This window comes from Marmota monax, unplaced genomic scaffold (genome assembly GCF_021218885.2).
Source record: "Marmota monax isolate L192 unplaced genomic scaffold, Marmota_monax_Labrador192_F-V1.1 WCK01_AAM20220418_F8-fsc00070, whole genome shotgun sequence".
Taxonomy (NCBI): domain Eukaryota; kingdom Metazoa; phylum Chordata; class Mammalia; order Rodentia; family Sciuridae; genus Marmota; species Marmota monax.
The window spans coordinates 9,700,460-9,761,407 of NW_026692116.1; the positions used below are offsets into that span (position 1 = coordinate 9,700,460).

At 37.0% G+C, this 60,948-nt stretch overlaps 1 long non-coding RNA gene across 2 annotated transcripts; it reads left to right on the forward strand.

Moving 5' to 3' along the window:
* The first annotated feature begins 2,006 nt into the window (after nucleotides 1-2,006).
* LOC124105232 (uncharacterized) lies at nucleotides 2,007-60,720 on the forward strand. 2 transcript variants are annotated; one of them, XR_006855673.2, is made up of 4 exons: nucleotides 2,007-2,157; nucleotides 19,512-20,185; nucleotides 42,105-42,179; nucleotides 59,267-60,720. It is a non-coding gene; the product is annotated as an uncharacterized LOC124105232 (long non-coding RNA). The 2 variants fall into 2 exon arrangements; XR_009228582.1 differs by lacking the exon at nucleotides 59,267-60,720 and adding an exon at nucleotides 53,760-58,729.
* The last annotated feature ends 228 nt before the right edge of the window (nucleotides 60,721-60,948 follow it).

Below are 60,948 nucleotides of genomic sequence, written 5' to 3' on the forward strand. Positions count from 1 at the left end.
AATAATTTTCTTAAGCCTGCAAAATCTTTCTTCTGCATATAAAACCTACCTAGAATTCTTAATTGACATTTTCTGTTTCTTTTTAATACCTATGAAACGTTTAAGGAATCCTGTGTGTAAGTAAGATCCCAGCATTTCCTCGCCTCTCCATAGCTGCAGATTTTTGAGCAGGGTAACCTTAAAGCCAACTTAGTTTAGTGAACATAAGTAATTTCAGATATGGAGTCAAGTGACCCCAGTTCAAATTTCATTAGCCTGTGACCTTGACCAAACCAAGCATCTTTCCACATCTCATATCTTTATTCACAAAAAGGGGAAAAAATACCTGTCTCTATTTACCTGTAGGATTGTAGTAAGCCCAAGTTAAAAAGAATGCAAAAGTGCTGTTTTAGTCATACCTCTGTAGCAGGATTTTTCATGGTATTGTAAGTTTTTGTGGCCTTTCTTCTTTATGAGTCAGAATAACTACTCTTGAGATTTTTTTCACTTGTTTTCTTCAATTCTTTTTCTAGAATATGTACACAAGTGTTTGTGAATGTATAGATTTACCTTATTACACATAAGTATTTATTATGATACAAGAATGTGTCATGAACTCAATGTTTACCTATTTTATAAAAGTACATAATTTAAATGTGTTATAATAAAATTACATATTATTTTACTTGCATGTATCATATATGCATATAGATTAATAAAAGTTTTTCTGAAATATGGTTATTAACAGCTTAACCTAAGTCCATTATACATAATATACAACAAAACATGATGTATAGGCATATATAATTTTACGATATCAAAAATTATTTCCAAACATGGTTAAAATTGGTTGCTTTAAAAAAGTATGGTAGTTAATGATTCTATAACATGAGTTAACCATAATTTATTTGATCATTCCCATATTTAGCTAATAAAAAATACTTATTCCAAGCTTCTTATTTTTAATCTTCCTTTATTTTTTGTTGACATTACCGGGTCTATTTGCTATCAGAAAATATCTTTATGCAAAAACCTGTAGTTCCATAGGGAAGATTTCTAGACTGAAACCACTGGAATAATGGGTATGGACTTTTCTAAGCTCCTTGCTAACTAACATATTGTCAGACCGTTTCTGAACTATTGTACTATTTAAACAATGTAAGAGAGAATTAAAGTTATGATAGCCTTGTTGGAAGTATTACCTATTTCAATCATGATTGATTTTATGGGCCAAAAATAGTATCTTTTTTTATTTCTTTCTGTATGATTACATGACTACTTGTCATGTTCATTGATTTTTTATTTCTGCCTTTAATTATTTCTTTCTATCTTTGCTTCATTTTCTTTTCTTTTGTGTGTGTACATGCATGCACACATGCATGAACCCAGGGACACTGTACCACTTAGCTGCATCCCCAGCCCTTTTTATTTTTGGCAAATGGATTAAGCTGACCTGGAACTTTCAATGTTCCTGCCTGGACCTCCCAGATCATTGGGATTACAGGCATATGCCACACAATTGGCTGTCTGCTCCATTTTCAGTGTTTTCCTTATTGATTTATGTTATTTATACTAAAGGAAATTAATTTCTCTTTTATGATAACTCATAATTTTTCCAAATTTTTCATATGAATTTTCAGATTGTTTATGAATTGTGACATTGTGTTTTGAGTTTTTGAAAATCAAATTTACTAGCCAATTTCTTTCATTGCTTTTCTTTTTTTATACTTTGTGAACTAAGTAGAGGAAATCTCTACTATATATCAACTCATTCTTTCAATTAAAAAAATAGTTCCTACATTCAAAAACTCAGCAATCTAGATTAAAGTTAAAAACTGATGAGACTGATTATTGCCATTCTGTTAGAAGTCCATTTGAAATCATCAGCCAGGAGTGTATTAAGTATCTCTGGTGAAGGAGGACTTGGCACTGACCCAGACACAGCTCTATTAATAGGCAATACAGTTATCTCTTCTGCTGTGGCATTTAGCCAATGGCAAGAACCCAGAAATTCTAACACTTGGAAAGAAGATTTGCATTGGGGCATCTGCATGTCTAAGGGGTCAGGCTCAGGGTTAGTTGACACCAGGGCGAGGATGGAAACAGGGAAGAGGACAATACCAGAATCAGTCCTGATGGCAGTTTGCAAATTTCAAGACACAGAAGCTTTTTAGAAAGGTGAGTCTAAAAGGGGTTCAATTGACCCAGTTCTATGTTCTCTCACTATTCTCCTACTGCACTGAACACCTTTCTGAGTAAAGGCTGCCTTATATTTAAATCCTATGCTTCTGTCTTTAGAAATATTCTTCAGCAGGCAAAATTGCCTCCTCAGCAGCATAAAATTAATCATAGCTGATAATATTAATAATTAACACCAATTAAACTCTTACTATGGTTCAGACCTAGTTCCAACACTTTCATATTCATTGAAGTTTTGAAAGCCCTTTGAACTTATAGAAACTATAATTTTCTCCATTTTATAGTCGGAGAAACTGAAGCTGAGAGAAGTTCAGTAGTTTGTCCAAGGTTGAGCCAGTGTTCAAAACCAGACAGCCTGGTTCCAGAGTTGTCACCCTTACAATTTTCTATGCTATTCTATATTTTTCTACATTTGCTAATAAAATTTTTGAGAATAAGTATTAATTTTAATTTATATATGTGGAAAGGTATATATATATATATATATATATATATATATATATATATACACACACACACACACATACACATATGTAGAAGAAAGGTATGTAAATATGATTTGCTCATGTATCTGTTTATTTTTTATTCTGGTCAATGAAGAGGGAGAATTGGAAAATAATTTTAAAATTCTTGGTCATCTAGGTCTCTGACTTCCCCACTTTCTGATGCCTCTACTAGAATATAAAGAATAAAACAAAGGAAAAACACAAACATGGCAATTTTGCTACAGTTTGAAGTTAATTCTTCTTGGGATTGATTTAGAAGACAGAGAGATTAAATAGAAGGTTGAAAGTCAGATCAATTTTAGATACCTTCCTAATCTATTCCCACCCTCATGGGGACTTCCCTGCCTGCAAACTTCTTTGAGCAGACAGCAGACTGTGCATTGGTGAATTTCCAGTAGCAACACAAGTTGAGCTATATTCAAGTGCAACTTCCAGCATAGTAGATGGACACTTGTCTCTGAAGTCTTTTCTCTTCCCACCAGGTTCCCCTGCTTTCTCATGGCTGTAATTTCAGAACTATTGGTGGTCCAGTCACTGCATGGGGCCCAGAGAGTAAACAAAAGAGACCACCACACTGCCATCAAACTGTTTCTCATCTCATTCTCTCTACTCACCCTCCACAGCACTGTAGACTGGTATTTTTAATGTGAATACAGTCACCTCCCTCCCCTTAAAATTCTTCCATAGATTCTCATCTCCTATGGGATAAATTCTAACCTCCGTAACTTGTAACTGTGTATAAGACCCTTGAGGATTTAGCTCCACCTGCCTGTTCATCCCCTTTCTGTCCTCCTGCCTTGAAGTTTACATACAGGCTCCATGACCGAGTTGCATGTCTTCAAAAATGCTTTGCTCTCTTACACAAATATGCTTTGCCTGTTGTGTTTCTTCTGCTGGAATATCCCCCACCTACTGTCACTCCCATAAGCATACCCTTAAATGATTACAACTTTGGATCTTATTTTAAATACTGCCTCCAATGTGAAGTCTCCTGATGCTTTTAAGTGATTCATATAAACTAATTGTGTACTAAACCTGCCCCCATGTGCATTCCTCACATTGTGTGGTAGAGCTCATTATGTGTCTGCCACCCATCTGAATGATGAGCTCCTTACAGTGGGAAAATTCTATTTTTTACCATTAATTATCACCAGCTAGCCAGGCTGGTGACCTGAGCTGGGTTCACAAGAGCTGGCTACATCAGTTACTAGAAAAATGGTGAAGGAGCACACAACACAGAGAAATACCTTTTGCTTGCAGGAATCAGGGATGGCTGTCAACCTTAAGGGTCCCTTGGAAAGAGACAGAGAGCACACCTGAAACCATTGAGGGGAAGACATTCAAGAAAGTTCAACCCAAATGAGGCAAGGTATTGAGTTTCAGGAGGGTATAGCCCAGTCCCATTGGGTGACGCCCACTCCCAAAGCTTCACTCACCTGTCAAGCAAAATGAGGTCCACCTGCTTTTGCGCACAGCCTAAGCCAGGTCCATACCACCATCACCCAAGGCTAAGGGTACATGCTTATCTCCTATGTGGCAGCTCCCAACAGTTAATAAATTAATAGATAGGTAGATTAATCCAATAAGGAATGGATGGATGGCTCAATGAAAGAATAGATGAATAATATGTTTTATACAGTGATGATTTCTTATATCATTCTTAAAAAATTGCAAAGAATCTCATTATGTACATTCTCACTTAAACAAAATAACAAATCTCTGAAATGGTATTACTGATAACATACATATAAAAAATAGAATCAGAGAAACTAAGAGACTTGCCAGAGGTCACACAGTTTGGGACAGGCCAAAACTCATGGTCTTTCCAATATGTGGCAGCACTTTCTTATTATATACTAAATAATTCCAATGTACTAATTTAATGAGTCACATATTTATCAATTTTTATAACAGAAAGACTTTCTGAGCCAACCTTTTTATTGGAAATATGTAAAAGTGAGGTCTAGTGATATGAAATTGCCTAAATTTGCACCACTCATTAGTGGCAGACCCAGGACTGAAAAAATGGTTTCAGGGATAATTTCAACATTTTAGGTTCATATAATGAGGCTGCCACTCACTGACTATAAAACTTAGGGCAAGTGGCTTAACCTCTGTTTACCTCAGAATCCTATAATGTAAATGGGCACAATAATAGTACCTATTTCATAGGGCTGCTGTGAGGATTTAATTGAGATAATCCATGGGAAACTCTTATAACAGCAAGTGCTTTATAAATGTTAGGTATTAACCACTTGGGTGGTTCTTCCTCTTATACAAATAAATAACATTAAAGATGTGTTGGTTAGTGGTAACAGTCACACTCAGGGGAAAAAGGTAAAAGGTGAAAAGTGCTATGATGCAGTTAGAGGAATAGAAATAGTGAGAGAACTGGAAGAAATCATGGGAGAATGATGTGGAAAACCCAGTCTGAGGTCACAAACCCACTGTGTTAGGCTCTTCCTTTCCTGAAACATCCACTTTCTGAGAGAGAAAAATTAACATACCTGCATTGCAAAGCTGAAAAACAACACTGTAAACCTGATGTGGTGGTACATACCTGTAATCCCAGCAGTCTGAGGCAGGAAGATCACAAGTTTAACGCCAGCCTCAACAACTTAGCAAGGCCCTAAGCAGCTTAGCAAGACCTTACCCCAAAATTGAAAAATAAAAAGGAGTGAGGATGTGACTCAGTGACTAAGCACCCATAGGTTCAATCCTCCGTACCAAAAAAAAAAAAAAAAAAAAAAATAGGAGGAGGAGGAGAAGAAGAAGGAATACAACAGGCAAGCATTTTTTATTACTTAAATCCCACTTTCAAATAATTAGCTGATTCCTCTCTTCCCTAACTTAAATAAATAAATGTACAAATATGTATTCTACATACAATTTATGTAGATACAAAATATAACCATCAGTTTGTGCACTATCTTATCAACTGAAGGACCATCTTTTATAATAATCGTTTCTCCTATTAAACTCCATCCACTTGGTTTTCTGTAGAGGGAAGGATTCTCCATGGTTCTCATTAATCAGCCTCATCAAAATTGCATTTACACATTGAAATCTTGCCAGTTTAGCTTTTAGTAGCAGTTAGATAAGGCAGGGTTTTAGTAACAAGATTGCACCAGCTTACAGGAACAGAGGTCCCTGTCTCACTCATGCCTCATGTCATGATAGATTGACTGCAGCTCTGAACCTTCTCTCATTCTGTGACTAGCCTGAAAGAGCAACTTTCTTCTAAAACACCGTGAGCATCACAGCAGAGAAACGAAAAATGGCAAAACAAGAACCAGCTCTCAATAGTCTGCTTAGGGCAAGATATATACCATTTTTGTTGACCTTCCTTGGTCAAAGCAAGTCACATGACCAAGTCTGTCCTTAGTAAGAATAGGAAGTAGATAGAGATATTGATCAAGGAATACAATCTCTCATGCATTCTCTTGCTATCCTTATTGCTTCCTTTTATTTTCTCCTACTGAGTTCTGTAGATTCTATCTTTCTAAGGCAAATTGTCTTTTACATACTTTCTGCTTATTTTGTGATGAGTTTTGTAAAGTTTGTTACGAAACACAGTGTTACTGCCCCAAAGCAGATACACATTACTTACAAAAACCAGGTGCTTTGTTTTGTTTTTGTTTGGTTTTTGCCAAATTCAGTAGATGAATTTATTCTAAAGCAAAATCTCATGAATTTTATATTGTTTCTCTACTCCCTATTAGACTAGTGTCTATATTTTCTAATATGCAAAGGCTTTCAGCTCATGGGACTTAGTATTTGTATGCATTATATATTTTGTATTTTCATAAAGATTTTCTAATCAAATGATTGAATGAAACTGAGTGCATCTCCTAGAAGAAAAACAATGGCCTTGAATCCCAGCTCTAGCACCAAACTGTACTGTAATTCATGATGTCATTTTTAATGGAATTGGTGAGACTGGAGAGTGTTCATTATTTAATGACTGTAATGGGCTCTGAAAGCATTCTGCTTCCATGTGACTGCAATGCCAAGCCACCAAAATCAAGGGGAAAGAAAAATTACCTAATTACCTTGGAAGTCATTCTCTCCATGAGTCAGGGAAAAACTAACTTCTGCGTAAATTTCCTCACATTCAGTTTCCAAAATCATATTAACCAACTTGAGTTTGTATTTTTACTCACATTACCTCAAATCGCCTCAACTCATTCATTGCTCTAGCTCAGTGAAATGGAGCAGAATCAGATCTGAGGTAAGACAAACTACTTTCTTTAAGGAGCTCCAAAATGGATCATTTTACGAAAAGCCATTCATGGTAGTGTTCTCAACTCTTTCTCATTGCCATCCACTGTAGGAGTTTCCTGGAACCTGCTGTACTCTCCTGTGATGGATGAGTCCAGATCTTTTACCAGGAAATGTGGAAAATTATACTCATTTGCTTGAAAATAAATCTGCATGTAGTTTCATGCTTGGGACATAGAGAAGCAGTTATGTGGCTTGATCTTTATGCCTCTCTTATTTCAATCTTTGAGGCTAGCACTGTCCTGTTCTCCCCCTTCCCCACTACTTCTTTTATGGAGATGAATGGGAAGTTTTCCCTCCACTGAACTTTTGCTTTTGTAGCTACAGAACAAAAGACTGAAGAGACAACTCTCCACTGTGCTTTAGCAAGGATATCCCCAGGGCCTTTCTGGAAAACTCACAGCAGGTAGCCACTGACATGAGGCTATAGAACATTTTCATGTCTGAGGACTTTTCATTCTATGGACTTTTTGAAATAAAATGATTAAGCAGAATAGTAGACATCTAAGAAATCTAGCTTCGTTCTATGTTTTGGAATGATTTTTTTTCTTTCCAAAGTTAAAACAAAAGATTTGAATTTTTAAAAGATAATTTTAAATTCAAATCTATGGATTTTTTCTTTTTGGAGCTAATATAACTCCAAAAAGATATAATGGAGCTTTATTTCCTTTTGTGAGGATGTTTTTGAATATTTATGGATCCTCTAATGTCACAGACTTAGCATTCTATTCATTTTGATGACATAATTTTCTAATTAACCAATGCTTACCCAAAGGAAAAAATGCTTAACAATATGTTATACTTCGGATCTGGAATGCCCCCCAAAGGCTTATGTGTTAAAGGTTTGGTTCCTAGCTGGTGTCACTGCTGGTGGCACTGATGGTGGAGGCTTTAGAGAGGTGTTACTGGGGTAGAGTGTCCTGGAAAGATATAACTTGTCGCTGTCCCTTCTTCCCTCCTCCTCTGCCTCTCCCCTAGCCACTATGAGGTGAGAAGCTTTGTTCCACCATGCCCTTCTGCCATGATATTCTGCTTTACCACAGGCTCTGGAATAATGGGGTCAGCCAACCATGGACTGAGACCTCTGAAACCAAGAGCTGAAATAAATCCTTCTTCCTCTCAGTTGATTTTCTCAGGTATTATGTCACAGTGACAGGAGGTTTACAAATAGCCAAGCACAATGCCAGATAGACCTGAAAATGGACTTCTATTTATAACCAAAACAGGGCCTTGCCATCCACTACCTTACTGTCTTTTAGAATCTTAAGGCCCACCTCTGTGAGCTTACACATACAACGCATGACTTACACATCTTTGTGGATGTTGTCACCCTTCATCAGTATGTCTGATGTCCCCAAATGGGGAGCCTCACTGTGCAGCAGCTTTGGCAGGCTTAAGTCATGAATTAAGTAGAAACCACATGGATTTCATAGGTCTTCTTGTGCTGTGGGATTAGGGATAAACACACACACACACACACAAACACACACACATTTTCTAGAGGCTTTTTTTGTTCCTAGAAACCAAACTACCAGGCAATTTTAATACAAGTTTTGCTTCATCTTCCTCACCTCTAACATAGAAACAATAAGTTTCTCATTTCTAGATGTCCTACTAAGAGTAAAGCCTTGGACATTTTCAAAAGAAAATCAAGCTAGTTGAAAATCATCATAACAAACAGTTAAGTCATTAGAAATTACTTGATTTGCTTTTTTTAATTTCCTAATCATGCTTATTGGAATTGCAAACATGTTGCTGCTAAAATAAAGATTTTTTTCTCACTTATTTCAACTGAGATACCAATACATTTCATATCATATGCCAATTGAATATGAAACAGATCACCACATGTACAATTTGTCCCAAAGAAAAAATTAGATAAATTGTTCCCTAACTCACCTAGTTCACTTTGAAAATATAAAAAAGGGGGGAAGTAAAAAGTGAAAATAAAAAAGAATTGAGAAGAGATTTCTGTGGAGAAAACCATGATTTAGACTTCCTCCCATTTACTCAGAACAGAGATGTTTCTGGAGCAGAACAGCCTCACTTCTCTCTGACACTGTGAATGGACTTTCAAGTCACCATTTGAAGAACCAGGTGTGTCCTTGCAGTTATGGGCACAGAACACTGAAGCCTCGGTTAGCCAAAGTGATCTGTGGTCTGCAATTCAATAGGAATCTCAACAGGGCTGGATCCACACTCCTAAAGTTTTGTTGAGACGAAGGTCATGTGTTTCTGGGAGATCAGATCTGGGTATCTTTGTAGAGAGAGCTGGCATGGTGCCAAAAGGGGTTCTGTAAAGCTGAACCATCTGGAGGAGACAAATAATCCCAAAGATAGAAGCTGGAAGACATTTGATTCCTGGGAACTGTAGAAGGTAGGTACAAATGGCCATGCAACACAGAAATGGATCTGACGAAATTGACCATCCTAAAAAGAACAAGTCTCCATGGATGAGAATCTCAAAAGAGCCCACAAAGGAGGCTAACGCAGAACCACCTTTGGAATAAAGCTAGTCTGGAAGAGTAAATTTATGACCTTTCTGTTCCCTTACTCCTACGCTTCTAAACCTCAACAGCATCAGAAACAAGCTCAAAAACTAGGATGAGAATACTGTTGAGAAGGAAAACACACACACACACACACACACACATGCCAACCTGCTCACTCTCATCATGTCTACCAGCTAGAAGCAGGCCTGACTTTTATAAAAGGAAACATCTGACACTGAATCAAGCTCAGTTTGTTTAACATTTTATACTTGGCACCTCTGATTTATTCTTTGAAATTAGGTTTTTACCTAAACAGAGAAGATAGGCTATGCTAACATTGAAGCATGAGAAGAAAAGTTATGGAACCTAACCCCAAAGCAAGAGATAAATTACTTTCATTGAACATCTGAAATAGGACTGAGGGGGACAATGTAAAATTATGTTTACTCTACATGTTATGAGTCATGTTTATATTACATGCTATAAGTCATGTTGTTCCACAAAGTTCTGAATTTCACAACTAATCAGTTTCAGTCTGTCTCTGTCTCTCCCTGCCTCTGCCATTCTCAAGGATATGTATAGATTTATCGTTAAAAGGAATCAAAAAGAAATACAAAGATTGAAAACAACACTCTGAACACAAATTTGTATCTTCCGATAGTTGGTGTAGCTCAGAAAACAGAACTTGCACATAAAGTACCTAACCCAAACAGCATCTTACATAAAGTGAGTGTTCAAGAAACAAAAGCTGTTATTACTTTAAACACCCTCTTGGGTGCTAGTGAAGGAAGAGTCATCCTTAGAATCACTTTCTTTTTTCTCTTTGTATGCTGTTCTGTCTGCTACTTTACAAAGAAATGGATTGTGTTCTGCAGTCTCTTTCAACTCATACCTTTTATTTGCAGATACCAAGCACTTTCCAATCATGAGGAAAAGTAAAGCATACTCTTACATTCCAAACCTTGATGAAAGTTAAATATTTACAAAGTTCTGGATGGCAAATAAAGAACAATTCATTGAGACAGGTCCTGTAAGAATGATTCTTTATATAAGTTTGGAAAATATTATCAGGAATTTTGGCCTCAACATTAGAGCAATAATTCATCTGACCTTTACTGGTATCACTGCTTTTAACATCCTCATGATCCATACAAGAATAAAATGTAACAAGAGCTGCTAGTTAAGCTAATATTCTTCTTTAGTCTAAATTTCTGGTGGTGCCAATTACATCCATCTGGAAGACATAATGAGTGAAGGAGGATTTTTTTTTTTTCTATTTTCCTTCTGTCCTTCCCGGTTCCAAATTTTTAAAGTGCTCAATTTTTCAGCCATTGAATGTCACAACAGAATTTGAAAATCTTCAATTTTCTGGATTTTCTGACAATTTGCATCCTCAACATCAAACACTGGAATAATGACTAACAATTTAATGAATCTTTGTGATCTTCACAGCCCTTCCATTATTCATTACTCTTGCTATGCCCCCAGGAGCTAAACTTTTTTAATCCTAATTTATGGATTAGGAAAACAAAGCACAGGGCAAAAAGTAGCTAATCCCTGCTGGAGTTAAAACTTAACCATTAGACTTCTGAACCCAAACTCACTTTTTATTTCCATATTTCAAACTTTCTGAGCCTCATTAAAGAAAATACTTTCTGCTCTTTAATGGAAGTCTGCCATCCATAAAGAAATAGATCCAGCAGTTAGGACATATGAAGTAACACTTGGTCTTTTATGGTTATCCAATTAGGAGATGCGTCCAGTATTCTCTGGGCCTTCAAAGTTCCTCCTGTGAACAGACTTCCAGGGAAGATAGTGAGACTGGAAAGGGAAGAGGTGATTGAGGGGATTAGTTATCACATGGTAGCTGATTTTGCAAGGAAGGAGAGCCTTTGCCACTTGTGGTTTAACCTAGATGTTGATGGATAATGAGCCAAGTCAGGGGGGCTGTGGAAAGGTGATCAGGAAGAATGAAGAACACTCAAAAGCATTTCTTGTTAGCTGTAGCCCAGCATTAGTCAGGGCTGGGGCAGCCTTGCATACTGAATCTATTAGTGAATAACCCTGTTTGAATTCTCATTGTGGTCTGAGTAGGTACAGATGCAGGTGGGCTTATCTGGGATGGTAAGTGATATGAAGAAATAGAGAACATGACCATGAAGTGCTTTGAACTCTAAAAATAAGCTCTGCTACTGTGAGGGGCCATCAACAAAGACTGTTTGTGGTACTAGAAGGAGATTTTAATTGTGCTTTGTAAGTAAACTTGTTTGCCTCAACCTACAAGAAAAGTGACTGATAAACGTGACTTACCAAGTAGACATAGCTCTTAACCTTACTGTCACTAAGGAAAAGAGCACTGTTTGTTTGCTCTCTTTCTGTGCCATACCTTAAAGATTGCTAACCTCCATCCATTGCTTTGTGAGCTATATTGTTCCTTCTTTCCTAAAGTCTACAATGAAACTCTGAAATATTATTTGGCCTTTTATCTACCTCTTGATCCTTCCTTTTATATAATATTCTCCATTATTAAACAATAGAAAAAAATATTGAACTTCAAAATACAGTGGTTAAGAGTAATGTTTCTCAAAAGATTAACAGAGTCTTGTAAATTTTTTCCAAAGTGCATTTTAATATGTATGACCAGGTTTCTTGAAAATTGCACAAAATGAGGTCACCTCATATTATTTTCTTTTAAAGTCATTGGCTAGAAAAAAAAAAGAATCAGAATTAATTCTTATTATTGCATTATCATGTTCTTGTTCCTTGTTGGCTTCAATAACATTATGAAATGAATGCTACTTTGTTAGCCAATGGATTTAGCAAAACTTGTGTAGCTAATTTTTTATTTGGGCTTCTCTATAAAAATCATTTCAGGCTCTCAACAGCTTTTGGCATGGGACAATTTAGTATTTTCTCAACATACTAATGAGCCTCATGATTTATAAAAAGAGGGGATTGGATCATTTTAGTACAATAAAGCTACTCAACTCAGCCTATCCTTCAAAATTACAAGTAAATCTTTGGGGAAAATATACCAAAGGAAAGTTTTGCATGATTGGTTTGTAACTATTTGCAAGTCATAATATCTTAGAATTCTTACAACACATGTACTAAAAGCCAGCTTTAAATTTATCCAAATCCCCTCAACATGTCTCTTCTTATAAGCCCCACCCAAGCCGTGGAGATAAGTTGCTATTCTTGTTCCAACAGGTCTAAAATTCCATTCCCAGGGACAACACATAAGCTGTTACAGAGAGAGTTAAGTTCAACAAATACATATAAACTAATTTATTAAGTCAGCCAAAGAAAAAATAATTACCTTCCTTGCAAAAAATCTGTACTTAATGTGAAGTCAGCTTTATACCCTCACTTTTCTTTCCCTGGAAAACTGCAAATGTAATAATCAAGGTGCTTCGAATTAACTAATGAATATCAGGCCAAGGTGAGGTCACTGTCTGCTAGAAAATAGATGCTTTGTGGCATTAGCATTCACCTTGTCAGGAGAAAATTATAAAGCAATCCTAGTCTTTGTCCAGGCTCCAGGCCTAATGGGCCTTGTGGAAAAAAAGAGAGAAAGGGGTAGGGATGCAGGGGGGAAACAGAGATACTCCTAAACTGCTGGAAAACTACAAAACTGTACTCATATTCAGAGCCCTGCTGCATAATCCACATCGCACATATAGTCAGTTTCCTTATTATGAGATAGAAGAAGAGGGTAGATACAATACACAATAGGACTTTTATTTTTAACTTCTCTCTAGATCTGATCCAATATTTAAACATCATAAATTATTATGTGAATTTTTTATTTTCTCTTTCTGGACTCCTCATCCAGGACTATTAAATAGCCAACAGCACTCAATCTATTTTCCTCAGATATTCCAGAAGATCTTACTTGGGAGAATGAGTCATTCTACATTTTGATCTTTGGAAATCCATCCAAATCAAAGGTATCTACAACCAACAGACATACTTAGCACCACCTGCTATAGTTTCAGTCACAGTATTTATCACTTTTTCCCACCCATTGTTTTAACAAAACCTAACAAACACATAGACTTGAGTCAAAATCATCTGTATCTAAAAATAAATTAATTAATTAAAATAAAACTGTATATTGCAGCTCCTCCCCCACTTCCTTTGTACAATTCACATATGTCAGCCTCTTCTTTTTCTTCCATGACTTGCTTATATGTTCAAAGAACAACAAGTAAAACTTTCCACACAGCATTTGCCCTTTAGCTACCCAGGTGTCACTTGATAGTAAACAGCGTGAATTGGTCAAGGTGGAGTAGGCAGATACAGCTGTGTGGTGCACGTTTGGGGACTCTGCAATGACTTGCTTCTGAGGTGCCTTCTGAAAGTGCATTACCAGCTTCACACCACTATACAGACAGTAGGCCCTAAAGTAGAAAAAAGGTCCATTTTCATAGTCATTCTCTGGGAAAGAGAGCTCAGAAAATATCCTGTATTAAGTCCTTGTTCCTTCATTTATTCTCCCTTTTCTCTGAGTCTCCATTTTCTCTTTTCTCTGGTAGCCTCTCCCATTCTAAGTTGCTTCTGGAAATAAAAGTAAGTTCACAAAAAAGAACAGGAGACATATACTTGGAAATATCTTCTTTCAGGGATTGATCTGAAAGAAGGAATGTTGTCAATCACTGATCTCATCTCCATCCTGAGAAGCACATAATAAAGTACTGAAAAGTGCTATGCAAGGCCAGAATTTGTTTGCACAATTTGTCCCATTGAGCTTCAGAGATTCCAGAGATGACTCATGGACCACCACAAATACAAAGATGGGAATAATCTACCAGGACACCTGCCCTAACCCATTATACACACACACACACACACACACACACACACCATAGAAATGCTTTTATTTGTACAGTTGGCACTTCATATCCCCACACTTCACACCTGTACATTCAACCAACCAAGAATTAAAAAATACATTGGTAGTAAGCATGTACAGACTTTTATTTTTGCTATTATTCCCTAAATGATACAGTATAAGAAATATTTACATGGCATTTATATTGGATTAAATATTGTAAGTAATATAGAGATGATTTAAAATTTACTTGAGGATGTGCTTACATTATGTGCAAATACTATGCCATTTTATATAAAGGGCTGGAGCATCTGCAGATTTTGATGTCCATGGAATCCTAGAATCAATCCCCTATAGATTTGAAGAACATTTGCATTTTAAATTTTAAATCTCTATATAATATTTTCTTTGAAGAAAGAATTTCTCTCCGCCTCCAAACACACAAAAAAGGTTTCAATTCAACCTCTTAATTTCTTTATTTTATAAATGAGAAAAGTAAGGTCTAAACATATTGAATGACTTTCCCATGGTTATATCAATAATGAGTAACCATGCAAACACTTGAACCCAGAACCTCTGAATCTATATGTAACCTCTCTTAGGATAGATATTAATATTATTTTCCTTCATGTACAAGTTAAAGTTTTACCAAATGATCACTCTTTGTGACCTACATTAATTTATGCAAAACAAGGTAAATTTACCATTAAACTATTAATATCAATTATTAGATTCATTTTTTATTCCAGTTCAATAGATCAAATAAACAAAATTCAGTAAAAGTAAACTTTCTTCTTTAACAAATATTTTGAAATCATTCTAAACCCTTAAGTAGACTTGTCTTCAAACTTTTATCCTGACATATGTCAATAATACCAAGAAAAAGGCTTTGCAAAGATTACATAACTCTTGCACATCTATGTGATTAAAGAATGATCCAGACCCAGAGTCGATTTTTAACATTTCTTTAATATATTCATAAGAAGTAAAATCTTGAGGAGTGGGGTGGGTATGACATGATGAAGTCTTGAGCAGATGAAATTTTATTTTTCATTTATTCATATGTAGTTTCTTATGTACATCTATAAGTATAAACAGACAGCGGAAAATAAATGAACCCAGAAAAGTAAGCTTTGCCTTCAGGACCACTTTTCTAAAGACCTTTTCTCTTTTAAGAAAGAAGCTAAAATGTTGAGCAGATATTTTTTTTTAAAGACTTGCAGGCTAGAGTAACATACTTACTCTGGTAAAATACCCCATATTTTAGGTTAGGGACCCAAAGGGCTGAGTCCTAGGAGTAAGAATAGATCAAAAATGATTCAATTCTTGCAGGGGCTAAAATGTAGCTTCATATCTTATTAATTTTATGATTAGAATGAGATGATCTGGGATCACTGATTGTCTCTAGCCTCTTGCCAAAATAAAACATAAATTAATAAATTATAGAATGGCACTTTTCTCTGCTTTAAATCGGTCTTATAGTTTCTTATATACACTGTTTAACATCATCAAAAGTAACCAGGCAATAGAATTAAAAACCAAGAGAGATAAGAGACAAAAGATTTAGAATTACAGGAAATCCAGATGATAAAGTTCTCACACAGAGACTTTAAGTATATATCACTATGTTCAAAAAGAAATCCCCTCCAATAAAGAATTTTGAGAAAGAAAAGAAATTATAAAATAAGAACAAATAATTTTGGGGCATTAGAAGTACAATGATTCATACTTAAAACTGAATGAGTTCAAAATTAGAAGACAGACAACTGGGAAGAGAATTCATGAACTGTAATCAAAAATGAAATGAAATAATCAAAATGAAGCAGAGAAAGATAGAAGTATGGAAAATGTGGAAGAGAGGATAATATAGGGGATAAAATGAGAAGATATAGCATAATTTGAAATCCCAGGTAAACAGAAAGTGAATGAGTTAGAACGACAAAAGAATTCTGAACTTGCCAAGCAAGTCTCAAAGCAGCTTTAATTAGCAAGGGTTAGCAGTACCTTATGCAACGATCAATGTTAAAAGAAAACAAAATAATAGAATTCTCAGTCATGGCCCAAGAATTTCATAACTAGCCTGATTACCATTTTCCTGAACTCAGAAGCAAGCTATGCAAGCTATGTCATTAATAACCTACTTTTAACTAAAAGACATGGGTACTGAAGTACATAATGATCATATTAACATGCTTTCTTAATGACAAAAGTGGTGTTATTTTATGTTTGTGCTCTTATGGATGTTAAATAACTTTGCACACTGTATATTTTTTGCTTTAGTGTTTGTAAATGTGATACTTACTGTAAAATCCAGAGCAAAAGCATGCTACAATTTCATTGGTAAGCCTTTAAATATTACTTAAATATCAAGAAACAAGACAACAAATATTTGGTATACTGCTTAGTTAAGATAAGAACCTTTACCTAATTAGTGCATTAATCCACTTGAATGAATTAACTGGGTGGTGCCTGTAGGCAAGTAGGGTGTGGCTGGAGGAGGTGGGTCCCTGGGGCATGCCTTTGGAATACACATTTTATTTCTGGTTCTGCCTCACCTCAGGCCCAGAGCAATGGAGCTAACTGTCTATGTACTGAGACCTTTGAAACTGTGAGTGTCAAATAAACTTTTCCTCCTCTTAAAAAAAATTAAAAAATTCTTATCTAAACTAATGTGACCAAGAGGTAACTGAACTTAGGGGAATTTTTGCCCAGTGATGTGGTACTGGGTAATCAATTAGAAATGAAGTTAGCCCCTAGGAAAAATTTTAGTGGTACAAGCCAAGATTTAATATTGAACCACACTTGAATTTCATAAAGAATTTCTCTCAAAAGCTGATGAAAAGATTTTGCAATCCCCAGACACTATAAAATGATGTTGTTCAGAAGCCAATTAATCCAAGGTATATTTGGATTCTACTTGATATAGCGCAAAATGAGTTTGATCAGACCAGTGTCTAGCAATGTGTGCTTTTGCAGTTGAGAGAAATTTGATCCTAATTTGCTTAACTCATTTACCAATGAATGTCTCCAGAATATTGCTTGGTGCCAAAGTTAACTAAAAAGATTCACTTACGTTTAAAAGGTGAGTCATTTACTACCTCTCCCTTTCTAGTCAGATGAAGTCAATACTAGGAAAACTTTTCTGATGATTCTCAGCAATATTCATTTCCCACACTAATTCCTAGGAGGGAAAATGTACTTGGTATACAGTTTCTTTGGATAATTGTACTTTATTTTACCAAGCTTGATGAACTTTGCTAAACACACACACACACACACACACATACATATATATGTATATACATATGTATATACATATATATATACACACACACAAAAAAAATTCTTTTACAGCTCCAACATGTTCTAAAGGTTGCAGCATTCTATGACCTTACTAAGGTTAACTTGAGGCAATAATAAAGGCTCCTTTTATATCATTTGGTATTGCCATTGTTGTACAGAAAATAAAATTTAATGCTATGATAATTACAGAGGCAACTTCATAATAATGTTGATTTAGAAAGTTATTCTCTTTAGGAAGTTCTTTTCCCATTGGAAACATAATTCTGAACAGAGAAAAAGCAAATATCAAACCTTGCCACAGAGCATAGTTCATGAAAGTACCAACAGACAAGAGGTCAATAACACTAGAATCCAAAACAGAGATTGCAAATTAGAACAAAAGTCAAGCTAAGAAGGTAAGCAGCCCAGTTCAGATTCTTTCCAAATATAAGCATGAAATTCAGATGAACAGGGATATTGGGCAATCTGTCTCTTTTATGAAAGCAGAACTGACTGATAGCCTTGGCCTTTGGATGTTATCAGGTTACTTTGCATTCATCAATCAAGGGGACCTATCTGGCACTTAGACACTGTCAGGACCATTTTCTCAATGTTAGTTCAGTGATATTAGGTCATACTAAGTCTCTCCTTTAATGCAAAGCCTTCCTGGTTGACAAAAGTAAAACTAGTAGAATTAAAAAGCAAATGAAGCATGCAATTAAAAGTAGTGTTTGTTGGATTTGACTAATTAAATAGATTCACTACAGCACGTACTTGGTGATTAGCACCTGATTGAAGTCCAGAATAGAGAAATTACCTATAATTCAGGTAATCACAACATAGGGACATTAGAGGCAATTAAATTCTTCCCATCCTCACAGGGGATATCTCTTGAAAACATCTTTAATTAATGGATATACACCCTCTACTTGAATATTTCCAGAGAAAGAACTGGAAATTTCTTATGATTGCCAATTTTACTTTTTGTTTCCTTTTCAAAAAATTTAGTAAAGTATTAAATTCATAGATATTAAACTTCCAAACTTAGAAAATAATTCTAGTTAAAAGCAACTCTCCAACACAATCTGTCTAGTTCTACAACCCCTCTTTCAGCAACACCGCTTCCTGTCCTACAGCCAAGAACCACAAGTATAAGTTTCCTGTTTATTCTTCCAGGAAATTTCTCAATAGAGAGGAAAATGCAAGTGTGTTTTATTCAAGTTTCCCTTTGAAATAGTTTTGCTTATTATAAAATACTTATTTGCTATGATTCTAATTTGACTTCCTTTTGTTGATCAGAAAAGGTATAACAATCACATTTACTATTACATGAAAATAAATCTGAACATACATGAGTGTTTGTGCACTAATCTAAATGCTTTATAGGTATTAGACCACTTTATTCTTACAAAAACTCTGTTACATAGGTATTATTATAATGGTAGTAAATCTTAATACAGAAAAATTAGTAAATTGATGCACAGTTAGCAAAAAAAAACCAATCATCTCTCTTCCTTTTATATTCCCTAATGCTTAAATCTATACTCTCACTTCTTCCTCTTAAATTCTACCATGATCACCTCTAAAAGAATCATCTGTCTAATATCAAACCTCACAGTTCCCTGATCTCCTAATGGAAAGAGCATACATGAAAGAGATGGAAAGACCCAAATTTCAGTCTCACTACTTCCCAGAACATGGATCTTCTTGCCTCTCTGAACGTGAGAAATTGGGGGTGGGATGTAATGACTGTGAGAGAGCATAAAATGGAACAACAACAACAACAACAACTAGATTTTTGCAACCAAAAATGTATGCTTCTCAACCACAAAAAGGCCCTCAACTTTATTTTTTTCCTTTTTAAATATTCCATAGTGATTAATCCCAAGTACTGTCTCTTTTTTTCTTTTTTTTTTTTTTTTTTGCTTCTTACCTCAGGTCTATCACCCTTAATCTCAGAACATCAGGAAACAATTACAGACACTTGAATCCAATGAAAAATAAAATCATCTAAGAAATAGAAGATATGAAGTAAATGGATTCTTAGCAGAAGATAAAAAAACTTAATTATGAACTTAAGAGTAGAATGGCAGAGACAGAGGAAAGACTTCATGAACCAAAAAATATAAAAAGAAAAATTATTATATCTAAAGACACAGAAAAAAATGACTTAAGATTCAATTGGATTGCCAAAAAATTTAACTTTCATGTCACTGGAGTTTTGGAAGGAGGATAAAAGAGACAAGCCTGAAAAAGTATTCAAAGTAGTAACTGAAAACTTCCCAAATTTGATATAAGATGTAAACCTGCTGAATCAAGAAGCTGAGAAAGTATCAAAGAAGATAAATTCAAATAAATCTCACACCAAGGCACACTACATTCAAATTTGTGAAATGTAAAGAAAAAAAAAGAGAGAAATGACATATTAACTACAGGAGGAAAGAAATTTGATAGTGGATTTCTCATCATAAATCTTGGAGGCCAAAAGAAAGAGGAACAATTTTTAATAATGAAAGTAAAGAATTTTCAACCCAGAATTATGTACCTTAAAGATAATATCATTCAAAAATGAAAAAAGAAGGAAACATGAAGCACAACAAAGGAATAAAGTGGTAAGTAAACATCTGAATTAATAAAATAGACTTTCCTTCTCTTGAATTTTTATATTATGTTTGATAGTAGAAGCAAAAATTTTAAAACTATCTAGTTTGGTTTGAAATGTATTAAAGACAATCTTACTACAACTGGTAGAGGTAAAGGGACTTAAAAGGAGGCAAGGCTTTATATTTCATTCAAATTGGTAAAACTACAGCACCAATAGTCTGTGATAGGTTAGGCATAAGTAATGTAATACCTAGACCACCAGGAAGAAAGCTACACACACACACACACACACACACACACACTCTACTCAAAAACACTATAGACCAAAAAAAGGAATCCAAAAAATGTTCCAGTATCCCACAAGAAGGTAAGAAAAGTAAACAAGGAAATAAAAAAAAAAAAGAAAATAACAAAAAAATACACTTAAGTTTTAGCAAATCAATAATTTCACTAAATGTGCATTGTCCAAATATATGAATTAGAATTAAATTAGAAAAGTAGATTTGCATAGTATAAGATCTAAGTATTTTTTTCCATAAGAAACTCACTTCAAATAAAACAATATATGCAGGTTAAAATTAAAAAGGTATATTGTGCAAACATCATTAATTCCCAAATATGTGTCTATATGAATATCAGGGGAAGAAGATATATTTGAATTTGCAGGGCTATAACAAATTACCTGAATTAATTAATTCATAAAGAAAAAACGTGGCTGTATAACCAATGTGATCCTGCAATCTGTTCAAGTGGGAATAATAAGAATTCATACCCCATTTGAATCAAATGTATGATATATGATATGTCAAGATCAATGTAATGTTTTGAGCTACTAATAAATTTCTGATGTTTAAAAAAAAAAAAAAGAAAGAAAAAAGATTTCCAAGATTCAGCAGCCCCATTGCTTTGGACCTCTAGCAAGGGCAATACATTTTGCAGGGAGCATGTGGTAGAGCAAAAGTTCTTTCATCAAGATCCAGGATGCAAACATGCAGTATAGGTCTAGGTTCCCAGAATCTCCTTCAAGAGAATTCCTCCAACAACCAAAAACCTCCCTCTAGGCACCACCTCCTAAAATTTTCATCGCCTCCCAATAGCACCACCCTGGGACTGACTATGCCTTAAACACATGAATATTTTTGGTAAAATTCATTGAAATCACAACAATAGTTCTCAGAAAAAAACTTAAATTACCAAAGTCAAATAAGATCATCATATAATGATAAGAGAGTCAATCCACCAAAAAGATAGAAATACCAAAGTATGGGTTCTAAACAACAGATATGTAAAATAGGCAGGTTAAAGAACCTAACCACAGGGCTGGGGATGTGGCTCAAGCGGTAGCGCGCTCGCCTGGCATGCGTGCAGCCCGGGTTCGATCCTCAGCACCACGTACAAACAAAGATGTTGTGTCCGCTGAAAACTAAAAAAAAATAAATAAATATTGAATTTCTCTCTCTCTCTCTCTCTCTCTCTCTCTCTCTCTTTAAGAAAAAAAAAAACATAACCACAATTTTAGTCATTGTCTTCAATACCTATCTTCAAACAATTGACAGGACAACTACATATATAATCAGCCAGGATTAGAATCACCAGAATCTCATCATTTTTATACAATAATCCATCAGTAAACAGGAGAATACACATTCTATTCAAAGGGCCACAATATATACATCAAGATAGGCCATACAAATGCCATGATAAACCACATTCTGGACCATAAGATAAACCTCAACAAACTTAATAGAATTGAAATCATGCAGAATGTGTTCTATAATAGCAAATAAAATTAAAATCCATAAGAGAAAGATAACTCAGAAAGGGTCATAGACTTTATTAGAATATGTAAAACTATAAATATTTCAGAAGAACACATAGAAGAAAACCTTCAGGACCTAAGACAAGGCAAAATCTTAGATTTGATACCAAACAACAACAAAAAAAAGAAATCGGGCTTTATGAAAATTAAAATTTTGCTATGTAAAAGATATTGTTAAAACAAGTCACAGAACAAGAGAAAATATTTTCAAACCATATATCCAACAAAGGACTAGTATTTAGTAACTACAATATAGAAAGAATTCTCAAAACCCCATAGGAAAAAACTCCAATTAAAAATTAGTCAAAGACATAAAGATATACCCTACTAAAAAGGATATGAGATGGGAAATAAGCACAGGAAAAAGATGTTTGACATATCAGTCACTAGGGAAATGAAAATTAAAACCGCAATGACATATCACTAAACATCTCTCAGGATGACTAAAATAAAAATAGTGACAAACAAAATGCTGATAAAAGTATAGAGAACCTCATGATAAGAGTTTGATACTAGAAATGCAAAATGGGAAAACTACTCTAGAAAACTAAAAAAAAAGTATCTTCAAACATGTAGCTACTATATGATCAGACACCAATTGTACTCAAAGGCATTCGTCTTATAGAAACAAAGACTATATTCACCCAAAAACCTATGACAAGTGTTTATAGCCGTTTTATTCATAAAAGCAAAAATCTAGAAGCATCACATTAGTGTACTAGATTTATATACAGGGAGCATTTTAGTTATTTGCTTCCATATCCTTCCCCCACGAAAAAATGACATATTTGAAGTCAGGTTTTATCTGTGTATATTAGTCAGATTTTCATCACTGTAACAAAACAATTGAGATAATTAACTTAAAGAGGAAATGTTTATTTTGGCTCACAGTTTTTAAGGTCTCAGTCCATGATCAGTTGGCCCATTGTTTTGGAGCCTGTGACAAGGCAGAAGCATGGAGCTAAGAATGAAAGAGAGGAATAGATGGGGCCAGCTTCCCAATATTCCCTTTGAGAACATTTTCCCCAAAGATGTAACTTCTTCCCATGAATCCCACCTGCTAAAGTTTCCACCATTTCCCAAAAGCACCACCGGTTGGAAGCCAAGTATGTAACATTTTGACCTTTATGGAGTATTTATCCAAACTGCACCATTCCACCTTTTGACCCCAAAGGTTCATGTCTAGCTCATTATGCAAAATACATTCAGTCCATCTCCAAGAATTCTCAGTATTAATAGGTCCAGCATTGCTCAAAATTCCAAGTTTAAGTCTCTTCTGAGAATCAAGGCAAATTCAGCTGTAAAGATCAAAAGAAAGCTACATACTTCAAAGATACAACCCAAGGTAAACATTTCTATTTTTAAAGGGAGGAACAGGGACACAGAAAGGGAGGATTAAACCAAAGCAAACTGAAACTCACAAAGCAAAAGTTACATAATATTGTTGCATATCTAGCATCTGGGTACACAGTGGCATGATCTGAATTCCAAAAGGTTTTGGCATCCCTGCCCCTGTGGCTTTGCTGGCTGCAGCCCACATGGCCACTCTCCTGGGCTGGCTCTGCTCACAGCCTATTGGCTTCCCTTGGCAGGTGCTCCATGTTCGTGGCATCTTTAACTTCCTTGAGTCTCTGCTGCACATTTAGCTTTACTCTCACAGCTTCACTATACATTGTCCTAACAGGGGTTACCTGCATGGATTCTGAACCTGCCATACTTCTTTCAGTTTTTCCTTTGAAGTCTTGGGGGAAGCCTCCATGATTCCATGATTGCATTCTGCATGCTTGCAACACCAGCATCATGTGGATGATGGCAGGTGTTCCATTAATGCAAATTGTACCTGGGTCTTTATGAGCCACATCCACAGCAGCCTCTCTTGTCTTGACTGCCAAACACAGGAAATCAATTACAGGAAAACAATATTTCAGGTGTTCTGAAACATCACGTACAGGGTCTCTCTTCTTCAATGAAAGTACTTGAAATGTTTAAAATAAAAAGGTTCCTACTATTTTGTACTGGAGATTGTACCCAAGGGTATGTTATCACTGAGCAACATCCCCAAGCTCACCACTCCACCCTCCACTGTGTCTCACTCATTGCTAAGACTGGCTCAAATTTGGGATCCTCCTGCCTCAGCCTCCCAAGTTTCTGGGATTACAAGCATGCACCACTACACCTGGTTAAGGGTTTACACTTTCATACCTTTGAGCCTGCAGTGGACAGGACCTCACCATTTTTTGAGCTGCCTTCAACACATCTTTCTAATTTTCCCAGTGCAAAGTATGCTAATCTCCTTAGCAATGGCACCCCTTAGAAGGTCCTTTTAGGTGCTTTCCCTTTCTGGTCAATCTGAAAGTTTTCCAAATTTTCTTCTTTGCTCCTCTTTGTTCCTGATTTACATAGTAAATTTGGCTAAAAGAAGCCAGTAATACTCATGCCACAGTATGAATGCTGTGCAGCCCTTGACATTTCCTCCACCAGATAAATAAGTGCATTACCTGTAAACTCAACTTCCCTCAAATCTGAGAACATGAACGAAAAGTGTTCAAATTCTTTGCCAATGTATAACAAGGATGGACTCAGGTCCAGTTTCCAATGGAGTCCTCATTCCAGTATGAAACCCCATAAACAGAATCTCTACTGTCTACATTTCTATTAGAATTCTAGTCTTTTGAGTCCTCACCAGAATCTCCTAGTAAGCTCTTGGCTTTCTCTAGTCTAGTTTCCCACGCTTATGCAAACTCCTTCCACAAACCAATTTCAAAGGCTCTCCCACATCATCTCAGGTAGGCACAGCAACAACCCCACTTCTCGGTACCAATTTTTGGTGTCAGCTTTCTGTCACTGACAAAATACTTGGAACAGACAATAATGGGAAGGATTTATTTTGGCTCACAACTTCAGTGGTTTCAGTCTGTGGCCACTTGGTCCTGTTGCTTTGGACCTGTAATAGCATAGTACATCCCAGTGAAAGTGCATGGCAGAGGAGACCCATTCATGGAGGCTAGGGAACAAAAGGAAAGACAGAGTCTCAATATACTCTTGAAGAGGGTGCACCCAATTAACTAATTTGCTTCCAGGAGGCCCCACCTCTTAAAGGTTCTCCCACCTTCCAATAGTGTTACAGGCTAGTGACATGGGCCATTTGGTGACACTTACTCCATCCATTACACTGTGAGATTTGGTATAGATTGTTCAAGGATGCCAACTCTGGAGCCATGCTGTGTGGTTCAGATCCTGTGTACTAATTATCTGGCCATGGAGAGATCACCTAATTTCTCTTTATTCCTTATCCCTAATAATCACAAAAATAAGGTGCACCTATTGGCAAAACACTGGAACAGTTCTTGATGCATAGTAAGCTCACAACACCAACACCTGGTTTCTAGCACCTAACTCCACCAAGGAAAGAATGATTCAATAAATGTGTGTTGAATGAGTGAATTAATAAATAATCAAAGTTCTGAAATAATTTCTAGGAAGCTGTTTAAATTGTTGATTCTTTTCTATCCCTATCACACTAATCAAGCCTTTATTGTGTCTCATTACACTAGTGTAATAAACTCTGGCCTAATAAATGAGATAATGCTTAACACACTTAGCTCCATGCCTGACACAATATAAATACTCAATAATTAAAGCCATGATTGGATTATTAAATCTTTTGAACTCCTTCAAAATTCAATCCCAGGGAACCATTCTCTACTTGTTCCCATAATAAAGTATAACATACTTATTTAAAAGTACATAAATGTCTGAGCATAACATTTAAAGCCTTATAACCTGACTATAACCTTACCTTTATGTACTAAGACTTTAAAGTCTTAGTTTTATGTACTAAGAAAGTGCTCAATAAATAATAGCTATGATTACAGTTCTACCCCAAACTCACCCATCCATTTATCCATCAAAATCATTCTTCAAGCATTCATTCATTGCTTGCCTTTATACCCCTAGGGGCCAGCACAGTACCTAGTACATAATAATGCTTGTTAGGATCTGCTGAATCAGATTGAAGAGGAGAGGAGAAAAGTGCTAAAGTCACCAGTTTTCATAATTCCCGAAACCTACACTAGTTTTGAGAATGTGATCATTGTAACTGAGTTCCATGTGCAATGTTTGGTAATGTGCTTGAGTTTCTAAGTCTGCCACTTACTTTCAAAAAAATTTTTTTTTTAAATTGCCAAATGAATCTCCTAGAAAACCCTGAGTGTGTGTCTCTAAGGGGTAGGTCTGAGCTGGTATTATAGGAGGCTCCATCAATCTGATCCCCCCTCTCCCTTGCTCCTTGTCCACCTCATCACTCCTCCTTGCCACCACACCTTGTGCTGTCCAAATCTCTCCTGTGTCCTTTCCAACCCTTGCAGCAACTGTCACTCTCCTTCCCATCAAAGATTCCAATTCCTACAGTCTTATTCTCAGCTATTTTATTGATATTAATAGCTTGATGACTAAAACAACTTGCTGTTTTTCTGCTGTCACATTATTTGAGTCCTTGAGTATTTTGAGGTAATTCCTGCTTTAACTTCATAAATCCAAGCCAGGAATTTTACCTCATCCTTCAAATTACTGCCACCAAACACAGTGCCAATGATGAAAATAGAGTCTTTTCAGAACACGGAAACCAACTTTTTATAAATCTAAGCTTGAAAAAAAATTAAAACTTCAATTTTAAAAGGAAAAGTTTATACTTATCATAGAATTGAATCAACTACTTCTTAAAGCAAGAAGACCACTACCAGGATATAGAGATCTACTAATATTTTCATTTAGTTGATTTTTTCTCTGTAGTAAAATTTTCTGACATGATTTTGACAGACTTTTCTAAATAGATTTTTCTACCAAAATTTTCCCCACATCTTTCATTAGCTAGTTCATTTTTCGTTAGTAATTCTGTCCTTGGCCAAGATTGATTTACACAGTGCTCTTTCTGTGGCTGGTTTTAACATAATCATTGTTTTACATTGACCTCTTTTACTGTATCCTAATTTTTTACCATTTATGGAACAGATATTTTTAATATCTGGTCCATATTTGGTCCATAACTGGTCCAATTTTTAAATCTACGCCTTTGAGTTTTTTAATTTTTACATGTATGATATTGTCTGATCATACAAACATATTTTTAATCTACAATCTATGTGAATTTCTTAAGCTCCTAGCTTCTTCTTTTTTTTTTCCTCTTTTCTTTTTTTTTATTGGTTGTTCAAAACATTACAAAACTCTTGACATATCATATTTCATACATTAGATTCAAGTGGGTTATGAACTCCCATTTTTACCCCAAATACGGATTGCAGAATCACATCGGTTACACATCCACATTTTTGCATAATGCCATATTAGTAACTGCTGTATTCTACTACCTTTCCTATCCTCTACTATCCCCCCCTCTCTTCCCCTCCCATCTTCTCTCTCCACCCCATCTACTGTAATTCATTTCTCTCCTTGTTTTTTTTCCCATTCCCCTCATAACCTCTTATATGTAATTTTGTATAACAATGAAGGTCTCCTTCCATTTCCATGCAATTTCCCTTTTCTCTACCTTTCCCTCCCACCTCATGTCTCTGTTTAATGTTAATCTTTTCCTCCTGCTCTTCCTCCCTGCTCTGTTCTTATTTGCTCTCATTATAAGCTCCCAGCTTCTTAACACAGAACTTCCAGCCACAGGCAAACTGTGTGGCCCCAAGCTCCACCCAAGGCCTTGTGACCCAGAGGTCACAGTGCCTTTGAGGTGATTTGTGGGCCAAGGAGGATGGTGCCTCTTGCTGATTTGAGTTCATCTCTAAGGTGTTTTTCAAACTTTGCTATTTATGATTTTTGTGAAATACATTTTTCCACTTTTGCTTATTTTTGTTCCCTGTCAAAAGACAAACACCACAATTTCATCATGGTCAGAATCATTTTTCTTCTTCAACGTCTAATGCCTTGTGGCTCAGCCAAGCATGAGGTCTGGCTCTCTGTGCTTTAGGATGAATTTTCCTCTGTGACGTGCTTGGCCTGTATGCACAGTTCTATCACCTGAAATGGTGGTACACCACCATTTCAGCAGACATAACCAGCATGCCTGAGCCCTGGGAGGGGGCCAACCCTGGATTCAAGGTGAAGGCCCACTATATTCAAAGACTAAATTCAGGAAAAGACAGAAATTGGTTGTATTAAGCCCTTTTGTGGGGTTGTTTTTTCTTTCTTTCTTTTTTTTTTAAAGAATTTTTTTTCACAACACCTTTATTCTATTTATTTTTATGTGGTGCTGAGAATCAAATCTAGGGCCTCACACATGCTAGGCAAGTGCTCTACAACTGAGCTACAGCCCCAGCCCAGTGAGGTTGATTTTTGTGTTTTGGTTTTTCATTTCAAAAGGGAGCATCTGAAAACAATATTTTAACTCAAAGAAAGAAATGCCTAAAAGCAAAACTCCTGTCAGCAGACAAGGAAATAATTTTGGAGGTTTTTCTATCAAACTACTCTACACAAGGTCACAGCAGCAGCCTCCTCAAAATCTAGGCCTTCCTAACTCCCTCAGAGGAACACTCTCAATAAGCTGCAGGGCTATCAGACAATCCCCCTGGAAGGTATCTATTCCTGTCCCAGGACACTCAAACATCTCAGGAGCTTGCCAGCGGCCACCCACTGAGAAAACCTTCACAGAGGGTTACTGCAGTGGATTTCCAATCCAAAAACAACCTGACATTTAAGTTTTACCACTAATTACTCTAACAATCAATCCATTGTTTTCTAGTACCACCTCTAGTTTTTTTTTTCTTTCCATCCAAACTTTCTTTTGGAAAAAAAGGTCATTTCCACCTGGCTGAATTTACTTTCTAACTGCAGAGATGTGTGAGAATCTTTCTTCTGGATTTATGTTTAAAACTATCTAAGACAGCTCTTTATTCCGTTTTTAGAAGGCTTCTTTTCCAAAGTGTATGGACAATGTTTGATCATGTAGTTGTTAGATTGAGCATTTGTTCAACACAGGAAGGGGAAAGTGGGGACATTGACATTTGCAGAGCATTTTACCAGATTCTTAGGGTGAGCAGTACTGCTTTCATTTTACAGATGGGAACAGAGGACCAAAAGTTTTTAATATGCTCAAGTTCAAACAACTCTTAAAGCAGAGAAGAGTGAGTTTGAACCCAGATCTATCAAACTCTAGATTTCATCCCTTCTCTATATACCAAAGCCTTCTGTGAGTCAGAGAGTTCTGCAGACAGTTCTTTCCATACCAGGCAGGACCTGTTCTTACCAACATGTAGTTATCTATTTCCCAACATACCTCTTAATGGCTGTTCTTGCACCATGTTAAAAGAATATTTCTGCCCATGTCTGCCTCCATTAATCTATTTTCATTGTGTATTTTTTTTATATCTCAGAGGTGCACAGTTCTAGAATTAATTGATATATTATTGCAAAGTCCTAGACTGCAAACACAGCCTCTTTCTCTGGGAGACTACTCATTTAGATGAAATTACTGTGAATATTCTGCCAAGTAACAGCTACTGTTAATATATGGGATCAGGCTGAAAGATTTAAGTCTAAAATCTCAAAACATTGTGCTTTGGGAAGGTAGAGTTGATTGTTACCTCCTTCAATTAATTGTAAAAGTTCCTTAATATAAGAAAGTTTTGTACAAATTAATTGGGAAATCAGTGAGCCCTAAATTGTATAACAGTTTGATATGCTGCAATGAAGTGGAAAATTAACAGTAATATAAATTGGTAAAGGGTAATCGGAAATATTAGGTGAAGGTTACATACAGTCAAATATTAGTATAGAACATGCCTGGAATTCTGGGTAATTAACTTTCCTCTGTAAACTCTCCTAAATTTTGATTTGTATGAGCAGTTTTGTTAAAGAATTCTACAAAATATATTCAACCAGTGAGGTCAGTTTTGCTAAGTATACATGAGAAAAAAAGTGAAATATGTATACAAGAATACAAATCATTGGATTGACTCTGCCTGAAGAAAACAAAGTAGCTGTGTACAAATGTAACTGGACAATTTCAAAATTCTAAAGTAATTTGTAACATACTGTCTGATTACAATAGCCTACAACAGCATCTTGTTTCTAAAAGGCAAAGTGGCCATGGTCATGATTTGTGCAAAATTTATGTCACCTACTTTGGGTTGAACTTCATTTAAACAATTGAATTCTGTAAGCAAATAAAGTAGGTTTTTAAAAATATTTTTCTTTTCTTGATGTTGGAAAGAGATCTGTAGTACGTCAACCCATTCCCTCTGAGCAAAAGCATTCCCCAGTTTTCTCAAAATTTCTCTCCTCTGGAAAGTGCTGTACCATCTTCACAACACAAAATTCCATCTCCTGCTCCTAGGACTGCACTCAGAGCAGCATCCTTCACTTGTCTTCTCATTGTGCACTATCTCTTTTTTTTTTTTTACTTATCTTTCACAACTGGTTCCTCGTATCTTATACATATGCAGTTTATACACCAATGTTAGACTCTATAGCCCCAGAAACAGAGGCGTGCTATCCCTCAATGTCCTGTGTGCTGCTCTATATAGAGCAGGTGCTCACTCAGTGCAGAGCTACTGACTTACCCAGCACACTGGTTTTCAAAATTTTAACCAGGGCATACTTTTTTGAAAAACATGCAATATTTAACTAAAATAGTCTATTAATATGGAAAGTGGAATCAGATCAAATTATTTTGAATTATTTTAGTTCACACATATATCTTATTGCGATTGATATGGAGATACACACACACACACACACACACACAGTACTGGGATGGTCAGGTCCCTAATAAAATTTAAATGAAATCTAAACATAATATGCAAGAATTTTAGAATTAAAATTCCAGACGAGGCCTTGAGACATTATTAAATCATCATTCTGCCTCAGCATTAATTTCTCTTTTAATTGTTTGTTTTGAAACATAGTATAATACTATAATATCTGAAGTTATTTTCATTATACCTTTTTCTTCCTTAATAACTGTGGGCTATATTTTCAATTGAAATGTTTGGGCACACACTCACTACTCTATAGTTTTCTGATAAGCTGCTGTGTATATGTTTTTAAAGCTTTGACTCTTCCAAGTATCAGTTCTACTGTTGCTTTAGCAGACTTTAAAAAAAATTCTGTAATTTTATTATTCCATTTCCTTTTCAATGATCCAGTGCTGTTTAGACTTTTTCATCTTGATATGTTGAAATAGAAATTCATCTGACATTGAGCTTGTACAGAATTCTAACCATGAATCATTCATAAAGGAAATACTTAATAAAATTGACAGGAATCCCTGGACTTTGCCTTGAATTCTGACTTTCTTGGAAGGAGAAGAAGTATGTATATTAGACCAATACAAAATACCCATGACAAATTAACTATGAAAAATTATAATATCTTAATCTTTTTAAATGTATTAACCTGGAACAACCTAAGATAAATTTTGAATGAAAGCTAAAAGCTTTCCTCTGCTCATGTCCATTATACACCCAGACCATCTCCAGCTTGTGGAACTTGACCCTTATGGTCACTCAAATCCTAACTCAGGAAGTCGGTACTAAAACTAGCATGGTATATTCAAGATGGAAAGCAGTAAATCTGGCATTCAATATGGTGCCCAAACTCCTGTTCAAATCTAATACTCACAAACCTTGTGTCCCAGGACCACTGCCAAGAGAGATGCATGAAACTTCAACCCCTCAGGAATATTTTGAGGGGAAGCAGAATTGGGAAGAACTTTATGATTTGTAATAGAACCTAGTGGACAATTCTGAAGAAGGAAGTCCTACTTCACAATTGAATTATCCATCCCTAGGGGAATTAAGATAAATTGCAGCTTTTGCAGAGAAATCTCAAAAGCAAAGTCCCAGTGAGGACAGGAGAATAGCATTGGAAGAGAAGCAGCAGAAAGTGAGAAATGGGAATAAGGAAGAAGGGGAGGAGAAAGGGAAGAGGCCAAGGCCCAATCTGAGAACCTTGTAGGAAAGCCTTGCTGGAAGCCACCTCTCACTCCAGCTCTTCCTCTCTCCCATATACCCATAAACTCTAAAAAGGTTTAGGTTACAAAAAAGGGTTGATTACAATGATCTGCATTGAGTGGCAAGAGAACAACCCTCACCCTTCCTAGTAAGGGAGCAGGGTTGATAGAGATACACAGAGCAGGGTAAATGAGCTGAACTCCGAAGAAGCTGGAACAGCACCAGAATGCCTGTCAGCATCTTACCTAGCATCTGCCTCTCTGGCAGATTGGAATTTTCCCAGACCACAGTGTTTTTCTTAGTGGTTGCTCATCATGACTGTATGAGGCAAAGCTGTTCCACAGGTGACAGGGTGCTGGGCCCCATCCCCCAGAAAGTTCCATTTCTAAAGTCTCAGGTACAAACCATTTAGTTTTTTTTTTTTTTTTTTTTTTTTTTTTTTTTTTAATTTTTTATTGTGGGTTGTTCAAAACATTACAAATTTCTTGACATATCATATTCCACACTTTGATTCTAGTGGGTTATGAACTCCCACCTTCACCCCATACACAGATTGCAGAATCACATCAGTTACACATCCATTGATTTACAAATTGCCATACTAGTGTCTGTTGTGCTCCGCTGCCTTTCCCATCATCCACCCTCCCCCCTCCCCACCTCTCCCTTCCCCTCCCCTCCTCTCTCTCTACCCCCTCCACTGTATAACCCTGAGGGTCTCCTTCCATTACCGTGCAATTTACCATCTCTCTCCCTTTCCCTCCCACCTCTCATCCCTGTTAAATGTTAATCTTCTTCTCCTGTTCTTCGTCCCTACTCTGTTCTTAGTTACTTTCCTTATATCAAAGAAGACATTTGGCATTTGTTTTTTAGGGATTGGCTAGCTTCACTTAGCATAATCTGCTCTAATGCCATCCATTTCCCTGTAAATTCTATGATTTTGTCATTTTTTAATGCAGAGTAATACTCCATTGTGTATAAATGCCACATTTTTTTTATCCATTCGTCTATTGAAGGGCATCTAGGTTGGTTCCACAGTCTTGCTATTGTGAACTGTGCTGCTATGAACATCGATGTAGCAGTGTCCCTGTAGCATGCTCTTTTTAGGTCTTTAGGGAATAGACCAAGAAGGGGAATAGCTGGGTCAAATGGTGGCTCCATTCCCAGCTTTCCAAGAAATCTCCATACTGCTTTCCAAATTGGCTGCACCAATCTGCAGTCCCACCAGCAATATACAAGTGTACCCTTTTCCCCACATCCTCGCCAGCACTTGTTGTTGTTTGACTTCCTAATGGCTGCCAATCTTACTGGAGTGAGATGGTATCTTAGGGTGGTTTTGATTTGCATTTCTCTGACAGCTAGAGATGTTGAGCATTTTTTCATGTACTTGTTGATTGACTGTATGTCCTCCTCTGTGAAGTGTCTGTTCAGGTCCTTGGCCCATTTGTTGATTGGGTTGTTTGTTCTCTTATTGTCTAATTTTTTGAGTTCTTTGTACACTCTGGATATTAGGGCTCTATCTGAAGTGTGAGGAGTAAAGATTTGTTCCCAGGATGTAGGCTCCCTATTTACCTCTCTTATTGTTTCTTTTGCTGAGAAAAAACTTCTTAGTTTGAGTAAGTCCCATTTGTTGATTCTAGTTATTAACTTTTGTGCTATGGGTGTCCTATTGAGGAATTTGGAGCCCGACCCCACCGACTGTAGATCGTAGCCAACTTTTTCTTCTATCAGACGGCGCGTCTCTGATTTGATATCAAGTTCCTTGATCCATTTTGAATTCACTTTTGTGCATGGCGAGAGAAAGGGATTCAGTTTCATTTTGTTGCATATGGATCTCCAGTTTTCCCAGCACCATTTGTTGAAGATGCTATCCTTCCTCCATTGCATGCTTTTAGCCCCTTTATCAAATATAAGATAGTTGTAGTTTTGTGGATTGGTTTCTGTGTCCTCTATTCTGTACCATTGGTCCACACGCCTGTTTTGGTACCAGTACCATGCTGTTTTTGTTACTATTGCTCTGTAGTATAGTTTGAAGTCTGGTATCGCTATACCGCCTGATTCACACTTCTTGCTTAGCATTGTTTTTGCTATTCTGGGTCTTTTATTTTTCCATATGAATTTCATGATTGCTTTCTCTATTTCTACAAGAAATGCCATTGGGATTTTGATTGGCATTGCATTAAACCTATAGAGAACTTTTGGTAATATCGCCATTTTGATGATGTTAGTTCTGCCTATCCATGAACAGGGTATATTTTTCCATCTTCTAAGATCTTCTTCTATTTCTCTCTTTAGGGTTCTGTAGTTTTCATTGTATAAGTCTTTCACCTCTTTTGTTAGGTTGATTCCCAAGTATTTTATTTTTTTTGAAGATATTTTGAATGGAGTGGTTGTCCTCATTTCCATTTCAGAGGATTTGTCGCTGATATACAGGAATGCCTTTGATTTATGCGTGTTGATTTTAAATCCTGCCACTTTGCTGAATTCATTTATTAGCTCTAATAGTTTCTTTGTAGAGCCTTTTGGGTCTGCTAGATATAGAATCATATCATCTGCAAATAGTGATAATTTAATTTCTTCTTTTCCTATTTTTATGCCTTTAATTTCTTTCGTCTGTCTAATTGCTCTGGCCAGTGTTTCGAGAACTATGTTGAAGAGAAGTGGAGAGAGAGGGCATCCCTGTCTTGTTCCAGATTTTAGAGGGAATGCCTTCAATTTTTCTCCATTCAGAATGATGCTAGCCTGAGGCTTAGCATAGATTGCTTTTACAATATTGAGGTATGTTCCTGTTATCCCTAGTTTTTCTAGAGTTTTGAACATAAAGGGATGCTGTACTTTGTCAAATGCTTTTTCCGCATCTATCGAGATGATCATATGGTTCTTATTTTTAAGTCTATTGATGTGGTGAATAACATTTATTGATTTCCGTATATTGAACCAGCCTTGCATCCCAGGGATGAATCCTACTTGATCATGGTGTACAATTTTTTTTATATGTTTTTGTATCCGATTCGCCAGAATTTTATTGAGGATTTTTGCATCTAGGTTCATTAGAGATATTGGTCTGTAGTTTTCTTTCTTTGAAGTGTCTTTGTCTGGTTTAGGTATCAGGGTGATGTTGGCCTCATAGAATGAATTTGGAAGTTCTCCCTCCTTTTCTATTTCCTGAAGTAGCTTGAAAAGTATTGGTATTAGTTCTTCTTTAAAGGTTTTGTAAAATTCTGCTGTATACCCATCGGGACCTGGGCTTTTCTTCGTTGGTAGTCTTTTGATGGTTTCTTCTATCTCCTCAATTGATATTGGTCTGTTTAGGTTTTCTATATCCTCCTGACTCAATCTGGGCAGATCATATGACTTAAGAAATTTATCTATACCTTCACTATCTTCTAATTTATTGGAGTATAAGGATTCAAAATAGTTTTTGATTATCTTCTGTATTTCTGAAGTGTCTGTTGTGATATTGCCTTTTTCATCCCGTATGCTAGTAATTTGAGTTCTCTCTCTTCTTCTCTTCACTAGCATCGCTAAGGGTCTGTCGATTTTGTTTATTTTTTCAAAGAACCAACTTTTAGTTTTGTCAATTTTTTCAATTGTTTCTTTTGTTTCGATTTCATTAATTTCAGCTCTGATTTTAATTATTTCTTGCCTTCTACTTCTTTTGCTGTTGTTTTGCTCTTCTTTTTCAAGGATTTTGAGATGAAGTATGAGATCATTTATTTGTTGGTTTTTTCTTTTTTTAAGGAATGAACTCCAAGCAATGAATTTTCCTCTTAGAACTGCTTTCAATGTGTCCCATAGATTCCGATATGTTGTGTCTGTGTTTTCATTTATCTCTAAGAATTTTTTAATTTCCTCCTTGATGTCTTCTATAACCCATTGATCATTCAGTAACCTATTGTTCATTCTCCAATTGATGTATGCTTTTTCCTTCCTTCTTTTATCGTTGATTTTCAGTTTCATTCCATTATGATCAGATAAGATGCATGGTAATATCTCTACTCCTTTATATTGTCTAAGAGTTGCCCTGTGACATAATATATGATCTATTTTTGAGAAGGATCCATGTGCTGCTGAGAAAAAAGTGTAACTGCTTGATGTTGGGTGGTATACTCTATATATGTCAATTAGGTCTAGGTTATTAATAGTGTTATTGAGTTCTATAGTTTCCTTATTCAACTTTTGTTTGGAAGATCTGTCCAGTGGCGAGAGAGGTGTGTTGAAGTCTCCCATGATTATGGTGTGGTGGTCTATTAGACTCTTGAACTTGAGAAGAGTTTGTTTGACGAACATAGCTGCACCATTGTTTGGGGCATAAATATTTATGATTGTTATGTCTTGTTGGTGTATGGTTCCCTTAAGCAGTATGTAGTGTCCCTCTTTATCTCTTTTGATTAACTTTGGCTTGAAATCTATTTTATTTGATATGAGTATGGACACGCCTGCTTGTTTCCGAAGTCCATATGAGTGATATGATTTTTCCCAACCTTTCACCTTCAGCCTATGTATGTCTTTTCCTATCAAATGCGTCTCCTGTAGGCAGCATATTGTTGGGTCTTGTTTTGTGATCCATTCTACTAGCCTGTGTCTCTTAATTGGTGAGTTTAAGCCATTAACATTTAGGGTTATTATTGAGATATGGGTTGTTCTTCCAGCCATATTTGTTTATTTCTGTTACTAAACATTGTTTGTTTTCCTCTTTGATTGTTTCCCCCCCCCCTTTACTGTCCTACCTCCCACTGTTGGTTTTCATTGTTATTTTCCATTTCCTCTTCCTGTAATACTTTGGCTAGGATGTTTTGAAGAGATGGTTTTCTAGCTGCGAATTCTTTAAACTTTTGTTTATCGTGGAAGGTTTTAATTTCATTCTCCATCCTGAAGCTTAATTTCGCTGGATACACAAATCTTGGTTGGAACCCATTATCTTTCAGTGTTTGAAATATGTTATTCCAGGATCTTCTAGCTTTCAGAGTCTGTGTTGAAAGATCAGCTGTTATCCTGATTGGCTTGCCCCTAAATGTAATCTGCTTCCTTTCTCTTGTAGCTTTTAAAATTCTCTCCTTATTCTGTATGTTGGGCATCTTCATTATAATGTGTCTAGGTGTGGATCTCTTATGATTTTGCACATTCGGCGTCCTGTAGGCTTCTAGGATTTGGGATTCTGTCTCATTCTTCAAGTCTGGGAAGTTTTCTTGTATTATTTCATTGAATAGACTGCTCATTCCTTTGGTTTGGAGCTCTGTACCTTCCTGTATCCCAATGACTCTTAAGTTTGGTCTCTTCATGTTATCCCATATTTCTTGGATGTTCTGCTCATGGTTTCTTAACAGTCTTGCTGAGCTGTCTATGTTCTTTTCCAGTTGAAATACTTTGTCTTCATTGTCTGATGTTCTATCTTCTAAGTGTTCTACTCTGTTGGTAGTATTCTCCATTGAGTTTTTAAGTTGGTTTATTGCTTCCTGCATTTCTAGGATTTCTGATTGCTTGTTTTTTATAACCTCTATCTCCCTGTATAGTTGATCCTTTGCTTCCTGGATTTGTTTGCGTAATTCGTTGTCGAAGTGATCTTTCATTGTCTGATTTTGCTGTTTAATGTCTTCCTTGATACTCCAGATCATCTGAAGCATGTATATCCTGAATTCTTTATCTGACATTCCATCTGCTGCAGCTGTTACCTCTTCTAAAGTTGCGTTGACCTGCATTGCTTGTGGTCCTTTCTTTCCTTGTCTTTTCATACTGCTTGCGTATCTTTCCTGCAGGTGCGGGCGGCGGCTCTGCTCTCTCCTTATTCCAATTGGGGTGTCGTGGCTACCACGCCGGCAGGTCACTGGGCCTGTTCTGGGAGCTGGTGGCGGCTCTGTTCTGCCCCTACTCCAATTGGGGTGACGTGTCTGTCGTACCAGCAGGCCACTGGGCCTGTCCTGCTGGTCGGTCGCAGATCTGCCCACCTTTCGGGCACGAGTGGAGGCTCTGCTTTGCCCCTACTCCAATTGGGGTGTCGTGACTACCCCGCCTGCAGGATGCTGGGTCTGTTCCTGGCAAGGGAGGCGACTCTGCTCTGTCACTACTCCAATTAGGGTGGTGTTTGTACCCCGCCGGCAGGCTCCTGGGCCTGATCCGCCGGTCTGTTGTAGGTCTGCCTACCTTGAAGGCGCGGGCGGCGGATCTGCCCTGCCCCTCCTACCACGCCTGCGGACCCCTGGGCCTGATCTGCAGGTTGATCACTGGTCTGCTCACCCTGCGGGCACGGGTGGCGTTTCCGCTCCACCCCCACTCCAATTGGGGTCACGTGACCACCACACCGGCAGGGCCTGATCCGGGCGTGGGATAAGGATCTGCTCTGCCCCTACTCGAGTTGGGGTGACGTGTGTACCACACTGGCAGGCCACTGGGCCTGACCCGCCAGGCTGTCACAGGTCTGTTTACCTTGCAAGCGCGAAGGGCGGCTCTGCCCTGCCCCTCCTACCACGCCCATGTACTACTGGGTCGTGGGTCTGCCCACCTGGCGGGTGTGGGTGGCGGCTCCGCTCCGCCCCCTCTCCAATTGGGGTCACGCGGTCACCACGCTGGCGAGCCGCTGGGCCTGCTCCGGGGGCTGGCGGCGGCCCGGCTCCTTCCCTCTGGCTCGAGGACAAATTGAGGAGACTCGGGTGACTGAGCCTCACCCCCCTTACCAGGAGACCAACTGCTTATGTCACCGCTGGTATTGATGAAGATCTCTCCTCCACCGCTTTCTGCTGACATCAGATCTCTGCCATGTTGGTATCCTATGCGAATGGCAGCATTTCGTTCCCCTTGCCAGGCAACCCAAGCAATGGGTGAGTCCTGACCTGCCTTCAGCAGGACCCGGACCGAGACACAGTTTCCGCGGGCTCCTAGCCCCGGTCCAGGGAAGTTCCGGGAGCCGGAACTCGGCCGCTCCGTGCTCGGTGTAAGCTCCTATAAGTGTAGGCTCCAAGAAGCAGCCCCCGCGGGCTCAGTTCCGGGAGCCGGAATTCGGCCGCTTAGTGTTTGGTGTATGCTCTGATAGTAGCAGGGTCCAAGAAGCAGCCTCCGCGGGCTCCGCAGCCCTGAGCCAGGGCGGTTCCGGGACGGTTCCGGGAGCCGGAACTCGGCCGCTCTGTGCTCGGTGTAAGCTCCTATAAGTGTAAGCTCCAAGAAGCAGCCCCCGCGGGCTCAGTTCCGGGAGCTGGAATTCGGCTTCTTGGTGTTTCAAAACCATTTAGTTTTTGACAAACGTGCCAAATATTTGTTGTGATTATTACCACGTTTGATAACATAAAATCTAGAACTGAAATATCACCAATTTAATTAATAAGTAGATTTTTATGTTTCAGCATCCTTCAATCTGAAGAAAATGCATATTAAACTATGTTCAATAATCATTCACCAAAAAAATGCAGGTTTGAATGCATTTAAGGGAAAAACTTTGTTAGACAGTTGACCAAAACTAGAATGAACTGAGGTCTTCTCCACTTAACATGTTCAAATAGAATCTGAACCATAATACATGATTCGAGAGGGTTCATGAATCAGGCAGTTTTGTGGAATTGTGTGTGTGTGTGTGTGTGTGCAGAGAAATAAGTATAAATGGCAGAATGTTAACAATGATTGAATCCATATGGAAAATACATGGATTTTCATTTTTATAATAAAATACAGGCATGCGGCACATAACATTACTGCCAAGAATAGACAACATATATGATGGTGTTCCCATAGAATTATGACGAAGGTGAAAAACTCCTGTGGCGGTGACATCATAGCCATCTTAATGTAATAGTACAACATATTACTCATGTTTGTGGTGATGCTGGTGTGAACAAACGCACTGTGCTGCCAGTCATACAAAAATATAATACCTACAATTACATCCTGTGCATAATTCTTGATAGTGAGAATACACAACTGTGTTACTGGGTTATGTCTTTATTATGCTAGGTTTTTATCAGTTTAGACTGTACTTCTACTTAACAAGGAAAAGAAGTTTACTCCATAGCAGTGTACCATGTTGTGTCAGCAGTAGCCCCAGACATCCTATATTTATTACACCTCTTAACTGCATCAAAAAAGTCATGTCCAGTGATTGACCTATTATCTAGGTTTATGTAAGTGCACATTATGATGTTCATACAAGGAAGTGTTTCTGAGAACATATCACCATCACTAAATGATGTGTGACTATACTGAAAAAACTTAAGCAAACTTCTTATGGGCATAACCTGAGCATCCTCAAATACAGGCATTTGGATTGTTCCAACTTTTTATGTTAAATAAACTAGCAATGAGGCTCTCACAGATGCTTATGTATAGATATTTACTTATACAATCCCCCAAACTAGAACGACAAAAGAAAAGTGTGGACATATGTACATTTTTCAGTCAGTAGTTGCAAGATTTTTTGTGTTAGCTTTCCATCACTGTGATAAAAATATCTAAGAAAAATAATTTTAAAAAAGGAGAGATTTATTTTGTTTCATGATTTCAGAGGTTTCAATTTGAAGTCACTTGACCCCATTGCTGTGGGCTTGTGGTGAGGCAGAACTCTAGCGGTGAGCACATAGTGAAGCAAAGCTGCACACCTTATGGCAACTGAGAGTCAGAAAGAGAGAGGGACAGGGGACAAGATATTATCCCCAAAGTTACCAGCCAAAAGATCCTCTCCCTCCAACTAGGTCCTACCTCCTACCTATTCCACCACTTCCCAATAGTCCATTCAGCTATTAACCCATCAATAGATTAATCTACTGATGAGATCAAAGCCCTTATGGCCCAATTACCTCTCAAAAGCCCCATCTCTGAACACCACTGCATTGGGGACCAAGCCTTCAACACTTGAGACTTCAGGGGAAATTTTAGATTCAAACATTTTCCCTTCTATAATTGGTTCCATTGTGTGTTCCCTTCCACAGTGTACGAGATGGCCCATTCCCTAAGTGTTAGACTGGTTATTACCAATTTTTAAAAAATATTTTCCACTAATAAAAGTTAGTATGCATTCTTTTAATTTCCATTTATTTCATCAATAGTGAGCTTGACTTTGTTTCATTTGTTTATTTGCCATTTGTATTTTTTCTTCTGTTTTATCCCTGAAGTGTTTGTATTTCCTTGCTGATTTTACATACCCCCTTTTATAATTCCTCATATTACAAAGTCATGTAATGTACTTTTTGTCTTTCAACTTTGCCTACGGTATTTTTTAAAAAATATATTTCTTTTTTAGTTGTAGTTGGACACACTATCTTTATTTCACTTATTTATGTATTTCAGTCAGTAGTTGCAAGAGGATCTCGCACATGCGAGGCAAGCACTCTATAGCTGAGCCACAACCCCAGCCCACCTATGATATTTTCTAATGTGGAGTGTATCTTTCATTTTCACATAAAATTGTTTTCTTTTGGATTTCAGCTTTAGTTCTCATGTCCAGAAAGTTCCCTCTTATTCCTAGATTACAAATAGCTAGTCTATAATTTTTTACACTACTGTAAATTATAATCTATTTGGAATTTAACTTGACATAAATAGCTGAGCTTTTGCTGTGTTCTGGCTTTCCCCAGATACAGTAAAATAAGTACCTTTCTTTCATGGCTTCATGGCTCCATGTTTCTCCAGAAAGTCATCTGCCAAGACTATTAGGATTATTAATCCAGGATCTTAATTGAGTTTACATAAAAATCTAGTCCTAAATTTCTTGCCAATATGAAATTTTGAATTAAAAAAGCATTGCTGACACAAATATCCAGGGAGTGATCTTTCAGAACATTCATACAAGTTTCTGAAGTCCTAAAAAATGATTTTAGAACTATCCAAGTATCATGAAGTGTGAACTTCTCTGCCACCCCACAGGCAGGAAATGGGCTGTGTCTTTATTCCTTTAAGAAGTGAGTCGAAGTCAGAAGTAACATTTCCCACAGTCTGAGAGTCTATCAAGATCCCTGCTCACAGGAAAAAAAGGACAAGGTTTTGTTCCGTGCTGCTGCCTCTTCATTGTCCTACACGTATGACAAGTCCAAGTGTGAGGTTTTCTTTACAAGACTTTTCAGGGGTCCTTTGATCACAGATCTGTCATTAGAAAGACAGAGGAACTTGAAGCTGATAGTAAAGAAAAGAAAATTGTCTCACTGAATTATCAAACATTTTTGGTCTCCCTTTTTCACTCAGGTGGATTCCTAAGGATTTCCCATCACTCTGTGGTAACTGTGTGGAGACTGTGTGTGTGTGTTTGGCAGGACTAAGGTAAGAGGGGGCATATTCTGATTCCTATGAAACAAAGCTTAGGCCCTTTTCCACTTTTTTTTTCATGGAAGTATTATGAAAATAATGTACTCTAGTGAAGTATTATGAAAACTAGATGTCCATGCATGGGACAGAATAAACATAATGTATTTGTTCTTTCCAAATCACAGTGTCTCTGTTTTCTCTTTCAGCTGAATGCCAATAATTTCAGTCTTTTCAAGCTAATGAATTTGTTTGCTTTTCAACCAGCTAGCTACCTTATGCATAAAGTTAAAAATCCTTCTGTGTTAATCAAAATTTTATTTCATACCTTCCAAGAAGTTCATAACCCTTCCCTCCCGTATTAGTCTCCCCCAAGAAACAGGCATCATTCTTGTGTTTATTAGTATTTTGCTATATTTTTCTCCCAGTCATCAGGATGAAGTCATCTGGCTGAACAGGTTTATTTCTTCCCAATCAAGAAAAACCAGGCCAGCCCCTTTATAGGATAGTCACTGTGTGCTAATGGTTGTTTAAAGCACTGTTGCAGAGTGTGTCATTTATGAAACTGATTCAGGATGCAGCAGAAACATGGCCATGTTCTCTTCACATGTTCAATGATATAAGCAAGTATTAAGGGCTGTGAAACCTAAGTGCCTAATGTCTGTATGCTAGTGGCATTCATGGAGTTTATCATTTGACCCAGAGCCCACTGAGGACTACAAATTAGTATATTTATGATATATTTTTGAAAGCTACTACAAACCAGGATACTAACACTCTGTATACCCGTACTATTTTGTCTTTGCTTTCTCCCTTAACAGTGTCCATCTAGATCATACATAATGAAAGATTGGCAGTGATACAGATGTTGGGAGGTACCATAGCTTTTGAAAGCTATGATTTAGCCAGGTGGAATCCACCCTGTCTCAGATAGAGAGCTTGCAAGCTCTGGCATGTCTCCCTGTGCTGATCTGCCAGCCTCCACACATTATGTTTTGAAAGCACTTCCTCCAACTGCCGCTGAATTGGCAGGGTGGACCTCCTGTGGATCAGTTTTTCCATTCTCTCAGTCCTCTTAAGCATGGCATTCTGTTGTCTGTCAACTTTCTATTCTAGTCCAGACCCTAGTCCTTGGTCTTCTGAGAAATCTGGGAGTTACTGGAAAGGAGAAAAACCTTGTTAATGTGTGGACATACAGCCAGGCATATGATCCATCCCCACCTCTCCAGATATATCTCCCTGACTTTGGATTAGCAATGGGCAGGGACAGAACAGAAGCCATGTGATCATTGGGTTAGCTTACACAAGTTTCTTTTACTGAATGTGTGCTGGGCACCTCATATATCTTGTGCACCTGTGATATATAGCCAGAATCCATTTAGGTCTTCATGAAGCCCAGGGATCATCTCTCTCTGGACCCAGCCTAGAGCTGTCAGTGACATCTCATGAGCTATTCTTTTGATCCATTTCAGTGGAGGGATGTTATTTTAATTACCTTCCAAATAAAAGGCTAAATCAACAATTATTTTTTGAGTCTAACTCTTTGCCTAGAACTATCTAGAATACTTAAGATGGCACAAATGTGGTGTAAGACATCTTTCCTCAAAGTACTTAAAATTTTATTAAGGAATCAAAACCACACCCAGAACCATGTGAGAAAAATAAGAGGTTATAAATTAAATATGATGACACATGTCTTAGTAATAAAACAGAAATTCCAAGAAAGAAAAGATATGAATGTAATGGAAGTGTTCCTTTATGAAGGAGATCAAACTTAAATGATTAATTTGTAGTTTTTTGCTTTGTAGAAAAATCATAAAGTATGAAAATTAAATGCATCATAATGAAAGGCTTTGATGTTTTCAAGGGACAACTGAATCAAAAGTACCTTTGTGAAGGAATATATTTATAATGGTATTAGTAAGAGTTACCACTTAATGAGGGCTTTCTGTGTGCCAGGTGAAAAAAATAATGCCATATATGAATTAATGTCTGATGGCATTTCATCTACACAGTAAACCCAGATGCTATTATTAGGCTCACTCTAAAGATAATGAAACAAAAGTCTGCAGTGACTAAAAAGTTTCCCATTGTCACAGCAAGGAGTAGTTCTAAGATTCAAACATAAATTCTTGGACTCTAGGACAAAGACTTCAACCAGCTTCAGCAAAATCATTCTCAGTGTTAATATTACCCACAGAAAGAGTTTGAATATTAATTGGTCAAAAATTCCCAGTCAGAGCTCACGTTACTTACGGTGCTTAGAACGAGAATAGTTTGGAGAACTGTTAATAAAGTCTATCTGAGGATGGCTCTGTTCTCATTTCTGATTTTCCACACTAGTAAACAGATGGTAGTGCCTGTTGGTGAAGCATGTGAATTGGTACCTGTAGGGCTACAGTGCTGCTCATCATAGTGGCCACATGATTTAAAACTTGATGTTATTAGCAATCAAGAAAACTCCACTGGTTCCATGAGGACAGCACTTACTTAAATTTCCACTAAGACCTCACAGATTCCCTGGATTGCCTCAGTAGACCTGCCTACTTGTGACTATGCCTAATCTAGATCTCTCAAACCGCTCTCCTATGGGGCAAAGTCTCTGGACCATCCACCACCTAAGCCATCTTTAACATAAGCCTCAACAAGCCCACCATGAAGCCATGTCAGTCTTCTCTTAATGCTAAGTCATAGTAACTATTTATTCAAAAAACTATGTGCCAGTTCCTGCCCTGGGAGAGGAATGTATTACCTAACCTGACAACATATTCAAGTCATGCTGTTAGAGGGGATTATTACTACTAAGAGAAGATCATTGGTTTGAAAGAGTTACAATCTATGACTATAAGGGTATTTCTTGAGTTTTCCTAGAAAGAACCAAAAATGGATCCCAATAGCCTTGGATATAGCTTGGTAGAAGCAGGATGGAACCACCAAGGATGGCAAAGGGGTATACAATGAAGGTGAGTTGAGGAGACAGGTGGAAGAGGAGCCCTCCAGGTTCTACCTACATTAGTTATCTATAGATACATTTAAAAGTCACCTCCAAAATTTTGTGACTTAAAAATATGATAATCATGCATTACCTCTCAGGGTTTCGGTGGATCAGGAAGTTTCAGGGTACAGTAGAGACAGCTTGTTTCTCTCAAGGTGTCTGGGTCTTTTCTGGAAGACTCAAAGCATCTACAAATGGCTTCTTCATTTGGTCTGAGCCTCCTCACAACATGGTGGTGGACTCCATAGGAAAGCATCCTGACAGAGAGAAAGGGACACAGCTGCATCTCTGTTAGACTTAACCTCAGAAGTCACACAACACCACTTCCACCATAATTGATTAGAACCTAAATTCACAGGATGAAGACGTAGGACCCACTTCTTGGTGGAGACAGTGTAAGTCACATGATTGGAATTAGATAAACATATTTGTATGGCTTTCCTTAGAGATAGTCTACCTTACCACCTATAGCTGAATCCAAATGGACCATCAGATGATACAAAGTATATAGTAGCTGGATGTATTTGTTCTCTCCCCCAAATGCCAACCATGTTGGACACTGTTTAGCAATCCACTGTATATACATTTCCTTTACATACTATCATTATTATTGTGCTGGATAATTACATTATCAATATCATTAAGCTGGAAGCCAGGGTTCCCAAAATCCTCTTCTTTATGTGGTTCTAAATTTGCTGGTAAAAAAAAAAAAAAAAAAAAAAAAAAAAACTTAGAATGTGGGAGTGAAGCAATAGGCATTGCTCTCTAAAATCATTGTAGTGAGATACAGTGAAAGACAGATGCAGAGTTGACCAGCAAGTTCCTGTTTATCTTAGTCTCTTCCACTATGAATTCAGCTTATTTTCCTGACTGCTGATCATGATGACCAGTGGTGGCCCAATGGCCATTACTGGATGCTTGGCTGTAGACCCATAGATACAGCAGGTTTCTATAGACTTTTGCACTAGTTCTTGCTGTGTTTCCCACCTCAATAGCTGACCATGCTTAGCTTCTCAAATTTTCCAGCAAACTCACCTATGAAAGTATTTTAAGAGAACATTAATAACTCTTTTCCCATTATCCAATTTCCCTTTTGACAAGCACCCATCTGGCTCCTTCCACAGGTTTTTAAGGTCTGATCCCTATAACAAATCCCTGATTCTGTAACACTCATAGTAGTGCTATTTCTCTGGCTGGACCTAGACTAATAGAGTTCCATGAGGTAAATTCATGGGAACATCTGGATCAATATCACCAAATCTATTTTCTGCCTTAAGACATTTAAGATAATGTGCACACTGGGGCACAAAAAGGGCTTTACGCTGAGTTGTATGCATCTGTATCATAAAAGGGCAGAAAAGGTCCAGAATATTGGGTTACCTGATGTTTATTTCAGCAAGATGAGTCATAGAAAGAAAGATATTTAAACACATAGCTTGCGAATAAGGATGCAGTAAAACTGTTTCTCAAGTACTTATATTACCATCATGTTGGAGAGATCAAGGAAATTTTCTTGCCTGATTCCTTTATTTTTTTTTAATGAGGAATCAATCCCACAGGTGTTTATTAGGAACTTCTTTGGCCCACTGATAGCTAAAACCTGTCAAGGTTGGGCAAGGGGACAAGCAAGCTATGAATCTTACTAAGAATGTACAATCTAGTAAACAAGAGGTCTAAAATATAGATAACTCTAATGAAAGATCAGAGATTTTTAAAACTTGTGATGAGAAAAAATCAAATGTGGTAAATAAGAGTTTAGAACAAAGCACACTGCATGTGGTTTGTTACTAGTCTTTGAGCAGAGCCATGATGATTTAGTACTATTTTATTCATTCACCAAATATTTTTTAAATATTTTAATTAAGGTTTTTTGATACCAACACATAATCATATTGTATACAGATGCATAAATATTATCATATAGCTGCACCTGAACTTGCAAGTTGAAAATCAAAAACTTCATTTTAAGGAAAAGTGTGAGGAAAGGAAGTAAGCAGGAGGCAGGGTGACATTCTCCCTCGCAGCAGCCCTCCAGGGAAGGCCTTCAGGTGCTGCAGCTGTAGCTCCATGACAGCCTCTGGCAGAGAGATGTAGTTCTCCATGTTCTGTTAAAAATGCCATCTTTCTGTGACTCAAGGCCCTGCAAAGCTAGGAAAATATAGACTCAGGAGGAGAGGAAGTTTGTCTTGGCAACAGGACTGGTCTTCAATACACTGCCACTCATCCTCATCATCAGTGAGTTCTGAAGGTCAAAAACCACACCTTAGTTCACACAGTCCATCTAATACCCAAGTGGAATAACACTCCCAGGCCTTGAGAAGCAACCTACCTAAGAAAACAAATGCAACAGTAGGCGCCTGTTAGAAAGAGCTTCCTCTGAACACCAAAAAAAAAAAAAAAAAAAAAAAAAAAAAACAGGAACAAAGCAGCTTCTGTCCTCAGGCCAAAGTCTGTTCGTGAGAAGACATGCTTCCCTTTGTTCTCCTACCTTTCATTAGACTGAACCTCTGTGATCCCTGCCAGCAGACACCAGTGAGAGTTTCCATCTCTCAGACAGCCCTCCCAGCACTTGTCGTCATTGTCCCTTCCTTATACTAAGGTAGCAAGTGTCTACTACTCACTCAGACCTCAGCTCAAGACCAGAGGAGCATGCCTGAGAACTTTTCTAGGTGTAGAACTGCAATTTTTCATTGCAAAATAAAACTCCACAAGTCCAAAACAAGCTTCAACCTTGATTTCCTGAAAGAATGTATAGAACACTCAAGGAGAGGTAGATTAGAGGACTCCTAATGCAAATGATCTTTAGAGCCTTCAGGAGAAGTGAACAGCCCTTCCTACAACACTGGCCTCCAGTCTTCTCCCAACACCATAGCCTGAAAGAATGATCCTATCACCCTATCACCCGTGACTACCAATTACCTATCTATATGTATGTAGAGAAGGTTAAGTGACATTTATTAGATGAAACTACTATGAAAGAGATAGACTATCTTAGATGTAGTCCTATCAGAGGGATTAGAACAAGAAAAGGTCAAGGACAAATCACAGGTGTTTCTGATGCTCTTCATAACATTCTTCAACATACTCCAAAACTATTAACATCAAAATTGGGCAATATCAGCTTGACACTCTTACTAACTGAACACATTAAAGATTCAGTGGTAGGTATTTAGATGAAAAGTTAGTTTAAATATTTCTTATGTACCTTAGGAATCAAGTACTGATTTTACATGACCAGGGATGACACATCAATAGAAGAGACATGCACAGACTAGAGCAATGGTTCTCAGCTGGGAGTGATCTGCTCTCTGAGGCATATTTGCCAATAACTGCAGACAGTTTTGCTCATCACAACTTGGAGGATTGGGTGGTACTACTAGTGTCTAGTGCAGAGAGCTTAGAGATCCAACAATGTATAAGATAACCTCCTTCCCCTAACCAATAATTATCAAAATGTCAATAATCCTGAGGTTTAGAAGACCAGAATTAGAACTACCATGTCTTAACTCATATCTTTTCACCAATAATGAATTTTAAAATAAAATGTAATAATTTGAATCTTAATTCACACTTTGAGCCCCTCTTATCCTCTAAGCCCTTCTTCCTATTATAGTCTTGATAGTAAAATTTGGAAAGAAAGCACCAAAAGCCCCAAAGCTATGCTTGCGAACAAAATAAGCATCTCTATGAAACAGAATCAGAGAGCAGTGTGGAACAGAAGCCTTCCTGAATCTGGGAACCATCACAGTCTTGATTGTTGTACAGTTCGAGTCTTGTACAATGGAGAGGGTATGGATTAGAATAATTTTCACTATATAAAAGAAAGTTGTAAAAGTAAGTTGAGAAAAGCTGGCATTTGCAGTTCTCTGGGGCAATGACTTGCAGGAAGCTGGGATCTCAGACAGTAAAGGAAACACACACAGACTCTCAACCAGGACCTGAGCCCAGCCACTAGGAACCGTGTTCTGTGATATCCCTAGCATCATCATGGTTTTTGGAGCCTTCAGGAGAAGTGAACAGCCCTGGGGTGGGAACCTCAGCCACCAGCGTAAGATGTGGTTCTGGGCACTTAGCCAAGGAACCAGTGACAGTAACAGCAGAAAGTATGAGAGAATAAATCTGCATATCAAATTCTAAAACTCATGAAAAAAAGTAGCACTATGAAAGTTAATTTAAAAAAAACTTAGCAGGGAATATATTCACTCTAGATCAGTGGATCTCAAGTAGTGGTGGTTTTGTCAGCTAGGGGACAATTTGCAAAGGCTGGAAATATTTTTGGTTGTCTCAACTGGTGAGGTTAGAGATGCTGCTGTTATCTAGTAACCATGGATGTTGCTAAACATCTCACAGTGCACAGGACAGCCACCCACAACAGTAAGGATCTGAACCAAAATGTCCATAGTGCAGGAGTTAAGCAGCTCTGCTGTCAATGAAACAAACATAATATGAATGTCTAAAATCCACATAGATGTCCTTGAGGAGCTCATATCCATGTTTTAAAAATGAGAAAATGTGAAATAAGGTCAGAGAAATAAAACAAGAGAATGTAAAATTAATGCATTAAAATGTTACAAATGTAAAATACTGTTTAAAAATTCAAATACCATAAAGTCTAAACAGCACAGGAGATTACCCCAAAGTCCAAACAGCACAAAAAATTAGTAAACTAGTGTATAGTACTGAAAACTTAACCAAGATTCAGAAAAAAATGACAAAATGATCCAAAACCAATATAAAAGAGCAGATGAAAGAGTATTTCCAATGTAAGGGTCTAGAGGGAATGCTGTTGCTGCAGTTTCAAAGAGATCATCATGGCTACATATGTTTAAAATAGGAAGAAGGTTATGAGTGCTTATTAAGAGAATGCACTAAACAGAAGCAGAATTGACTCAAATAAATCTGTATCTAGACTATCAAAGTGAATCACAAAAATATCACAATATAAAAAATACATATGTATAAAACATATATGTACATGTATAACTATACGTAAATGTGTATATACAGTGTGTGTGAAATTTTAACACCTAAGAGAGGAACAAAAAAAGAGGAAGGTAGTAAAAAAATCACTTTTAAGAAAGAAAAAGAAAATAAAAAGGAAAGAAAGGAGAGAAAAAAATGAGTAAAAAGGAAGAAAAAAGAAGCAGAGAAAAAGACAATAACCAGAAAACAAACAAAATAGTAGAAACAAGTTCAAATGTATCAATAATCATAATAAACATAAGCAGATTAAATCAAACATTAAATAATAGTTATTATCAAGAAAAATAAAACAGTTTAAAGGGAACATATTAAAATTAAAGTATACAGAAAGTTAGGGGAACGGTCTACAAAAGATGTACATAGTAATATTAATCAAAATAAAGCTCATGTTTCAAACAAGAAAATGTTTTAGAAGAAAAAAATTGACAAAGAAATTGTGGGAAATAAATAATAAGCAGTAACATCCCCTAAAAAGTTATAATAATAAACATGTATACATCTAATAATCTGGCTTCAAATCTAAACTAACAGAATAATAAGTAGACAGAACAATGATAGAGGGAAATTTTAAAATGTGTCTATCAAAAATACAACAAGCAGAAAAAAAAAATTTAGAAAATGTATTAGTGAAGGTTCTCCAGAAAGACAGAACCAGTAAGATACATAGAGATATATGGATAAGTATATGAGTGGGGATTTGTTTGGGGACTTGGCTCACATGATTACTGAAGCAGGCAAGTCTTATAAAAGGCCATCTGTAAGGTGGAGACCCTGGATGTCCATAGAATGGCTCAATTCAAGCCCAGAAAACTTAGAACAAGGAAAGCCAAATTGTGTAACTAACAGTCCAAAACCAAAGGCCTAAGAACTCCTGGGTGGAGTGCATAAGTCCTGGAGTCCAAAGACTAGGAGCCTGGATTTCCCATCTCCAGTGGCAGGAGAAGGGTGTCCCAGTTGCAGGAGAAAGAAAAAGAGAATTTTTTTCTTCCTCTGCCTTTTCTTTCAATCTGGGCCTTGAGCAGATAGGACCCACCCACACCGAAAGCAGATCTTCCCCACTTGGTTCACTGACTCACTTCAATCTTTTCCAGAAGCACATTCATGGACACACCCAAACGTCATGCTTTACCAGCTGTCTAAGTATTCCCTAATCCAGTAGAGTTAAATTGACACCTAAAATTAATCATCACAGAAAATTCAGAAAACATAACTGACAAGCTTAATCTAAAATATACAAATAGAATCCTGCACCTCACCTACAAATAAAGAGCATTTTTGTGCATATCTGAAGCACTTGCAGAACAAATTCTACAAAACATTTTATGCATCTAAAGAAGTATATGCTAAAACTTTTATATGCTGAAACATTATTTAGAGAGTTCTTGAGATAAGGTGGTTGAGAGAAGACATCAGTGAAAGAAATACAGTAGTTTTAGTTCTAGTTCATTTAGTCAACAGATACCTCTGGGGCATCTAATATGTTCCTTACTCCCAGCTTTTTTTTTTTTTAATAAGAAAATATCCCCCCACATTTACTATGTATTCTCCCAGATACCTTCCTGACTTTCCTAAACAAGAAACAGAAACCAGATTTGAAGTATTTGGTCCTGATAACTGATATGTAATTCTTTATTGTGTGTTGTGGCTATTATTATTTTAACCTGAGAAGTCTTTAAAAGGTCCTCGTTAAAAGGTCATTTGATTTGTTATGTCTATCCCAGTAACCAGTGTTTTTTTCCCACCTCAAAATCCACAAAATCATGCATCTGATAAAAAAAAAAAAATCTATGTGGCTGAAAGGTAGATAAGAGGGCTTAAGATGCTTCCATTTTCTCTCAAAAGCATCAGCATATAAAGGACCAGTTTGGACATCCAAATTCCATTGTTTTTTAACATGCAACCTCTAACAAGTTCTTAACATCTCTGAGCATGAATTTCCTCCTCTATGAAGCAGAGATGATAATGCATCATAACCCTAATCTCCCAGGATTGTTGTAAAGATTAAATGGCATAGCATTCAAATATGTAGCACAGGATTAATATATAATAAGTACTCAAATCTCTGTTGGATCTGAATATTTCATCTTGAAACAGTATGCAAAGAGACTTCAAAGCACCCTAGGACTAGTTCTTCTCAGAGGAGCACCTCATCCTGCAAGCCAGCCCCACCAGTTCATTATGATGTCAACTTCTTCACTATTTCACTATTTCTATGCTGGCAAATAGCAGCTCAGATTCTGAAATAAAGAGTATGTACTAGGCATCAGTGCTAACCAGGCTTAGATATTTAGGGAATTTCATAGGAGCATGAGAAAGAAATAAGGACTAAACCCAGAGTCCCACAGCTCTAGGATTCAGGAGAACAAGCCTACACATGTTTTCTGTAGGCTCCATTCTCATCAGTGTTTTAATATCACTGGGTAATGTAAAACAGAGGAAGGAACAACTTGCATCACCGAACAAAGATTTAAGGGAAGCCTGATTATACTATTATTTACAGAATGGACTTAAATCCTGAAATCTGCTAGATGAAAAATATTAAATGTAAAATGTTAATAAAACTTTTAGAATTTTTAAATGACAATAACATAAACTCAATATAGTGTTTATAATTTAGTCTGAGTAATTCAATTTGTAAGTTTCATCATAATACTCGTGTATTAATAACATTGAGCTATATTTGGAAAAGCAAAAATAGACCACAGATATGAGGCACACAGTGTTTGTGACTTCTTATGATACAAAAACTATATCTATTTAGATAGATGGGGTGCCAGGACTTTTTTAAATAGGATTTTTTTTTCTATTTATTAATCTTTTCTTTCTTAACTTTTTAATGATTCCAAACTTGATATTTTATTTCCCTATGATGTTTAGCAAGAAAATATTTCCCAGCATCTTCTTGGTGGTTCCCCAAATCCTGGAGCTATCTTACAGAAAGGCAGCTCTCACACCAACCTTACATGTGAATTTTAGCAAGATGCTCTCAGCTCCAGTTTTCTTTGATGTAATAAAAGGAAAACACTACTATTTCCCTCCTAAGAACTGAGAAAAGTATCAAAGGAAATCTTTTCAATGGAAGGAAAAGAACACATCGAACTTGGATATTCTTCTCTCTGGAGAGGCCATACACTTAATGAGGTCAGAAACCATGACTAAATGAGCAATAATGATTTCTTCATCACAAGCCCAGTTAAAGTTGTACTCTGTTAACTTGGCTAAACTTGAACTAGGTCTCTTGGAATTCCCATTCCTGAAGAAATCTGGATTAGCATGGGCTATGTGGTTTGGTGTGAGGAAGGTTCAGACAATTAAAAAACACCTTGACTAGGTAAAGAATAAAAGGGTTTATCAGCAGGTAGCAGGAGCTCATCAAATTACCAAAAGCCAATAAGTTCTAAGCTTTGGGCAAGCACCCAGACTCTCAAGATCACTCTGCCTCTTCCACTGGAAGTAGCTGACCACTGACTACATTCCTCTGTCTCATTCCAAGTTGAGTCAGAGAAATAGCCACTAGAAAAGATAAAAAATATGGAATTTATTGTGGGCTTTGGACTTACATAATTATATGAGTGGTTAAATGATTTATTTACAACTATTTCTTCCATGCCTGATGTTAGCTTCTGAGGCCAGCAGGAGACACCATTGGGAAGGAAAGATAGAAGTCAAGCAGGAGAGAATAAGGACAACCTGGGGCCTGCAAGGATGAGTGAGAGCCCACAAGAAAACCAGAAGCTTCTCTTACTGCTTCTGAGCCTCCAACTTCAACAATAGAGTTCCTACAGGAGAAAGTGGTACCGACTGTCATGCACTTATGTGAAAACCTGGCCCATGAATTGGAGAGATGAAAGGAAGGATCTAGTAGAGGGTGGAAGCTCTGTGGGCTTGGCTGATGCCCCACACCAACCAGGTGAACCAGAAGACATGACATGCATGAGCTACAGCAGTGCCTGGTGACCTACATAGACCTGCAAAGCATAAAAAGAATAAGACCACTGCTTCCACCCTCTGAATCTCCTGCAAGACCCCACAGTCAAACCCAGAATTATACAATGAAGGGAACTCTGAAACATAGTCCAAGTTTAGCTAAAGTAACAGAGGACAAGTTCACCATACGCTGCCATGAAATGGATGGCTTGTGGCTTCACTCAAAGTCAAACCTCAAACAAATCCATCTGATAAGTGAGCTCTAAATTATATATGGACCACTACATGCAAGGGGGTTTGGGTAACCCAATTCTTTAAATTTTGCAAAGAGGTACACTAGGAGATTGGAAAAGATGAGCTGTTACTATAACCAAGATTTATTGAATGCTTACTATGCACTGCATGCTGTGCTTAGTATTTCATGCATATTTTCTCAATTAATCCTCAATAATCTCATGAAATGAGAAGTATCATTATTATTTATTATCATTATTTTTCTGTTGCCTGTGTAGGCTCATAGAAGATAAAATCACCAAAAAAGCATTCTTTATTCCAGACATCTGCTTCCAGAGCTCAAACTCAGAACTCAAACTCTAAACCACATTCTATCATCATTAAGTACTTCTCTTGATCATTGCTACACTGCCAGGAACTAGTACAGTTCTTGATACATAGACCATGCTCAATATTGTAATTATTGAACTCACCTCCACACAATCACCAAAGACTTTATTTCTTTAGTTTAGCCCTATCCTATTTCTCTTTTTATTTCCTAGTAGTAACCTAATATAGGCCCATGGCATACAATATGTATTTGTTATCAAATAGTGTTCACAGACCCAGTCAAATCTAGTAAAGCCTGAAGAGTTGTCAGCATTGTACACATAAAGATCTTGAGAATCAGAATCTTGTCCTTGATGTTATACCCTAAGATTCTTGGAACTCAGAATACCACAGAAAGTTTTGGGAAATTCAGCATAATTAAAAAACTTCCATAGTCAGAAATCCACTCTCTTCCTTTATCTCAAACCACAGACTAGATACATTTTCATACCCAGAATTGGTCAGGGAGGAAGATTTGAAGAGAATGCAGAGGAAATGTAGTGTGGCTTAGAAGAAAACTATTCTCTGTCCTCCCTTAGTTGAGTTCTTTGCATTGACAGGGGAATTCACAAAACCTCAGATTGGTTGGGGAATTGAAAAGCAGATTACTTTCTTTGTGGAGAGGGAATATCCTGCAGAAGCAGAAAGACCTGAAGAGTGTCTGTTACCAACCTAGTAATGTTACTGTGAAAAAAAAAAATATTTGTATGGGTGTGCAAAAGTGAGTGGCAGAATTTTTTGAATCCTAATGAGGTATAGGAAGAGCCAAGTTTTACTTTTATATTCAAAAAGAACATCTAAGTAATGGAGAAAGATAGAGACATAAAAGGCACGAGAGTTAGGATGGCAAGATGGCGCCGTGTGTGTGGATCCATGACCAGGGATCAGATGGACACAAAGTTGCCCAGAAGATGCTCACATGTCCAGACTAGAATTAACTCTACCTCACTTGACCTCTTGCTTGCAAAATATCACCCACAGTTAGACTTAAATTTAGAAATTAGGTGGAAAGAGATAGCAACTGATGAAGATTTTGTTTTCAACTCCTAGTGACACCTAAATTCCTGGCCACATAAAAATTCTGTTCTCAGAAAAATTAAGTGAAAATTTTTTTCACATGTGAGTGAAATTTTGGATCAAAATTCAAGTTCACTATAAAAAGTGGACCAAAGAGGTCTACCAATACTTAAATATTCAAATAAAATGTCTTTTTAAGCTTCCAACTTTTTAAGTTCTATGTAGTAAAATCTATCAAGAGAAAAATTAAATTCATACTGGTTATTTTAATATAAAATTGTTTGACCAACACCACTGTTATTATTATAATGAAAACTTTGATGCTAAGAAATGTGAATCTTTTTTAATTGCTCTGGCATAAACAATTTTATCATTGCCTCTGAAGTAAGTACAGAGTAGCACTGCTAGCTTGCTTTCTTTCATTTATCCATTCAACAGATATTAATGCATACCTAATATGTCAAGAACCAAGTTCACAGAATAACATGGCAGCCAAAAGCAATATAGGAATCAGTACTCAAGGCTAGTGAAAGAAAAATAATAATTACAGGGCCATGAATAACCTATTGTTTTTGTTACTTTACCTTTTAATATTTACTGAGAACCTATAAAGTGCCAATCACTACTAAGTGCATACATGCATTATGAAAAAATGTCCATGCCCAGGTCACTTTAGCAAATGAAATTATTTCAGTTTCAGATCACCACTCTCTTATACTCTCTTGCATAGCATCTTCCTATTTTCTGTTTCTTATCAACAAGAAGAACATAGCTTGTTAAATGGTTCTCATTACAACATATGAAATCCGGCACCATTCTGATTAAATCATGGGTTAATCTAAATTCATTTAAACTTGGGCAGTTCACAAACATGGCCATCAGACTTGAAAGGGCTACACTCTATCTAGATCACAATTTGTTCAGGCACACAGGAATGGTGTTTCCCACCTAAGCACCTACTTTTAATACTCTCAGCCCTACAGATGTGCAACATTGCACTTCAGCTGCAGAATGTGCTTTCACCAAGGCTCCAGTACCCTCCAAGTTTGCTAGAGGGATACAGTAAGAAAACTCTTGAACCTGCCTGAAGCTGTTCATAACTGACACCAATCTGCATACTTAGATCTTTACTTCCACTGAGGGCCAGATAAGATAGTTATGTGAGCAAGATTTTCATACATCCTATAATACCATATAAATGGGCACCCTTATTAAGATACTTCTACATCAAGCTCTTCTGGACCAGAATGGTAACTGTCTCAGGACTGAAATAGCCTCCAACATTTTTTAGCTGAATTTGACTTATTAACTATTTTGTTTTTCTACTAGACCCTAAGTGGTAGTATGTTAAGAAACTAGTTCATTATTATATCCTATATCTGTGGAAAGTAAGTTTTTGACAAGAGCCAGTTCAAGACAAATGAAACTTCATGCAGGCTTCAAAAAGTCATTAAAGAAGTGAAGTCAATTTTTTTTTTTTTACCAGCCATACAACCAATAATTCTGAGCAGCAGCTGAAATTTAGTACATTCTGTTTAAGGCAACATTTATGGACAGGTTCTCAGAAAAGAAAGATAAACGTGATGAGCCCTACATCCTCCATACTTAACTTTCTCATGGCTCTTAAGTCTGCATTCTTTTTGGTTCAATCACAGTCCTAGGAATGACACCATCACTGCCAGTTTCCTGAAATAATCAGCCTCCCAGGCCAGATAGAGACTAGGCAGCTGCACAACTCTCTTATGATTCTCAATGGCAGAGGGTCACACAGGGCCATGACCTGGCATCACACACAGGGCCTTCCATTCTGCAGACTATACCTCTAGCTTCCAAACTGAGGACAAGCAATTATTTAAAACTATTTTTCTGGTTACCTTGAAGACCCTCTGTCCCAATTTCTTTTCTTCGTGTTAGTTAAAAAGCAGGGCTCACAATTGGTTTGAAGTACAGAACTAAAGGCCACTTGCTCAGATTGTTGGTGGCTTTTAAGATGACTAAAGTTTTTAAGTATAAACATACAGAATCATAAAATAAAACTAGCACCAAGGTCAACAATCTTTGCTATCTTGACACTGCTGTCAAGCTAGAAGGCAGGAGAAAGTTTTGAATCCTTAATACTTATCTGAGAAGGCCCTTGGCAGCCTTTATCATCACAATATTTGAATTTCTGTTATCAAAGTGAGGACCCTTACCAATCTTCAGTGCATTGAGGGAATTTAGTTTACCTAAAGAATAAAATTAAGTTTGAAAAAAATATTCTAACGTAAAGAGGATACCCAATAGCTGAGTTATCAAAGACAAAAAGAAACATTGAGGTTTGAGGTCAGAGAAAGCATTCATAGGAGGAGTCCTTCTTTGGGTGTGAAGGGAACAAAGACCACAGAGCTGAAATCAATGCAGCCCTACAGCTTCAAGTATGCTGAACAAGTTCTGGGGATCCTGGGAAGAAAATGTATAGGAGATTAAGAGCTTCCTAATAAAAAATGACTGAATTTGAACATGTCAAGGGGAAGGGAAAGCAGAGGAACTCAAAGAAACTGAGATTTTTCTCTCAAAACCTTCTAAGGAAAAGGTTGTTGTTATTACTGCTTGCTCTTTCCTATCTCAGCAGCCTGGCTGGGAAGCAATGGAGTCAGCAAGAAAAACACAATGCGACCTTCTGTTCTAGGGGAAGTGGGAAAAAAAGAAGTCCAAGGTTGCCTCCTTCTTACCCACTCCTGAGGCACATTTTCATGCTATTGTTGGACTTTGCAGTTTTCCTTCTGGTTGCCATGGCATCAGAGACACAAATGCCTTCTTCCACTTTAAAACTGAATTCCCTTACAAACAAAATTGTTTCCATTTGAGAATATTCTCACCCTCACACCCATCAGAACTGCTTTCAAAAGAAAGAATGTGTCTTTTTAAAATATGGATGAAATGCATTGCCTTCTTCTGATTATAAGAGGAACATATTTTTATTTTGAAAATGCAGGGGAAATTGTTTTTTTAAATGGAAGAAATTGCCCTAAGAGCTTTTTACCTGATGACCATATAAGTGGCATGTTAGCATATTTATTTCAGGTCTTTCATATGTAGATGTATATATATATATATATATATATATATATAGTATTATGTATTGCAAAGTTACAATCATATTACATAGATATGATTATGCATGCTCTTTTTCCTTCACTTTATATTCTACAGACCCACCCTTCTGAAGCAGGATTATAAAACCCAGAGATACTCTGTATGAAGCTTTAGCATTTTGCTCATTTGCATCTAACATATTCTCATTAAAAGAAGAATTTAATAAGACAGCAGTCTGACCTTTATGCCCTCATAAATCTAAAAGTTTGAGAGAAGTTAGAGGCAGAGAGCGATGGGTTAACTGTACAAAGCCATTTGCTCTCCACCAATTTATGCTCTTAGCACACAGATATCTTCATATATTGTCTTGGGTTGTTTAAAGAAAAAAAATCTGAGAATATAACTATAAAATTTATGACTTTTCTTTTAATAATTACACATTCTCTGCAAGTACAAGCACACTTTTCAATAGGAATCTATCTGCCCATTTATTCTTGCCAAACAGATCACTGTCGAGAGCCATCCATGGGCTGTATGTGGACTACATGGTCTTCGCAGCCTAGTGAATAGGAGAATCTGGTGTCTGTGAACTTCCAGTGGACATTTACTCTGTCTAAGACTGCCCAGACACATTGTGAGCCCTATTCAAGCTCTGCCTGGTCCCACACAGCACCAGAGATGGGGTGACCTGCTACAACCAACCAGCCACACAGCCTCTCAGAGAAGGGTATGATCTTCCAAGATGCCAATCACCCTGCTGACTTCAAGACACCATGAAGCAAAATTCCACCCCTGAAACCTTATCCCTGCCTTTAAAAAGTATGCTTAAATAAACCCCGGGAGCCATTTTCTAGTTGTCTAGCTCCAGCTCCTGTGTGGACTGGACCTATCAGGTGCTCCATCCTTTGAAACTAATTTTCCAACTTTGTCTTTTGTTCTTCACTAATTATTCTAGACTTTAATTTCTTAGGTGGCTTACATCCTCCTGAACAGGAAGAAGAACCCCCTAATGAAGTGCTGGCTGTTATTAAACTAGTCCAATAAACCAGGAAACCAGACATTTAATGATATAAAACTATGAAGACAGTGTGCTTTAGTGGAAATTGTATAGATTCTTGCATCAAACAAAACAGTTTCAAAACTAAGGCCTATAATTACTAGATGTGTGACCTTAAACACAGTACAAAAATCCCTTAAGCCTCACTTCCTTATCCCTAATAATTCAGATTTTTTTAAAAAAATAATAATAGTGTCCAGCAACAGAGCTGCACTAAAAATTAAATAAAATGAAATGCAAAAAAAAAAGCCTTACATAATGCCTGACACTTTGTAGATGTTCAACAAATATTGATATTCTTTTTTTGATGGTAACCTGAGCTAAAACTTAAATTTCTTCAGACAGTGATGGTTACATAGTTCATCATATGAGTTGTTAAGTGATCATACATTGTTTTCCAGTTATACATTAACAAACATCCTCAGTAAACACTACTTCCGCTCTCCTATTAATAAAAGTTATATAAGGTATAAAATTTTCTAATGGAATGTTAGAGTCCGGAAGGACAGGAATGTTTATATTTCCAACAGGTTCTTTTTTCTGAATTCCCAGCTCAGTAGAGGAAACAAGTTAATTTGTGTGCCCTCAAAACTAAAAGAGAATAAAAGACTTCCCCTAGCCACTGTTAAGTATCTCTTAACTATTCTACCAGAGCTTCCAGAATCAAGATTAAAAGAATAGGAAAAAAATTGATGTTTCCACACATTTCATATCAATAGAAGGATGTTGAAACTGTACGGTAAACAGAGTCAGGAAGTAAAAACCTCATTAGAAATTAAATGTTTTATAATTAACCACACTGGAAGCGGATGTTATTGCTAATTTTCTCAAGAAATTTTTTAAGACTGAGATTAAATTAGACCAGTTATTTACTGAATCTCCTGAAAATATATAGAAACCCCCCCCCCCCCCCCCCCCAAAAAAAAAACCTTTCTGTTATTATAATATTACCAGGATTAGTCTAAGGCCTAGAAAGCAGTAAAGGTGTGATTTTTTTCTTTTATAGATTATATTACTTTTTTAGCATGTTTCAATCAAGGTAACTAAAATCAAAACCATGCATTCAGATAATCAATACAACATTGGAACCTGAAAAAATTCACAGCCTATATTCACATCCACCCTAAGTA